We start from the raw sequence: 60,511 nt of genomic DNA on the forward strand, positions 1-60,511 counted from the left end.
TTTCATGTGTACCTGAAAAGAATATGTATTGTTTCAGGATGGAATATTCTGAATACATCTGTTTAAAACATCTGGTCCAATGTGTCATTCAAAGCCATTGTTTCCTTGTTGATTTTCTGTTTAGAAGATCTGTCCATTGCTGTAAGTGGGGTGTTAAAGTCCCGTACAATTACTGTTTATTTTTTATTAGTTCCTTACGTCTATGAACTTTTATGTACTTTGGTGTTTCCAAATTGGGTGCATAAATATTTATAATTGTTATATCTTCTTACTGGATTGTCCCCTTCCTTATTGTATAGTGTCCTTCTTTGTCTCATGGTATAGTTTTTGTTTTATTTATTTGTTTATTTATTTTTATTTTTAAAGTAGGCTCCATGCCCAGTGTGGAGCCCAACCAGGGCTCGAACTCACAACCGTGAGATCAAGACCTGAGCTGATATCAAGAGTTGGACACTTAACTGACTGAGCCACCCAGGCACCCATTTGGTCTTCGTTTTAAAGTCTACTTCGACTAATGTGGATACTCCCGGGAGGTCATTCTCCCCCGGCTCTATCCAGGTGGTGAACAGAAGCATAGGGCTCTGCCCCATGACATACAGTCCCTTTCCACAACGTTGGAGATGAAGCCAGGCCTTGAGTCTGTGCCTGCATATTCCTACAGCTTCTCAGAGTCCTGTGGACAATGACTGAGGAGACAAACCATGCAGGAAACAGCTCTCTAGTCTATCTGGATCTAGGTTGACTGGAAAAAAAAAATCTGCTTTTATCAACTGCTGTACTACTGGATTAAGCTCTTACCTACCTTGTTTTGCAGTGATCACTCAGGATTCCAAATAAATTGATTTGAGGAGAGAAGAGGAGCCTCACATAACATTGGCAGTTGACTCTTATACTTTTGGGTCATTTATTTGGCAGGGAGAGTTGGTAAAATGAATGATAAATGCTGTTTTTATAAGATAAGCCTGGACGTTAGGAAGCTTGGGCACATTTGACCCCTTTTTAAAACTGCCCTTTATAGCAAATTGGGGAAACAAGTTGAATGTTTTATAGGACAGGTGCCCATTGAAATTTGAGGAATCAGGACAGCACTGAATATGGACAAGTCTATTAAAACAGTCTAGGGGCGCCTGGGTGGCGCAGTCCTTAAGCGTCTGCCTTCGGCTCAGGGCGTGATCCCAGCGTTCTGGGATCGAGCCCCACATCAGGCTCCTCTGCTAGGAGCCTGCTTCTTCCTCTCCCACTCCCCCTGCTTGTGTTCCCTCTCTCGCTGGCTGTCTCTCTCTGTCAAATAAATAAATAAAATCTTTAAAACAAACAAACAAACAAAAAACAGTCTGGTCCTGGGGCGCCTGGGTGGCTCAGTCATTAAGCGTCTGCCTTCGGCTCAGGGCGTGATCCTGGAGTCCTGGGATCGAGCCCCACATCAGGCTTCTCTGCTGGGAGCCTGCTTCTTCCTCTCCCACTCCCCCTGCCTGTTCCCTCTCTCGCTGGCTCTCTCTCTCTCTCTCTGTCAAATGAATAAATAAACTTTAAAAATCTTAAAACAAAACAAAACAACAACAACAACAAAACACACACACAAAAAAACCCCAGTCTGGTCCTTTGACCCACAAAGCCCAAAGATTCCAGAATGCCTATCAGCAGAAAATTTGTCTTAAGGAAACTGAGATACTTCTTGGCCTTTTCTACCATTCTCAAGTGTACCGGCTTTTCTAACTACATAACTGAACAGAAGACAGGAGCCCATCAGATCTTAAGTGTGTCTTATTAAAGATCCAGATCTGTTTATAATGTATTTATGAATTATAATAAAGATTACTGTATATTTAAAAAAATAAAGTCTATTTCATCAAAAAAAAAGTATTGCTACTCCAGCTTTCTTTTGACATCCACTTGCATGATAAATGTTTCTCCATCCCCTCCCTTTAAATCTGCAGGGAGCTATAGGCCTAAAATGATCTCTTGTAGGCAGCATATAGATGGATCTTGTTTTTTTGGATTTTTTTTTTTTCTTTTCCATTCTCTCATCCTATGTCTCTTGATTGGAGCATTTAGTCCATTTACATTCAAAGTAATTATTGATAGATACATATTTATTGCCATTTTATTACTTGTTTCGTAGTCGTTTCTAAAGATTTTCTCTAATCCTTCTTGTCTTGTCTCTCTTTCATGGTTTGCTGGTTTTCTTTAGTGATGTATTTGGATTTCTTTCTTTATTCTTTGCATATTTATTCGTGGTTTTTGACCTGTGGTTACCATTAGGTTTGTATATAACCTCTTCTGCATAGAGCAGTCTGTATTAAGTTGATGGTGATTTAAGTTTGAACCCATTTACTCTTCTCCCCATGTTTTAGGTATATGGTGTCATATATTACATCCTTTTATATTGTGAGTTCCCTGACTGATTTTTTTTTTACAGAAATATTCATTTTTACTGCTTTTGTGTTTCATACCTTCATTCCTATCATTTTTGGTCTTTCCTTTCCACTCAAAGAATCCTGTTGATATTTCTTGCAGGGCTGGTTTAATGGTCATGAACTCCTTTAGTTTTTGTTTGTCTGGGAAACCCTTTATCCATCCATCTATTCTGAATGATAGCCTTGCTATTGTATTGTTTTAAGATTTTTCTTACTCAGCACTTGGAATGTATCATGCCACTCCTTTCTGGCTTGGAAAGATTCTGCTGAGAAACCTGCTGATGGTCTTATATGGTTTCCTTTTATGTAACTGTCTTTTGTCTTGCTGCTTTTAAGATTTTTTTATCACTATATTTTGCCATTTTAATTACAATATCTTTTGGCATGGATCTGCTTTTGTTGAGTTTGTTGGGTGTTCTCTGTGCGTCCTGAATCTGGATATCTGTTTCCTTAGCCAGATAAGGGAAAATTTCAGCTATTACTTCCTCAAATAAATTCTCTGCTCCCTTTTCTCTCTTCTTCTTCTGGGACTCCCATAATATGAATGTTTTTACATTTGATGGAATCACTGAGTTCCCTAAGTCTATTCCCATTTTGCATAGTTATTTTTTTCTGTCTTTTGTTCAGCTCGATTACTTTCCATTACTCTGTCTTCTAGGTCATTAATTTGTTCCTCTGCTTCCTCCAGCCTGCTGTTCATTCCCCCCAGTGTGTATCTCGTTTTGTTTATTGACCCCTTTATCTCTACTATGTTATTCCTTATCTTTATGTTAATGGTGTCGCTGATGTCCTGCATTCTTTTCTCAAGTCCAGTGAGCATCTCTATGCTTTAAATTCTCCACCACGCATGTTACTTATATCTGTTTTGCTTAGATCTCCTGCCATGGCTTTGTCTTATTCTTTCATTTGGGACAAATTCCTCTGTCTTCTCATTTTGTCTAAGTCTTTGTGCCTGTTTCTCTGTGTTAGGAAAGTCAGCGATGTCCCCTGTTCTTAAGGGTAATTGCTTTATGAAGAAGAGGTCCTGTAGTGCCCTCCTACGTAATGTCCTCTATTCCCTGGGGCCTGGCACTTCTGGGAGCATCTCCAAAGTGTGCTGTGTGTGCTCTGCTCTAGTGTCCTGGCTGCTTTATCCTTCAGGCCAGTCATTTGCAGAGGCTCTCTTTGCCTGTGGTGGGCCGTATTTGGTCCTTGGCCTGAACGTGCCATGTTTTGCACTAGGTGTGCTTTTGTGAAATGAGACTTGTTACCACCACCAGAACCAAGGCGTTGCAAAACTCCTGGGTTGGGAGACACAGTGGTGGCAGGGGTTTGGGCTGGTCTTCTGAGGAAGGCAGCTCACTGCACTGGGACTGGAAAGGGTGGTTCCATTCCACCAGAGCATGGGGGGAGGGGCGGGGTTTGGTATAAGCAAGTTAAGTAGTGAGTGTTGGCCCTGGGCCCTGTGTTTATAATGAGGGCCAGGGGAGGGAAATGGCTCCTGACAGTTTCTTTGTTCCTGGAGGGGTCTCTCATGAATGCTACCTCTTTGGGGCATGCTCTGAGACAAGCAACTAACCTCCCACTGTGTGCCCCATAAGCTCTTCTGATTGCTGTTTCCATACTGTACGTCTGTGGGCTGTTTGCCCTGCCTTCTCTCCAAAAGCAGCCCCAGTGTCCGCCAACCTCTCTCACAGCCAAGCAGGCTGACCTTTAAAACTCCAGGCTCTAAGCCCCTCTCACTTTCCAAGCCAATTTTCCCATGTGCTCCCCCGTGAGCTAGTCTGTCTCTTGTGCTTCTTTCCCTAAGACCGCAGCTCCCTCCTCACTGCAGCAACCAGGATCCATTTCTTTTCCAAGCTACGTCTCTGTATTTCCTACCTTCTTCTATGCGGCCTATTGTCTACCTTTAGTTGTGGAGTTTGTTCTGACAGTCTTCAGATCAATTCCTGGGGTATTTGGGATGATGTGATAGTGATCTGGTTGTGTTGGTGGGACAAGGTCCTCCTAGGCTCCTCCTGCTCCACCACCATCTTCCCCTCCACTCTGAGTTGTTGATATTTTCGAGTCGCATGAGCTCTTTATATAGTACGTACATTAAACACTTGTTTTTCACATTATATATACTATACCTAGTAAAGACATCTGCCATTTGGCATCTTGCCAAATAGAAATTTAAAATTTTTATGTGAACATTTTGAGTGTTTTATGACTTTTGGTTTTGGCACCTCCTTAGAAAGGCCCTCCCCTTTCTCAGTTTTTTGGTTTTGTCTTTTTAATCCTTCACATTTTTTGAAGAAGTCTTCATGAAAGAAACAATGACTCAAAACTTTAGCCTGGCTTTGGAAGCATTTTGTATCTCTCTAAGATACTTTTGGTTCACTGACATTTTCACAGCAGGAAGTACTTACTAAGTTGGCACACTTGTGGGAATTCTCAGCACTGGCACAGCAGAGGCTGTTTTGCGATTTATCAGAGGAAACTCTTGACCATGTCTGGGGTGCTGCGAGTCCCAAGGAAGCACTCTCTGTTACTTCCAAAATGAGACTTTGACACTGGATTTCTCCAAGTTTCACTATCCAAGAAATAGAAATTTTCATACCACAAAAGCAAAATATAGCCAGAACAACAAACACCATTTAATTTGATAAGATGATGAGGCAACAACAGGGTCCCAAGGTTTCCAATGAACAGTTTCTCCAAATCCACATTTATAAATTCATATATGCCTCTTGGGGAGTTATTTCAGGAACTCCCTATCTGTATTATTGTTACATTTTCTCCAACAGTTACAGGCAGAGAGCTTTGAATTAACATATTTTTTCTTACGTTCACTATAACTGGAAAAGCTTCCTGGACGTAAGATTAGGAGTGCAGATCTTTAGAAAGGAAAGGGTAATTTGACCACCGGGTGATGCACTTTTGCCTGTTATGGCAGGTAGGCATGGCTAATACGGTTTCCAAACAGAACACTATGACAGGGTTCTGATAATGTGCAACTGGGGACCAGACTGCCACATTCTCCCCAAATTCCTGCATTCAATACAGACTCCCCCATTCATTCCTGTTTGGAAAACCACATTTTGCCTCCCGCTTATTAAGGAGAAAACATCAATGTTTGCCTATAAACAGTGATTCAAATCAGACTTCAAACCTGACAAATATAAACATTACAGACTTAGCTGCCGTTTACAGTGTGTATTCTCTTTGGGGGTTAATGAACACCTACCTCCTCATTTCTAGCACCTACTGGAAATAAGAACAGTGAACAGTTAATCCTAGTAACGTAAACAGATCCTGGCTTAGTAAGCCCCTGGAGAGAAGTAGAAATAAAACATTATAGAGTACTATAGGTAATTCTAGGTAAGAGTCTTCCTCCTCGTATGAGTGTATGTGTGGTTTTTCAGAATCTCGGGTTTCTCTTAATCACATATTTAAAAAGGACTAGTCATATATTTTCATTTAAGTGTCTAAGATGCTACTCAGCAAAATGAGAAAGGCAATTTTCCATCTGGTTCTGGGATTTTGGATCCTTTATCTACTCCTTTTCAAGAAGATAATAAAAACAGTTGCTAACTTACGTTAAATGCTTATTATGTGTCAAGCACTGCGTGAATAAGCACAGTGTAGCTTTTAGTCCTCATAGCGCCCCCATGTGATAGATACTTCTTAAGTCACATCCTGTGTGCTTAGTGGAGTAATCCTCTCAGTAAAGAAGTCTATTGACTATGTTAAGGTTATAGAGATTTAATATTAATGTGGAATGGAGTAAGTCCAATAGGCAAGCAGCAACACTTTCGATTTCTCCATTTGTTGCTTCACTATCTCCAGAGACCTAATGATTACCTTAGAGGCAGAATGGTTTGAATGCATAGACATCTATGAATGGACTTTCATTTTCTTCCTTCCTTTGATCTAAGTGAGTGGTTCTGAAACACGTGTATGTAAGAATTGCTGTACAGAGTTGGGTAAAACCATTTTTACTGTATTTTATAGTTTAGGAGCAATTTAAGAGATGTTCAAGGTGATTTTGACTATATATGATTTTTGCCTAATATGTTGGCTTTATGCTGAATCATTTGCAGGGAAATGACAAAGGACCAAGAGATTCAGGCTAGGAGAGAAAAGAAGACTCGAGAGAAGAGAACCAAGAAGACTTCCAGGTAGAGTGAAAGAGTGCCTACCTGGATACTGGACAATCTGAGGTCAAAGGAGGTGGAAAGGAAGCAAGGCCACGAGGAATGAATGCCAGATACTGTGGTGAAAGTGCTTTCTTTATCTGTGTTATCTCAATTATTATAGTTATCCTTTGGATATGGAAACTAAAGTTACGAGTGTTTAAATGACTTGCCTGGTGTCACAAAGATGGCAGATGGTTGAGCGAACATCCAAACCCAGGTCTTTCTCACTCTAAAATTCAAGGTCTTCCTACCATAGGTGGCTTCCTTATGGGTTAGGACTTCCTGAAGTCAGCCAGAAAGAACTCTGAGGAATGGTGATATGTTGGCTTTGGATGACCTAAAGCTTTGGGCAAGTTTCTTATAAGGCCATGTCCTCATGGAGAACAGACAGGCTGAGCTGGTATGGATAGTTTAGGAAACAAGCAGAATTTTACAAAAATAGCTGCATCCTTGCCTATTCATGATTTCTTTCCTTCTGAAAACATGGAAGAGACATCAAGACACTGGGCTTTCATGTACACAAGTGTGTAACACATGGTGGTGTCTTCAGGTGCTCACTTCTCTGGTCCCCTGGGAATATAATTTGAATGTCCCAGTAAAAGACACTGTAAACCCAGATGCCAGACCTTAATTAGGCTGAAAACTGTAATCGCTCTACAAAAAACATGCCCCCAACTTTGAAGACCTGCTAGCAGCTTTAGAAGAAATAGCCATGGGCTACAATGACAACAGTGGAGATGTGTAGCTAACCCTGCCATGCTCGTTGGCAGCAGGAGAAGGCAGAACACTGGAGAAATGTAAGAACCAGTAGGGAAATCAGGGAGTGCCCTAGACACTCATAAAGAAGAAGGGGCTCCATTGGCTTTGAAGGCTCATTAACACTACTAGTCAAGGGTGTAAAGTGAATTTCACTATAATAGACCAAAGGCTGTCCGTGTAGTAAAACTGGACTTTAGAATAAATAAGAACTACTTTATATTCACAACTAACACCACATACTGCTATCATTATACATAGCCAATGGCTTTACTCAAAGAAAATAAATGTGATGTGATATGAAATTTATATAAATATGCAAGATCATTTTCTAGGATCTACCAGTGAATTACCAATAGGAGATGAAGAAAGAGTTTACAGAGGAGGAAAAAGGAATTAATGCATAGAAAAGTCTATAGCCTCATAAAACTAAACACACACACACACACGAGTACCAGTAAAACATGGGCTCTCTCTGTATTATTTCTTATAACTCCATGTGAATCTACAATTATACGAATAAATTTTTCTATTTATAAAAGTCTACAGCCTCAATAGTAATTAAATGAATGCAATCAAAACAAAATTAAGTTCTGCTTATAAAACATGGATGCCAGAGCAAATGAAAAATGTTGGCAGGGGTACCCGGCTGGTTCTTGATCTTGGGGTTGTGAGTTCAAGCCCCATGTTGGGTGTAGAGATTACTTAAAAATAAAACATATTTTTAAAATGTTGCAAAAAAGATGGGAGACATGTTACACTCTTACACCGTTAATAACATTGCAAGTCAGTTCAATCAGTTCTGAAACAATCAGAGTTTTGAATTTTCTACAGTTAGAATTTTATATAGGCCATTGTGCAGTTCTTTTTCCTTGGATTTTTAAATTTTGAAAATCCTGCATGCTTCTTTTATATGGGAAAGTAAGGGAGTAATGAGAACTCTCCATACTTAACACTCATTTTTCTGTAAATTTAAAACTGATCCAAAAAAGTCTATTAATTAAAAAAGAAAGAGGGACGCCTGGGTGGCTCAGTTGGTTGAGCATCTGCCTTCAGGTCAGGTCATGATCCAGGGGTCCTGGGATTGAGTCCTGCATGGGGCTCATTGTTCAGCGGGAGCCTGCTTCTCCCTCTGCCTGCCACTCCCCTGCTGTATTCCCTCTCTCTCTCTCTCTCTCTGACAAATAAATAAATAAAATCTTTAAAAAAATAAAAATAAAAGAGAAAGAAAAAAGGAAGAAGCTGTGAATACACGAAAAGTCATTAAACTGTATGCTTTAAATTGGGGAATTGTATGGTATATTAATTACATCCCAATAAAGCTGCTTTCTTTAAAAAGTAAAAGAACATGAAAGTGTATTTTGTAGTTCCTAAGGCAACCACAAAATAAAATATAAAAAGATATAGTGAGGGGCACCTGGGTGGCTCAGTCGTTAAGCATCTGCCTTCAGCTCGGGGCATGATCCTGGCGTTATGGGATCGAGCCCCACATCAGGCTCCTCCGCTGGGAGTCTGCTTCTTCATCCCCACTCCCCCTGCTTGTGTTCCCTCTCTCTCTGGCTGTCTCTCTCTCTCTGTCAAATAAATAAATAAAATCTTAAAAAAAAAGATATAGTGAAAGTTATAGTAAGTAAATTAAAATGCAATACTAAACAGGTTCAAATAACCCAGAAGAGGAAACAGACAAATGAAAAACAGAGAGAAAAAGCAGAAGACTAATAATAAAATGATAGAGGTAAATCCAAATATATCAATAATTACATTTAGTGTAAATGACCTAAATACAAAATAAAAGAGAGATTATCAGAGTAGTTGAGCAAATTGCTAGCAGCCCTACTGTAAGAGTGGGAATCCCAAGGTTTGGGTTCCTCACTTGTGACATAAACCCATCATAGGTGTAGCATGCATCTGGGTCACCCCATATCATTCCTATGGGACTTGGGGGCAACCGAATGTGTGAACATAAAGTTCATTCTGCCTATGACCCATGAGCCTTGTGTTTTGCCAACATGAATGAAACTTGGCAGGTGGATCTGTTAGCTTCTTAGAGCGGTGGCATTTCAGACCTTCCACGGTTTTTTACTGTGAGGTTTATGGCAGGAATGCAAGGCTGGTTCAATGTTCAGAAATCAATCCATCTAATCAACCATATTAATTGCTTAAGGGAGAAAAACTACACAATAATAGAAATCTACGCAGAAAAAGCACTGGACAAAACAAAACACCCACTCACAATATACACCCTCACCAAACTAGGACTAGAAGAGAACGTCCTCAACCTGAGAAGATGTAGCTACAAAAACCTAGGTTAAATATCAGCTCGGCCTGTGTCCAAGGTAGACCAGAAGTGACCTCACTGAAGAAGGGCAGAATTTGGTGGATGAATTCCCAGCCTCCCAGCCCCTGGCCCCTGGCGGGAGGATTCTGAGATGGTCTGCACACTCTCAGAGTGCCCGGCACCACAGACTCCCCATTGCCCACGGCGGGGACCTGTTCCTTGACCCCCTTGGCCTGCTCACCTCCCTCACTCCGTTCCAGGGATGGCCTCACAGATGATCCTACCCTCACCTGGGGTCCGCTTCAGGGAGGAGCCAATCCCCGCACCCCCTTTCCGCCCTGGGCTCAGTGAAGAGCGAGTCTCCTCCCCACTTGCAGCTCGCTCTGCACGTCCACCTCTCCGTCTCCCTCTCTCCAGCTCCTTTCAGCGCCTCTGGGTCTCGATCTTCCCCGTTAGGAGACTCTGGCTGAGCGAGGGGACCCGCCACGCATGGCGCCGCAGCCCTTGCGGCCAGCTCTGCTCAGGCCGCTCCCGCGGGCCAGGCGCCGGCACCTCCGGGCCGCAGGGGGCGCTGTGGGGCGGGGGCCGGGCCCGAGTCCCAGCGTGCACCGCGCGGGGGCTGGGCCTGCGGGGCCGGGCGGGGCGGGAGGCCGCGCGCCTAGGGAGGTGCTGCGGAGCTACCCTGGCGTTCGGCGTCTCTGGGGCAGGCGCTGGGCCCGGGTCAGGGGCCGGGCGGAAGCGCTGAGGGCCATGGCCGAACCGGCTCTGGTAAGAGGGGCCGTGGAGGATCCGGGCCGTATCGAAATTCGTCCCTGTCGCGGTCTGGAGTGGGGTCCCGAGTCGTGGAGTGAGGCGGCGGGGGACTGTCCGGGACCCAGGACTGAGCTCCGAGCCCCTAGCCGGTGAAGGCGCGGTATAGGTGCTCGAGTTGTTCTGCAGTTGAGCTGGAAGAAAGGGGCCACGTGGAGAAATCCAGGGTCTTACCGGTCGTCCCCTCAAGTCACCCGCTGTTTCCGCCCTGTGTCGGGGCTCTTTGAACGTCGTGGTTTCTCTTGGGCTCTCGTTCTGTGCTCTGCTGGCGAATGTAGCCTCGGCGAACCTCATCTGTATATACGGATGAAAAAAGTTAGGGGAAGGAAGACTGGGCATGAGAGGACCTGGAGACTGGTGCCTCTAGGAAATGAGAGAAAATGTGAAACCAGTTGGGGTTGTTAATGGAAAATGTGAACCCTGGTTTTAGAGTTTAAAAGGCTTATCCTGAGCTTAATCCAGGAAACTGTTAAATTCAATTAAGTATAATCTGCCTACCTATGCAAGTTTTCCTTCTGCCTTTCTGAAATTTCATATCTAATAATCTTACTAATGTAATGCATTTTCTTCCCTTCTTCTCACCCCTTCGCGCAGCAGGAACAGGATAGAGGGAAACTTCTTGGACTGTACTATCTTTGCAACTTCCTATGAATTTGTAATTATTTCAAAATAAAAAGGGTTTTTTTTTTTTTAAAGTCTTGCATAGCAATAGTTGCTGCCAAGTAAAGGATCCCCCTCTAGATGGTACATGTGCTCAAAGGTCTGCTAGTCATTCATTCACTATATGGGCCTCTGTGACCCCTCCATTACATCGTTCATGGCACCATCCAGAGAGGCGGAGACTTCAGTATAGTTTCTTCTTGTCTCTTAAAGACATGGGAATTGAAAGAAAGTAGCTTAAAGGTGAAAATGTGTGTATGTACTGTTTGTGATTCCAGGTAACGATGACATTTGATGATGTGGCCTTATATTTTTCGGAGCAAGAATGGGAGATCCTGGAGAAGTGGCAGAAGGAAATGTATCAGCAAGTGATGAAGACCAATTATGAGACTCTTGATTCCCTGGGTAAGATGGGCTTCAAAGGAATCATTTTTGGGGAACCTGCCTAATACCAATAGGCTCTCTGTTCTGTATTAGCTATTGGCTGGTTGAATATGATTCTGTTCCTGATTTACACTCAGAATATGCCCTTAACTTCCTATTATGACCTTGGAGTATTTAACTTGTCCCTTTTTTTTTTTTTAAATATTTTATTTATTTATTTGACAGAGCGTGCACGCACTCACAAGCAGGCAGAGTAGCAGGCAGAGGGAGGGGGGAAGCAGGCTTCCTGCTGAGCAAGGAGCCCGACTCGGGGCTCGATCCCAGGAGTCTGGGATCATGACCTGAGCCGAAGGCAGTCGCTTAACCCACTGAGCCACCCAGGCGCCCCTAACTTGTCTGTTTTTATCTAACGGCATCTGCATCCCTCAGTCTTATTAATTCTTCAGTCTCTTTCACCCAAACCCTCCCTTGTTTCTCCCACAGTTAGAGTTACTAAATAATCTAATCACCTCTCTCTTTCAAGTATACCCTTTTATTTTTTTGACTGATACTTCAATGCTTTCTTATGTTGTCTAAATAGGATGAATTTTCTATCCTCATAAGAACTGGGAAAATAACTCTCTGATAGAGGGAGAAGGAGCAGTGGGATGGGATGTTTAGGTATCCCTAGAGAAATACTCGGGGCAGATTTGAAGAGAAATTTATGGAGATTATACCTTGCTGTTTATCCAACTTGCTCTGATTCATTCTTGTTTCATTAAAACCATTTCTGCTGTTTTCACTTTAATAGGTGATCTCGGTATAGCCCGTAGCATTCTCTCGCTCCTTTGGGGTTTATAACCTCTTCCATCTGAGATACAAAAGACAAGATAAGTCAATTGTGTGAAATCAGGGGGAAGAGAATTCTAAGCAGAGGAAGGACTAGGGCAGAAGTTCAGGATTGGAATGTATATGCTCAGTATGGGTTGGGGGGGGAGGCTACTGGAGCACATGGTAGAAGGCTAGGAGAAGGGGACAGTAGTATACCAAATGAGGAAGGGGCCTCTAGGATTTTATTCTAGATGAAGGGAAGATAAGATGATGAGAGGATTTACACGGGAGTAATATGTCAAAATTTGTTTTTAACAATTACTTGAGCCGCTATGTGGAGAATGAGTGATTGTGCACAGCAATGAAGGGAGAGACACCAGCCAAGATTCTCAGCAGGGCAGGTGAAGCTTTATGGCAGCTGAACCAGGTAGTTAGTAATGAAGAGAGAAGTAGACGGGCTCTGGATATCTTTTGGAGGTAGCATTCCAGCATTGCTGGTGGATTGGATGTGGAGTCTCAGGGTGAAAGAAGAATCAGTCCTAGATTTTTGGCTCAAGTATATTGAAGACAATGGCTTTATTCACTGACAGGACGAAGCTTGAGGAGAGAGCCTTCAGTTTGAGATGCTTATTAGATGTTTATATGGAAATCTATATAATTGGGTATGTGAGACCAGAATTTCAAGTGAAGATCAGGGCTGGATTCACAAATCTGGTGTTTTAAACCTGAGGGCTAGATGGGATCATCTAGGGAGAACATGTAGATAGGACAGAGCACCAGGACACCTCAACTTTTGGAGTTCAAGCTAAGCAGTTGGAGGCCAGTAAGGTACGAGAAACTAGAGCCATGTGCTGATCCAGTGTTGAGTTTGGAGTTACCACAGCTAGTGTCTGCGGGCTTGGAAAATCCAGTCTGATTTTCCCGCATTTTAAAACCCAAAGGGCATTATTATTATTATTTTTTTTAAAGATTTTATTTATTTATGTGACAGAGAGACAGCCAGCGAGAGAGGGAACACAGCAGGGGGAGTGGGAGAGGAAGAAGCAGGCTCACAGCGGAGGAGCCCGATGTGGGACTCGATCCCGGTACGCCGGGATCACGCCCTGAGCCGAAGGCAGACGCTTAACCGCTGTGCCACCCAGGCGCCCCCAAAGGGCATTATTTACAAGTGGTTTTCTTTTCTTTCTTTTCTTTTCTTTTTTTTTTTTTTTTTAAGATTTTATGTATTTATTTAAGAGAGAGAGAGAGAGCACAAGCAGGGGAGAGGGGCAGAGGGAGAGGGAGAAGCAGACTCCCCACTGAGTGGGGAGCCTGATGTAGGACTTGATCCCAGACCCTGGGATCATGAGCTAAGCTGAAGGCAGATGGTTAACGGACTATGCCACCCAGGCGCCCTACAAATGATTTTCTTTACAGGATGTCCAGATATCAGCCCCAGAGATGAGGACTTAGCACGTCCAGCCTCAGGCCCAGGAATCTACCATTTTTCACAGGCACTTTAGGTACTGCTAATGCTGGTGGTACCCAGTTCACTTTGAGAAACACTGACCTGAGGGCTGAGCAGTAGGTGGCACTACTACACGGTATCCGTTGCATCTGCTAAAATCACTCCATTGCTTTGTAACCACCCTTCTTCCCTTCATGCTTATGTCATTAGACACATTACTCTCTCCCCCTTCATAATCGTTGTCATTGAACAACTTCCTGGTTCCTTCACTGTACCTTAGTAGTTAGTTTCCTTGGATGTGGGGAGTCTAGTCAGAAGTGTTTAGTGGTCAGGATCCCTCCTTAACCCCCTGCGATTTTGCTTTTTATTGTTCTCATAATGGTCATTTGTTAATGCTTTCTGCCCAGACCTGTTGGCCTTTTAAAAATCATCGTCCTTAACTTCTCTCTTTCCTTTAATTTTGTGAAATATTGCAGAGGACATTTAAGCTAAACAGTCTTGGTTAGGCTATATTTTATTGTCATTCATGTAGTTTCAAGGGCTTCAATTTCTTTAACCTAACTTTGATGATGTATCTTCAGGAATCAAAGTTAACTGTGAAAATCACGTTTAGTGAAGTACTCAGGTAAACCCAGACTGAGTCTATGTGAACTCTCTTTGCAGGTGGTGTTTTTTCCAAGCCAGATTTGATCACCTGGATAGAACAAGGGAGAATGCTATTAATCAGAGACCAGGGACCCTTGGAGAAAAACATGACACTTAGCCCTTCTACTGATGAGCAGTGGGACTTGCAGAAAACTGGAAAATTGCTGTATTTTGGTAAGTGTGATGGATTTAGGATCATGACTCATTTCATTTTCCTGAATCTTTCTGGATAGGCAGCTGGACCTGGTGAATAAGAAACATTGTTTTGATGGAGAATGTTAGGGTTTTTTACTCAAAGTGGGAAACAAACATAAGAATGTATTACTTTTTATAAATAGGGAAGTTGTGTATGTTTCATTAAAAAAAATTATGACCCTGGAAAGAAGTACCTGTAAAAGAGCAAGTAAAGGACCCATTTGTCAAGTCCTGAGGAACGACCACCTTCTCCATCACACCATTGTGTCCATTTGAGTATGGAGCAGTGGAAAACTGTCCAATTTGGTATAATGTATTATTGTTTATTATACAGATTTTTAGAACTTGGGTTTTTTCAAGTTCTTTTTGAAAGATTCCTTTTTGAATTCCTTGTATCATAAGAAAAACATTGGAAATATTTTATAACACTTTAAATACTTAAGGGAATATGTCATTTTTTAGACTATGCTAATGTTTTATTAAATGGAGAGCTTCTAAGTCCCTGGAAGTCAAAGGATTCTCCTGAAGAGGAGGGGATTTGAACCAGGGAATGTATGGTTAAGTCCATCAAAAGAATAAAAGAATTCCCAAGGACTTTATTTCATTGCCACCGTCTCTTATTTTATTCATCTAATGAGAATTGAGTCCCTACCATGTTCATAGGACTGTCAAGTTATTACTTAGGCTGGGGGGGGATGGAGAGATTTATATATCTATACGTATATTCTCCTGTGGGAGTTTGTTGTCTGACATGGCAGTTAAGTTAGTCGATTACATTGAACTGTTGTACTAGTCATCTATAAAATGGGACTGTATGCAATTTAATAAAATAGTAAGTGGCAGTGGTGGTAGTGCTATATAGGGATTTAGAGGAGAAAAAGTAGAGTAGAGATAGCAGTTTTTCAGGAGGACTTCTAAGGAATTAGGATTTAAATAGCAAAGAATGGGCAGATTTGGTTAGAGAAGATCAGCAGGGGTCATACATGAGCTGAGACTCAGAGGTGGGAACAAGACCATTGTATTTAGAAAATGTATAGCTAAATGTTATTCTTGGGGATGGCATGGGAGATGGAGAAGGGGAAACATAAATTAATGCCAGATAGCTGAGGCTAGGAATGCCAAGGTAGAAGTTTGACTTCATCCTACAGAAAGGGAGGACCTAGAAAGGTTTCTGAGTACCAAAGAATGAACAACTTTAGTGGCTAACCCTAAAAACTAATGTTCCTTTCGTGCCAAGTGGCACTGACCCAATAATCACAGCTGCTCCTCTGCCTGGAATAAATAGTACATGATAAGAAACAGGATTCAAGGAGACAGGTAAGTATGACCTAGACATCAGCTGTGGAGTGCTAACTTACTAAATGACATCACCCAGTTGGAAACGTAACCTGTGTTGTTATGAAGATGACCATAAAGCGTAATCAGAGTCCTTCTCTGGGGGCAGGCCCGCCCACCCTTCCTGACAGGTGAATTTTCCACCTGTGTTAAGAGACTTAGAAAAGGAGAGCCCCAGGACCCAGTTCGACAGGTGGGAGAATAAGCAGTTCTGAAATACAGAGGCTCCAGTGAGCATCTGGAATTGTTCTCTCCAGTTTTTGTGGGTGAGAATAGATGCTACCTCAGCTTCCTGTTTCCTGTCGTCATGGCTTTTACTTTGGGAACAGCACTGACTATGCTTATATTAATACCTTTCTTATAATGCAGAGTTCCTTAGAAAAGGGAATTATCTCCATAGTGTTCTTTGTGAATTTAGTCAATTGCCATTTGACATTCCTAAGAAAGATACTTTCTATCAGCATTTCTTCCAGAAAGCTTTTTCTGAAATCTGTGGGTAGAAAGGGCAAGAATATGACCGAAGGCCTTCATACTTAAATATGGTGCTATTTATTTCACAGATTTAAGGAAATAGAATAGAATGGTCATATTCTCAGACTAACTTACCTTTATTTTCTTTCAACTTCTGTTTACCCTCTGAGGGTCATCCATAAGTTCACAAGATATATTTACCTGCAATTTTTTCCCCCACACTAAGCCATTTCTTAACACATAATGGAAGGATTTGCATATCGAAGTTAAACTTAAGTATAATTTACCTGTGGCAGGCAGTTGCACAGAGTCATCAAAATCAATGAGATTCCTTTTCCTGTGCAACATGTTAGAGATGTGAAGACAATTCTTGACCCCAGCATAGCACGGACACATTACTGGTAAGGGTGGGTCTTCTTTTTTTCTCTCCAGGTGACCAAGGAACTCTCGGGGCAAAAGAGGAGGAAGGCCATTTAAATGGTCTCCTAAAGCAGGGTTCATGTGCTACCTTACCAGGGGAGGAAAGAAGGATCTTACCAGATCAGAGAGCCACCTTACAGCATCCACATTTCCAGGAAATGGGGATTGTACATAAAGACCTCTACCTCCGAGCATCTAATCAGGATAAGAACAATGCATGGCATAAGCTGATAGGTGCTCCAGGTCACTTGGAAATTCCACCAGGACCAAGATTTTATTCCTGCTTTGTCTGTGGGAAGGTCTTTCAGCTAAAGAGTGACTTGGTAAAGCACAGAAGAAACCACTCTAAGAGCCAGCCCTGCAAATATTCCAAGTACAAAAACAAATCGAGAGGGAACTCTGAACTCAGGTGGAACCGGATGATCCTGTGTAAGAAGCAGCGTTTCCAGTGTGGCAAGTGCGAGAAGAGCTACTATCTCAAATGCAGCCTGCTCACTCACCACCAGGTTGTTCACACGGGGCAGCAGCCCTTTCCGTGCCCCGAATGTGACAAGACCTTCCAGTGTAAGGCCACTTTGAGGAAGCATCTGTGTTTGCATAAAAGGGAGAAGTCATTTTTCTGTGAGCAGTGTGGCAAGGGTTTCATCCAGCAGTGCAAGCTCACTGAGCACCTCAGGGTGCACACGGGGGAGAAGCCTTTCCAATGTCCAGAGTGCAACAGAAGCTTCCGTCTGCAGAGAAGTTTGAAGACCCATCTTTGCCAACACAATGAGAAGAAGCCCTTCTATTGTCCAGAATGTGGCAGAAGCTTCTCCCGGAAGGCTGCCGTGAAGGCCCACCAGAGGATACACAGTGGAGAGAAGCCATTTTCTTGTGACGAATGTGGTAGGAAATTCACACACAAGACGAAACTCACTGAACATATCAGAGTTCATACAGGAGAGAAGCCCTTCCAGTGTCCGGAGTGTAAGAAAAGTTTCCGCCTAAAGAGAAGCCTAAAAGCCCATCTGTTTCAGCACAGTGGGAAGAAGCCCTTCCAGTGTCCGGAGTGTGACAGGAGCTTCTCCTGGAAGAACGCCATGAAGGCCCACCAGCGTTTACACAGTGAGGAGAAGCCATTCTCCTGTGGGGAGTGTGGCAAGAGGTTTACCCGGCCCTCTAAGCTCACTCGCCATAGCCGAGTCCACAGCAGGCAAAAGGAATTCTCCTGTGACGAGTGCAAAAAGACCTTTCCTCGGCAGTCGAGGCTCACGGAGCACCTCAAGGTCCACACCAAAGAAAAGCCATTCTCCTGTTCGGAGTGCAGCCGGAGCTTCAGCCGACACTCGCACCTCACTGAGCACATGAGACTTCACAGTGGGGAGGAGCCTTTCCAGTGTCCTGAGTGTGACAAGAGCTTCTTCTGGAAGGCCTCCATGAAATTCCACCAGCGGATACACCGGGGCGAGAAGCCCTTTGCATGTAGCGAGTGTGGTAAGACCTACACTCAGCAGTCTCAGCTCACTGAACATAAGAGAATCCACAGTGGAGAGAAACCCTTCCAGTGTCCTGAGTGCAATAAAAGTTTCCGTCTCAAAGGAAATCTGAAAAGCCACCTGCTCCAGCACAGTGACAAAAAGCCATTCTCCTGTGTTAAATGTGGCAAAAGTTTCACTCAGCAGTACAGGCTCACTGAACACATCCGAGTCCACAGTGGTGAGAAGCCCTTCCAGTGTCCTGAGTGTGACAAGAGCTACTGCATAAGGGGAAGTCTGAAGGTCCATTTGCATACGCATAGTGGAGAGAAGCCCTTCAGGTGCTCTGAATGTGGCAAGGGGTTCCTCCAGAAGAGAAGTTTGAAAACCCATCTGCACCACCACAGAGGGGAGAGGCCTTTTTCTTGTGATGAGTGTGGAAGGAGCTTTACGTACTTGGGGGCACTGAACACCCACGTTGCGGTACATGCCAGGGAAAAGCCCTTCAGTGTCTAGGTCAAGCCACGCAGAAAGGAAGCAGCAACAGCTCTTGGGTCCGTGGCATAAGCTGGATAAGGAATTCACAAAACACTCGCTTCAGATACACTGGCCAGCTGCAGGCAGGCAAGGCGGGATGGCTCCTCGACAGATTCCAAATAATCCAGACATAAAAAAGGGGCATCTCTCCTCTGGAATCCCCATGGGCAGGGCCTGCCAGTCATGCAAGGAACAGTTTCTGCTTCCTATTACCAGGCCTCCTTATTTAAATTTGTATTGAGATTTTCAATTTTCTCATAGTGAATTTTCATTTTCTTCCACATGGTAAGAGAGCATCTGTGTCTCGGGAGAATTTTTCTCTGTTGCCAAAAATAAATGTCATCTACCATCTCCTTTGTTAATGATGGTGGAGAGAACTGTCATTTCCCTCTGGATTAATTTAAATTACCTAAAAGTCCACCATTGCGGGTAACAAGCAATGACTTGTATCTAACCCCTGTGCATTTCAATAGTGTATGTCAACTCAAGAAACATACTTGCCTTAATATTGGGGTCTCTTAGGTAAATACCAAAGGAAAAAATATTGCCAGTCCAAGACATCACTCCATTTTTTGTTCTGTGGCTTAATCTATCATCATAAGGTGATTTTCCAGCCTGTTCTAGCAAACCTTCATCCATCTCTTAGACTGTCAATCTTTTAACATCATTCCTACAAAAATGTATAGGTTTGCTTCCTTAGGGAATCCTTGGGGCCTGTGTAAATTTTCCATTTTTGTAGTACATGGCGGTCGCGGATTACCTGACTCAGCTGGAAGCAGGGGCACCTGACAAATCAGTGTTTATATAGGAAAGATGCCACCTCTGGTTGGCACATTCCTGTAGGTGCAAGCCTCTCATTGAGTCAGTGGTGCCTTCGTGTAAAGAAAAACACTTTCCCTAACCTGTGCCAGGCTACGTGTGGGCTGGATGTCAACCTTGGCTGGTCTCTTCACCAGCGTACCTCAGGACAACTTCGTGCCTGCCAGGGATACGTGTTGAAAATGTAAGGCCTTGGGGACCCTCCCCAGATGTACTGAGTGACGGTCTTTTCAAGTGAACTTGTTTGAAAAGTTTCAGGACATTTGACCTAGTGAGTGGAGAAACCGGAGGAAGGAAAGCTCTGAAAACATTCTAGTCATCCTGTGACGTTGAGGTTAGGCCTTTTCCTTTAAGCCTTTTCTCTCCTCCAGTTTCTAATAAAGCTTCTTATGATAAAAGTTTCTTACATTATGCATGTATTAGCTGAGGCTGCCATAACAAAACGCTACAGACTGGGGGGCTTAAACCACAGAAAAGTTGTTTTCTTACAGTTCTGAAGGCTAGCATTCCAAGATCAAGGTGCCAGCAGGGTTGGCGTCTGATGACACTCGCTTCCTGGGTCCTCACATGGTTTTTTCTCTGGGTACAGGGTGGGGGTGGGGGATCTCCGGTGTTTCTTCCTTTTATTAAAAGGACACCAATCCTATTGGATTAGGGCCCCAACCCTATGACCTCATTTAGCCTTAACTAATTAATATTGAAGAACCCGGTGATGTGCACTAGACCTGAGTGAAGTGAATGAGGAGGCACAAGAGATTAGGAGTGCTAATGGAATTTTTTCCTAAATTCCTAAATGGAAAAAAATACCAAGAATGGGGAAGAAACACTCCCCTCCAACAACAAAAAAACCTAACAGCTAGCTGTGTGTGTCTGCCCATCTCTCTCTCCTGAGCCACAGCTTGTGTAATAATGTCATGTATTCTCTCTTAGGTGCTGATGACTTTTCAAGTCTACATATCCATAGTTCAACTTCCTCCTGAGTATTTCTGACTTCCACAGGCATCTCAAACACAAAAGGCCCAAAATAAGACTCCTCGTCCAAATCAGCCCTCACTCTGCACCTCTTCCTTACACTGTCTTGTATTTCCCGCCTCTAAAGTTATACTAACCAATCTCCAAAGCTGTAAATCTGAGAATGATCCCAGATTTTCCTACACCCAACCTGTCTCCTAAATTCTTCCCAAATGTCCTTCTTTATCTCTATCATCACCACTAACTTAAGCCAACTTTTAAAAAATGTTAGTGTTTTTATTAACAGTTTTTTTCCTGCAGTGCATTCATCACCCTTCTAACAGATTGGTTTTCCTAAAATGCAACTCTAATGTTATTCTCAAAAAATATTTCTAGATGTTTCTGATTTTATTATAAATGCAAAGTCTAACATGACATTAGGAAAAAACGTCCGAGCTGACCCAGACCTGCCTTTTCAGCTTAAGCTTACCTATTCACCATATGAACTTCACTCTTACCAAATGACTCTTATCTTTCCCAGGTGCATCATATCCTCCTGACTGCTCCCTCCTCTTCCTAACTCCTTGTTCCACCATTCAGTTTCAACACCAGGAACATCTGAGATATGCACACGATGTCAGCGCATCCTCCAAATACCTTTCTCTTATAGCACTCTTCCCATTCAGCTGTAACCTGCCTGCTTCCCTCATAGGCTGAACCCCTGCCATGGCAGGAATTTGATCTTGCTTTTGCATTTTCTCCATCCAGATCAAGCCGTTCTGTGGCTTAGAACATGGATCTGTGATATACCCCCTAACACAGGGCAGGGTGGGGGTGAAGGAGCACTGAACTACACAGGACTTGATTATGGACTTGGGGGTTCTAGGGAATCAGGTAGACACAAGTGCAAAACAGCTAGACAGGAATAGTTGGATGTGCACATGTTCTCACATATACACAGAAACCCTACCCACCCCCTTCAAAATGATCCTATAGACGTAATTCCAAAACCCATAAAGACATCTAAGTTTAAGTGGGCCAACAAAACAAAATCAGAAGAATTCACTCCATATAAATTTAAAATAATAGAGAAGTCTGGAAGATATCTTAAAATCAGTACATTTCATTCACCAAAATATAAATGAATTCTAACATTTAAAAATACTAGGAAATAAATGAAGAAGTGATATACAAATAAGTGGATATGAAAAAGAGCCTTGGAAATGAGAAAGTTACTGACTGAACTAAAATCCTGAATAGAATAAGCTTTAGGAATGAATTAGATAAATATGAATAATAAAAGTATGAAAGCAGTGAAGATACATAGAGAATTGATTGAGAGCTTCCAATATATAACTAACAGTTCCAGAAGGAAAAAAAAATAGTAAGAAAAAAGTGGCTGAGTAGCAATACTTGAAAATGTCTGAGAGGTTTCCAAAATTCTCAATTGAAAAGTGCACTTCCATTACATAGGAGGATGGTAAAAATTAATCGACACCTAGCAATGATGGTGAAACTAGCACTAGCTTCAAGAATAAGGAGAAAAATCGGGGTGCCTGGGTGGCTCAGTCAGTTAAGCATCTGCCTTTGGTTCAGGTCATGATCTCAGGATCCTGGGATTGAGCCCCACGTCAGGCTCCCTGCTCAGCAGGGAGTCTGCTTCTTCCCCCTGCTCATGCTCGCTCTCTCTCAAATAAATAAATAAATCTTTAAAAAGAATACGGAGAAAAACATGAAGGGCTTGGAGAATTTGGGGGGATTACAGTTATGTTTATTATCTTGATTTTGAGGATGGTTTCGTGAACTTATACATAGGTCAAAACTTACCAAATTATAAGTTTTAAATATATAGAGTTTATGGTATGTCAATTGTACCTCAATGAAGCTGTTAAAAATATCAAGATCAATCACTAATATGTTAATATATAGTTTCTAAAACAGCTGAAGAAGAAAGGAATATAGAAAAGTTTCAATCCACCTGAAGGCAGGAAAAGAAGAAAATAATTTCCAGGGTGATGAAAATAATAAAGTAAAATAATGAATTAAGTACAGTCAGAAGACAGATATTTTAAAACTTCATACTTACTATACAACGTTTACAAGAGAGATGACTACAAACAGTAAAGAATAACAAAAAATGATGGAAAAAGATTTACTGAATGAAGGCTAGTGAAACTACATGAGAACAAGTTAGAATTCATGGCAAAATCCATAAAAATCCACTAGGAAGATTTAAGAATCATGAACTTATTAAAAAAGGGAAAAAAAGAATTATTAACTGTAAACACCTAACAATGTAGATTTGTAATATGAAAAACAAACGTTATGGGGCACCTGGGTGGTTTAGTCGGTTAGGTGTCTGCCTCCGGCTCAGGTCATGATCCCAAGGTGCTGGGATCGAGCCCCGCATTGGGCTCTCTGCCCAGAGGTGAGTCAGCTTCTCCCTCTCGCTCTCCCCCTGTGAGCTCTCTCATTTTCACTCACTCTCAAATACATAAAATCTTTAAAACAAAACAAAACAAAAGTTAACAAAACGACCAAAATAAACATACCATAATTTTAGTTGGATAGTTAGCATACCTTTCATAAATGTGTGTATCAAGCAGACAATAAACTGAATAAGCATTAATAATCTGATGTGAATAGCAAAAAATTTACTAGTTTTGCCCAATAGAAAGCCCTGTATAGGAAGTAACATCGGTTTTAAACACATACAGAGGACTTAGAAAAATTAACTATGTAATAGGTTACAATGAAGTCTCAACATATTTTTAAAAGGCCATTTCATGGTGATGAAATTTCTCCTACCATGAAGTGTTAACTGAGGAATAAGAAAGAAAACTTTAAACTAAAAACAAAACTTCCTAGGCTTGGAAACTTTAAAAATACACTCCTGAGGAACTCATAAAGAGAAAATCACAATGCAATTTTAGAACTAAACGCTAGAAGTTATATATTACCATATTCGTGAACTGAAGTTAGAATGACATAAGTCATGTGTATGTGTACACATATATATTGTAAAATTTTGTGAAAAAATTAGTTTCATAGTCAAAAAACTAGGACGAAGGGAGTTTTCAATGAACTCTTCTTCTGGAGATAGCTAGCTAATCCCTCCTCTGATGTTCCCATAGCACTTCATACTTTCCTCTGTTAGTAGTATTATTGAATATTATTTTGACATTGTTTTTTACAAGCCTGTGTCCCTCCCCACGAGATAGCAAAACTCAGTGATGACTTGATTAATTTATTTAAATGTATCTCGCAATGTTAAAGATATTCAGAAGGTGTAAAGAATGTTCACCTGTGAGCCCTTGGCTCAGCTTGAGTAATAAGTCATTAGTTTTGTTTTTTTGTGTTTTGTTTTTTAAAGATTTTATTTATTTATTTGACAGAGAGAGAGACAGCCAGCAAGAGAGGGAACACAAGCAGGGAGAGTGGGAGAGGAAGCAGCAGGCTCGCAGCAGTGCAGGGAGCCCAATGCAGGGCTTGATCCCAGGACTCTGGGATCACGCCGAGCTGAAGGCAGACGCTTAACTACTGAGCCACCCAGGCGCCTGAGTAATAAGTTATTAGTAGTACAGACCTGTGACTTACAGTGGGGTTACCTCCCAGTAAACCCATCATAAGTTGAAAATACCGTTTAAAACACCTAAACCTACTGAGCATCATAGCTTAACCCAGCCTATCTCGAATGTGCTCAAAGCACTTACATTAACCTACAGTTGGGCAAACCACCAAACACAAAGTCTATTTTAGAATAAAGTGTTGACTAACTCATGTAATGTATTGAAAGTGACAGACAATGGCCGTGTGGGTGCCAATGGTTGTAAGCACGTCGGGTTTTGCCCTTTGTGATAGCATGGCTGATTGGGAGCTGCAGCTGCCCAGCATCACGAGAGTGGATCCTCCAGCATTCACCAGCCCAGGAAAAGATCAAAATTCAAAATATAGTTTCTACTGAATGCATATTGCTTTCACGCCATTGTAAAGTCGAGAAATCGTAAGTGCTACCATCACAAATCAGGGACCATCTGTACTGATGGCGCACCTGTGTAACCTTGGTTCTGGTCCTTTCTTCCTTACCACCCCTTCCCCATCCTCGCTCCCAGAGATAACTACTATCCCATTGAGTATTCCTGTACATGTCTGTATGCTTTCCTACATACGTATTACTCCTAAATAATATATAGTGCTATTTTATATGTTCTAAAGTTTCTGTAAGAGGTACCATACTGTATGTAATCTGCAACATGCCTTTTCACTCAACATTATGTTAATGCTATTCCTGTATGCTGTTTTTAGATATAGTTCATTAGTTTTTGCTGCTAGTTTTCAACGTATGGGGAAAAAAAACCCACAAGATACCCATCCTCTGGGTGATAGACATTTAAACTGCTTACCTGTTTTTGCTCTCAAAACAATGCTGCTGTAGAGATTCTTAAATATGGCTCCTATGTAAATGTGCAAAAATAGCACCAAGGTAAGACTTGCTGGGTGATAGGATATACACATCTTCATAAGCAGATACTGCATTTCCCTGACAAACAAGATCAAACATTTTCTTGTGTTTATTGCCTATTCATTTCTCCCCTTTCTGTGAATTCACTATTCATAATTTTGCACATTTTCTTCCTGGATAGTCTTTTGATTTTTAGAAGTTATTTATATTCTCTGGATGCTTTTTGCTTGTTGCAAATATCTTTTCCCAGTCTGACCTAATTTTGGCTGTGCCATCATGTTTTTTGATGTAAAAAAAGTTTTAAATCTTAATCTAATTTAATGTATTGGTCTATCCTTTGCACTTTTTTTTTTAAGATTTTATTTATTTATTCGACAGAGATAGAGACAGCCAGTGAGAGAGGGAACACAAGCAGGGGGGAGAGGAAGAAGCAGGCTCATAGCAGAAGAGCCTGATGTGGGGCTCGATCCCATAACGCCTGGATCACGCCCTGAGCCGAAGGCAGACGCTTAACGGCTGTGCCACCCAGGTGCCCCTGCACTTTGTACTTTCTATATTTTTAGACTATGTATATGAAAATATTCAAGCAGCATTATTTATGGCCACAGTTTTTTTAACTGCCCCTAAATATTTCATACTGCCCTACCTTCTGTGGGCTGAACTGTCTTCTCCCAAAATTCGTATGTTGAAGTTCTAACGCCCAGTACATCAGAACAGAACTGTATTTGGACATAGGGCCTTTTAAAGAGGCAATTAAGGTAAAATGAGGTCGTTATGGGTGGGCCAGTGTGAAGAGATTAGGACACAGAACATCCAGCCAGAGGAACAACCTTGGGAGGACACTGGAAGAGGGGCTCATCTGCAAACCAAGGAGTGCTCAGAGGAAAGCAAGTCTGATCTCAGACTTCTGGCCTCCAGAACTGTAAGAAAGTCAATTTCTTTAAACTACCCCATCTGTGGTACTTTGTTATGCCAACCCTAGCAGATTAATACATTGCCTTGAATTACATCCATTTAAGAGTATAATTATAAGATTATGAGAAACATGAAAAATTTTGATGCGGTAAGTGAAACGAAAAAATGATGTGTCTCAGAACCATATCTCTGTGGACAGAGACTGGAAATTTATATGAAGAAATAGAGCATTTACATGAGAGTACCAGAATTATAAACAATTTTTACTTTTTAAATTTGCTTTATTGTTAAATTTCATATATTTTTTAATTGATTTTTTTTTTTTTTTTAAAGAAAACCTTTAAGGTGGGGATGGCAATTACATATATTTCAGCACTTCAACCACGCTGGGTGGTTAAGAGTGAAAGACGGGGTAAATTTAAGATCCATTTCATATTTAGGTTATAAGACAATTTCTTGATTTTATAAATTGTAAATCTATGTAAGTCATGTTCCTAATTTAAGTCCATGGGGTCAGCGATGCCATGTGTCTGCCTCACTCTCTGAGAATGAATTCCCAGCCTCCCGGTCCCTGGCGGGAGGATTCTGAGACGGTCTGCACTCTCTCAGAGTGCCCGGCACCATAGACTCCCCATTGCCCACGGCGGGGACCTGCTCCTTGACCCCCTTGGCCGGCTCACCTCCCTCGTTCTGTTCCCGGGATGGCCTCAAAGATGAGCCTACCCTCGCCTGGGGTCCCCTTCAGGGAGGAGCCAATCCCCGCACCCCCTTTCCGTCCTGGGCTCAGTGAAGAGCGAGTCTTCTCCCCACTTGCAGCTCGCTCTGCACGTCCACCTCTCCGTCTCCCTGTCTCCAGCTCTTCTCAGCGGCTCTGGGTCTCCATCTTCCGCGTTTGGAGACCCCGGTAGAGCGAGAGAACCCGCCACGCGGGGCGCTGGGGCCGGCGTGGCCAGTCTTAGGCGGCTCCCGCGGGCGGCGCTGGCTCCTCCCGACCGCAGGGAGCGCTGTGAGGCGGGGGAACGGGTTCGAGTCCCAGCGTGCACCGCGCGGGGGCTGGGCCTACTGGGCGGGGCGGGGCGGGAGGCCGCACGCAGTGGGAGGTGCTGCGGGACCGCTGGAGAGCTCTGCGTCTCTGCGGCTGGGGCCGGGCAGGAGCGCGAAGGGCCATGGCCGATCCGGCTCCGGTAAGAAAGGCTCCCCGCGGGGACGCCTGGATTCGGGGCTCGGGGTGGGGCTCCGGCTTGGGGGGTACCCATCCGGGGTCTTCGGGGTCCGGCTGCAGAGGACGGGAGGAGCGGAGCCTGGGGGTCGCTTAAGGCTCCGAGTGTGTCTGGACCTTGGACGGAGCCGGTGACCGCCACTTCTGGGGCTTGTCGGTGGCCGCCCTCGCGAACAAACCGAGCGTGGACCAGGCCGACTCAGCAGCGGGCCCAGCCTGGGAAAGGAGAGAAACGGGTTTGGTGCTAGCGGTGCTTGTTAGAGCTCAGCCAGTTTTACATCACAGTTACAGAACAAGTGTTTTAAAAGACTTAAGATTTTGAGGGTTGAAGCGATTGTCTGGCAGCGGCTTGAATGAGATAACTCAGCTGCTAACGTGTTACAGTTTGTGTTGAGAGGAAGGAAGGAGGTTGGAAGAGATAGAATAGGATATAAAAACCTAAACGGAGTACACATTATTTGATTGTTTAATATTTTATTAATTTAATATTTTATTAATATTAATTAATTAAATTAATTAATTAATTAAATATTTTATTAATAATGTTATCGAGGTTTAGAGGGAATGGCCATTATGTTTTTGAAAATATCTTATAGGGGCGCCTGGGTGGCTCAGTCGTTGAGCGTCTGCCTTCGGCTCAGGGCGTGATCCCGGTGTTCTGGGATCGAGCCTGCTTCTTCCTCTCCCACTCCCCCTGCTTGTGTTCCCTCTCTCTCTCTGGCCATCTCTACCTCTGTCAAATGAATAAATAAAATCTTTAAAAAAAAAAAAATATCTTACAAACTTTAATTTTGACCATTTTTCCTGATTACTAAACGAATTCATGAGGTTATTAATTTCCAAATAGCATTAACAGCCTCCGCTAAGAAAATGTACTTTCTAGGGTTAAATATTCAAAAGATATGCAACACCTTTATGGGGGAAATTATAAATAAATGGGAGATAACCAGGCCTATAGATGAAAGACTAAATACAGTAAAAATGATACTTTTCTTCCAACTTAATATATACATTTACTGCAGTTTTATTAAAATGGCAAATTTTTGTGAATTTAGACATTCTAAATTTCATTTGGAAAATAAAGATCATAAATATGATTCTGAAAAAAGAACAACGAAAGGGGAATTGCCCTAGTGGATAATAAAACTTATAAGCCCATAGAATTACTACCCTGCTATTTCATGCAGGAATAGATACACAGAGGGGCTCCTGTGTGGCTCAGTCGTTAAGCGTCTGCCTTCGGCTCAGGGCGTGATCCCGGATCGAGCCCCACATCAGGCTCCTCTGCTGGGAGCCTGCTTCTTCCTCTCTCACTCCCCCTGCTTGTGTTCCCTCTCTTTATGGCTGTCTCTCTGTCAAATAAATAAATAAAATCTTTAAAAAAAAAAAAAAAAGGAGGGGCGCCTGGGTGGCACAGCGGTTAAGCGTCTGCCTTCGGCTCAGGGCGTGATCCCGGCATTATGGGATCGAGCCCCACATCAGGCTCTTCTGCTGGGAGCCTGCCTTCTTCCTCTCCCACTCCCCCTGCTTGTGTTCCCTCTCTCGCTGTCTCTATCTCTGTCAAATAAATAAATAAAATCTTTAAAAAAAAAAAAAAAAGGAATAGACACACAGAGCAGTGGAAATGGAAAAAGAAGCCAGATGCAGACTGTACTGTGTTGTATAGTGTCTACCCAAAATTCATGTCCTTCCTGGAACTTCATTGTGACCTTATTTAGAAGTAAGGTTGTTACAGATTTAATTGGTTAAGATGAGATCATACCAGAGTAGGGTGGGTTCTTAATCCAACATGACTGATGTCTTTATAAGAAGAGACACAGAGACCCAGACACAAAAAGTGAGAACACCTTGTTACAGTGGAGACAGAGATTGGAGTTACGCAGCTTAAAGTCAAGAAATGCCAGCGATCACCAGCCACTGTGGAAGCTAAGGGAAAGGCATGGAATGGATTCTCCCCTAGAAGCTTCAGAGATAGCATGACCCTGCTGACACCTGGTATCAAGACTTCTAGCCACTAGAACTATAAGAAAATAAATTTTTATTGTTTTAGACCACCCAGTTGGGGTACTTTGTTACAGCAGCTTTAGGAAAGTAATACAGAGACCTTCAAAAGTAGCATTGGAACAATTGCCTTTTCCAGTTGGAAAATCACATAATGGTAGATCACCACTGTATACCATAAAAAAAATTATGTTCCAGATAAATTTAAAATCTAAACATGAGGGGAGCCTGGGTGGCACAGCGGTTAAGCGTCTGCCTTCGGCTCAGGGCGTGATCCCGGCGTTATGGGATCGAGCCCCATATCAGGCTCCTCTGCTATGAGCCTGCTTCTTCCTCTCCCACTCCCCCTGCTTGTGTTCCCTCTCTCGCTGGCTGTCTCTCTCTCTGTCAAATAAATAAAATCTTAAAAAAAAAAAAATTGTGACATGTTCAGACAATGGAACATGACACAAAATTCAGTCAGTTCTGTATATATCAACATGGACAGATCTCAAAATGTTGAATGAAAAATACAAGCTGCAGTACAGTATAATAAAGGATTTGTCCATAAAAGACAAAGCAATAACTATAGTTACTTATGTGTATGTAAGAATTAAAAACTGGAAAGTTACTGCATGGATCATGTTTGCTTCTTGGAAGAAACAGTAGGACTGAGTGTAAGAACAGTATTGAAGAGGGACTAGAAGGCTTGAGTTTCATCTGTCATATTCCATTTCATTAAAAGGAAATCTGAAGAAAGATGTTAAATTTGTTAAATCAGTCGTAAATACTAGGGTACTTGTTACAATGTTCTGTAATTCTCTGAGTCTTAAACTTCTGAAAATTAATAACGAATGAAGGCTTTTTGAGCATTTCTTGAAAACATTTTAAAAGTAAGGACTTTAATCAGGAAAATGAGTATATTCTAAGCAAAAACATGCATTCATTTCTGCTATAATACATCACATGCATTTCTAAAAATCACAGTGCAATGCAAAATCATGCAATAAAACCCACAGCTTATGGGAGAAAGGGTGTTAGTGCGTAACACTTTAAAAGTTTGTCACTGACATGTTTTTGTGTTCGTTTTAATTCACTTAAGCTAACATATACTGTATTAGTTTCAGGGGTAGAACTTAGTGATTCATCACTTATGTATAATACCCAGTGCTGATTATTACATCAAGTGCCCTCCTTAATGCCCATCAGCCCGTTACCCCATCCCCTCACTGGCCTACCCTCCAGCAACCCTCAGCTTGTGTCCTATAGTTTTTTGGTTTTTTTAAAAAAATATTTTATGTATTTACTTGTCAGGGAGAGAGCTAACAAGCAGGGGGAGTGTCGGGCAGAGGGAGAAGCAGGCTCCCTGTTCTCACCCTTGCCACTACTGACATTCTGTACTGGATAATTTTGTGTTGTGAGGGGCTATCTTGTCCATTGTAGGATGTTAATCCTTGGCCTCTACCCACTAGATACAAGTAGCAGTCCCCACCCAGTCATGCCAAAAATGTCTCTAGACATTGCCAAATGTCCTCTGGGGGGTAGAATTGACCTAGAGTTTCTCACAGACAAAATTGCGTATGAGCAAGTGTAAAATTTTGTGACAAATATTCCCTACATTATCAATCACGTTAGAACAAACGTAGCAAAAACATAGCAGAAATGACTATTTCATTAAACTTAAAATAATGAATTTCTGATTTAAATGTAAAGGAACTATTTAAAAACATAAATCTAGGGGCGCCTAGGTGGCTCAGTTGGTGAAGGATCTGCCTTCTGCTCAGGTTATGATCTCAGAGTCCTGGGATGGAGCCCCACATTGGGATCCCTGCTCAGCGGGGAGCCTGCTTCTCCCTCTCCCTCTGCCACTCCCCCTGCTTGTGCTCTCTCTCTCAAATACATAAAATTTAAAAAAAAAGAAAGAAATGATAGGCCTAAATCATTAAAAGAAATGTTAATTTGCAGATCTCATTCTCTATGTAGACACTCCAAGGCAATCAACTGAAAGTGTTAGCCAACAAGGGAATTCGTTTCCAAAATAAACATAAAAATTAGCTTCCCAAGCTTTCATAATTAGAAAATTTAGTGGGACGAACCCCTCAAACGTAGCAAATGGACTTTACAGTCCTTAGGAATGAATCTATCAAGAATTATATAAGGTCTATATGAAGAACACTAAATTTTACTAAAGCACATAAAGATGTCTAGATAAATGAGAGATGTTTCTGGATGGAAAGATCCCGTGTTTTAGAGATCCAGTTCTCTCAAAATTAATACGTTAAGCACATTCCTATCAAAATCCAAATAGGATTTGTATAAATTTGACAAAGTTTCTTTCCTATGTATGTAGAAGAGAAAACAGGAAAAGTCAAGACAATTTCCTGTGGAAAATGATGGAGGTGGTGGTGGATGACCATGTCCTCCTAAATAGCAAAATATCTGATAAAACTATGAGAATTAAGCAGTGCAGTATTGTAGCAAAAATGGACAACATTCACCAGTGGAATAAAAATATACCCAAGTATAAATGGAAACCAAGTTAATGAAAAACAATCCCAAATCAATGATAAAAGAATAGACTTCAATAAATTTTGTGACAAGTGAATATCCACTTACAAAAAGAATTATATTCCTTCTGGTTATGATATGCAGAAATAAGTTCCAGATGAAAAAAGGTCTAATTCTTTTTTTTTTTTTAAGATTTTATTTTATTCATTTGACAGAGAATGAGCACAAGCAGGGGGAGCGGCAGAGAGAGAGGGAGAAGCAGGCTTCCCGCTGAGCAGGGAGCCCAATGCAGGGCTCAATCCCAGGACCCTGGGATCATGACCTGAGCTGAAAGCAGAGGCTTTCTTTTCTTTTCTTTTTTTTTTTTTTTTTCAAAGATTTTATTTATTTATTTGACAGAGAGACAGCCAGCAAAGAGAGGGAACACGAGCAGGGGGAGTGGGAGAGGAAGAAGCAGGCTTCCAGCGGAGGAGCCCGATGTGGGGCTCGATCCCAGAACGCCAGGATCATGCCCTGAGCCAAAGGTAGACGCTTAACAACTGAGCCACCCAGGCGCCCCTGAAAGCAGATCTGCTTAACCGACTGAGCCACCCAGGTGCCGCAAAAAAGGTCTAATTCTAATAAAAGTTATAACAATGTTATGAAGAATTTAGGAAAATATTTTATAATGTTAGGAAGTCTTCCAAATCAAGATACTAAACCCCAAAGCCACAAAAGACGTTCTTCTGAAAAGTATAACAATATAAGCAAAAAGCAATGTGAGGGGCGCCTGGGGTGGCTCAGTTGGTTAAGTGTCTGCCTTCAGCTCAGGTCATCATCCTAAGTCCTGGGATCCAACTGGATCCTCTGCTTACCCCTCTCCCTCTGCCTGCCTCTCCCCCACTCATTCTCTCTCAAATGAATAAATAAAATCTTAAAAAAAAATCGTGGAAGATGGAGTAATTATCTTTATTTGAAAATTTAATTGTATCCCACCAAAAACTTAATAAGATTGATAGACAGATATGGTACATTAACTGGACACAAAATAAGTTTACAAAAATCAGTGGCTTTTTTTTTTTTTTTAACTAGTAGTAATTTGAAATGGCAGGGGTGATCCCATTTACAATTGTCGGAAAAACCACAGAATACCAAAAAAAAAAATAAAGTTAATAAAAAAGACTCAGAACATTTAAGAAGAAAATAAGTTTATTTAGGGTAGCAAGCAAAACCAAATAAATGGAGTGATAAAATGTGTTCCTAAATGAGATCAAAATCTTTCCCAAATATATGTATACGTTCAATGCAATTCAGACTGAATTCCAATGCACTTTTTTTGTTGTTGGACAAAACAATTTTGGAGTTTATAAGAAAGAATAAATATCCAGGAATTCACAGGAGTAACTTGGAAAAGAGTGGGAGGAGGGGATAAGACTTGTCCTCCCAATATTATAATATTGCATAGGTACTGTAATCAGATCCATAGGGAAATTATAACAGATTAACAGACTCACATATTTATGAAAATCTAATATATGCAAAGGTTGGCATTTCAATCTAAGGAGAAAGAATGGTATATTTAATAGTGTGTGATTGGCTCTCCATATGTATATAATAGATGCCAATCTCATCAATAGAATTAAATGCAAATCTAAATGCAAAAAAATAGTAGAATATTTGTACAACTTGTTGATATAGGGACCACTTAGAAAGCTGGAAACTATGGAAGAGACTTACAGATTAAAACTAAATAAAAGGATATTTGGCAGATGATAAAGTCAAAATACAAATTACTGGGAGAAAACGTTTTCTGGGGTGCCTGGGTGGCTCAGTCAGTTAAGCATCTGCCTTCGGCTCAGGCCATGATCCCTGAGTCCTGGAATCGAGCCCAACATCCCACATCCCACATCGGGCTCTGCTCAGTGGGAAGCCTGCTTCCCCCTCTGCCCCTCCCCCTGCTCATACTTCACGCTCTCTCCTGAAATAAATATTTTTTTAAAAAAAGCTTTAGCTAGTCAATCAAAGGATTATTAACCCTAATATAAGGAAGTCCATTCAAATTATAGGAGCCCACTAGAATGTTGAAATTAATGCAAATTAAAACAATGAAATATAATTTTTTACCCATTATGTTGGCAAAAAAAAAAAGTTTAAGAAGAACCTTTGGTGGCAAAGGTGTACAGAAATAAGTCTCATCTTACTAGCAAGGGCGAAAATGCTGAGTTCTTTTTGGAAGGCAATCGAATGATATTTATTAAACCAAACATGTTTCTGCCTTTTGATTTAGTAGTTTTCCTTTTTAGGCTTTATCTTACAGAGGTAAAAGCACAATATATCAGGAAGCATATTAGAGCATTGTTTGTAATTTATAAAGGAAATGGAAACAATGTATGTCCCATCAGTGGGGAATATGTACCCATGGCATGAAATATACTGCAATTTACAAAAACCTGGTTTTGACTCTACACATTGACCTGGAAAGATATCTGTAATACATTAAAGTGAATGAAGTTACCCAGCGATTTATTCCCACTGTTGTTTTAAAAGAAAAAAAAAATCTTTACTATCCATATGCATATATAGTTTGAACAAGCACAAAGAACTGTGGTCAGTGTAGTGGGTAACAGCAGAACCACATGACTGGAGTAGGGGAAGGAGCAGTTCCCAAGGAGGAAGCTGCCAAATAGACAAAAACAGTGTCCACTACAAATTTTTTTTAAATGGATGACAGGGAAGGGCACCTGGCTGGCCCAATGGGTAGAACATGTGACTCTGGATCTCAGGGTTTTAAGTTTGAGCCCCGCCTTGGGGATCGAGTTCACTTTAAAAAAAAAAGAAAAAGAAAAATTCATGAGAAGGAGCTAAAGTCCTTCTGAAGCACTAATGCCTGTGTATGTATTATGTCTGTAATTTCAGTTACCTCTGACTTTTGAGGATGTGGCCATTTATTTCTCTGAGCAAGAATGGCAGAATCTAGAGGCATGGCAGAAGGAGCTTTACAAGCATGTGATGAGAACCAATTACGAGATTCTTGTTTCTCTAGGTAAGAAGTGCTCGATTTTGTGGGTAAGTCATGGAACTGGGTCTGGAAGAGGTCTCAGTCACTTGATGCTTCTGTTAGGTCAGATTTCTCAGAAATTAACTCAGAAAGGTATTTTTTACCCCAGTGTCCTACTTGTTAATACTTCTGTAAGCATTGCTAATCCTTACTCAAGGGTAGACACTGTTACGTGAGAATGTTTAAGACTTTGATGTATGGTGGTCAGAGGTGACTAAGTCAGGGCTTTTAGTCACTACACACTCACGGATTGCCACGATTTCCATATGGGAGCACTCCTAGCTTGTGTCCATAACGTCTATATCTTTACCCTAGGATGTCCCTACCTGTCAGTTTTTACCGTGGGGTCTGTATAACTCAGAAAAGCTAAAATATTTCCCTGCAGGGAGATTTTGTCAGTCTATACCAAGATAGTTAACAGTAGCAGTCTCTTCATGGTTATGGTAATGGGTGTTCTTTTTAGTCTTTTTGCTTACTTGGTCTTTATACATACATATTTTGTATTTATCAAATGAACGATAAAGTCTTTGCTTCATCCTCACTTCTGCACTCAGATAATTCCCCAAGGTAACCACTGTTAACCTTTTCTGTTTTAGTTCTTACTGTACTTTCCTCCAATCTAACTATCATGCTTCCATCTCTATTACTTGATTTATCAAGTTGAGGCAGCATTAAGTCATTACTATGAAAAATTAGGCATTAACTCACTTAAATTATCTTTTATCTCCTTTTTTCCATTTTCCCCAAATTTGGGGGGGGGTTTATGCCTCTATTGGCTACCTATATAATTTAAATTTCTAGATCAAGTTTCATCAGCTTTATATGTCTTGATTCCTTCAGTGTATGAAGATAAGGCAATTAGTTCTGTACTTCCTGCCACCTCTCTGGCTAGCTCCCGACAACCATACCCCTTCCTTTATATTGCAAGGTTTCTAATACTTTATGTTCTTTTCCATTACCAAATATAAGTTTTCTAGGCTTTATGTATACGGTGTTGTTTCTAAAACACATAATCCAAGATGTTACATATTATTATTGTTACTGAAGGACCAATTAAAGTAATTGAATTAAAGTAATTGAATCTGTAGAGAAATAAATACTGAATCGTTAATCCTGTTCCACCCAAAAAGAATGTTCCAAACGTCAAGATCAAATGGATGCGAAATGGTCTATCATTGTAGTTTTGATTTTAATTTCCTTAACAGCTAATTATGGTGAGCATCTTTTCATTTGTATATCTTTGTAGAAGAAATGTCTATTCAAATGCTTTTCCCATTTTTAAATTGACATATTTGTCTTTTTGTTGTTGAGTTTTAAGCGTTCTCCAATTTTAGTATATGTGCTGCCGAAGCGAGCACGAGTTTTAGGCGTTCTCTATTTGTTCTGGATACTGGACCCTTATCAGATACATGACTCAGATATTTTCTCCCATTCTGTGGGTTGTTTATTCACTTTGTTGATGGCATCCTTGAGGCACAAAAGTTTTTAATTTTTATGAAGTCCAATTTTTTTTGTGTTGCTTGAGCTTTTGGTGTCATGTATAAGAAACCATTGCCTAATCCAAAGTCACAGAGATTCACTCCTGTGTTTTCTTCTAAGAGGTTTATAGTTTCAGAGCTTACATTTAGGTCTTTGATCCATTTTGAGTTAATTTTTTTATATAGTGTGGGGTACGGATCCAGCTTCTTTTGCATATGGATATCCAGTTGTCCCAACACCATTTGTTGAAAAAGATATTCTTTCCCCAATTGAATTCTCTTGGCACCCTTTTGGAAAATCAATTGACCGTAAATGTAGAAGTTTATTTCTGGATTCTCCATTGTTTCATTGATCTATGTGTTTATCTTCATGCCAATACCACACTGTTTTGATTACCATTACTTTTAGGATCAGTTTGTCAATTTCTGCCAAAAAAATAAAAAACCATAGTGGATTTGGCGACTATTGTTGTCTTTTTAAAAAAAATTATTTTACTTTTGTTTTTTACATTCACATTGTTTAATTATAGCTATATACTCTTTAATTTTTTTTTCAAATTGTAGTTGACACACAATATTACATTAGCTTCAGGTGTACATCATAGTGATTCACCATCCCTATATGCTATGCTATGCTCACAAGTGTAGCTACCATCTGTCACCACAGAACACTATTACGGTATCATTGACTATATTCCCTGTGCTGTGCATTTCATTGCTGTGACTCATTCACGCCATAATTGAGGCCTGTATCTCCCACTCCCTGTCACTCATTTTGCCTGTCCCCTTATCCCTTCACTCTTGCAACCATCAGTTTGTTTTATTTATACATCTGATTTTGCTTTGTGTTTGTTTACTCATTTGTTTTCAAACAAGGTAATTCTAAGTAGATTATAAACCAAAGAAGAAATTACAAGAGAAATTAGAAAATATTTAAAGTTGGATGATAATGAAAATATAAAGCAGCAAAATTTGTGAGGTGCACCAAAGCAGCACTTAGAGGGAAGTGTATAGGTTTAAATGCTTGTATCAGAAAAGCAGCAAGGAACCGGGGATGTACTGTATGGTGACTAACATAATATAATAAAAAATCATTAAAAAAAAAAAAAGAAAGAAAAGCAGCAAGGATTTCTTCTTCTTTTTTTAAATCTTTTTACTCATTTTTTAAAATTTAAATTCAATTAATTAACATATAATATGTTATTGGTTTCAGAGGTAGGGGTCAGTGATTTATTAGTCTTACATAATACCCACTGCTCATTACATCATGTGCCCTCCTTAATGTCCATCAGCCAGTTACCCCATCCCCCCACTCTTCTCCCCTCGGGAATATGTCATCTTAACAATATTAAGACTTCCTGTTCATGAACATGAGATATCTCTCCATTTATGACTTTAATCTCTTTCAACAATATTTTGTAGTTTTTATTGTGTAAGTCTTGCATTTCTTTTATTAAATTTATTCCTAAGTGTGTTATTCTTTTTGGTGTTATTGTAAATTGAATTGTTTTCTTGGTTTTATTTTTGGAAAAATACTTTTATTTTAAAAGATGCTGGGATTTCAACAGGTGAAGATTGAGAATAGGTGTATGAATTTATTTTTTTATTTTTATTTATTTTTTTAAAGATTTTATTTATTTATTTGACAGAGAGAGAGACAGCCAGTGAGAGAGGGAACACAAGCAGGGAGAGTGGGAGAGAAAGAAGCAGACTCCTAGCAGAGGAGCCTGATGTGGGGCTCAATCCCAGAACGCTGGGATCACGCCCTGAGCCAAAGGCAGAAGCTTAACGACTGCGCCACCCAGGCGCCCCAGGTGTATGAATTTAAATAAAAGATAGTGATTCCTTTTCTAATGAGAGCAGCCATAGAATTCTTTTGGGATTGAAGTCAGATTTCAGAGGGCAAGGAGGGATCTAAAACAGAGTGACCAGTCTCCACACATACTACACCACTCCGACATTTTATCCCTGAGGCATTTCCTGGCTTACCCTATTCCTCTGATCTGAACCTTACACTGATCTCCCTTTAGCAATCTATGAAGCATACTTTAGGTTCTGTAAAAGAGATATTATTGAAAGAAAGTTTTACTTGAAAATACATAAACATTTCTTATAGGGGGTTGGGGTCATATATTAGAGAATCTTGTAACTGTTTTCATTTGCTTATTTCATTGCTTGCAACCTTTTTTATTCAAGCAGAACTCCACCGTGTTTCGGGCTGTGATTAGCACCATCACCAGTGGACTTCTGAGAGTATTTTACCTGGAGCTACCAACTTTGAAATTTCCTTGGACAGGCATTCCAGTTCTTATTTCTGCATATGCCCCTCTTCCCGTGGTATCTCCAGTTGTCTGCAGGGCTGTTCCACCATTCTCAAAGCATGGTACTAGTGAGCTTTGTGAAACCCACAAAATACATACTGCTAGATATATGGGGACCAAGACAGGATTTAAACAGTAAACTGATTTAACAGGTCCAGATAGATTAGGAAGTACTGTTAAGATGTGTGGGTAGTTTTGCTCCTCCTTTTGTAAACCTATAATCTATTTTTTGACATCTTATACATTTTCCCAGGAGTACATTTTGAAAACTTTAAAGCAACTCAGTGTGCTTTAAATTTAGTGCTCAAAGAAACCAAACTACCCTGTCTGACTTCTTTGCACAGATGATGGACTTCCCAAGCCAGAACTAATATCCTGGATTGAACAGGGGAGAGAGTTCTTCAAGAACTGGGGAGAATCACAGAAGTCAGGAAACATTATTTGCTCTTCTGCTGATTTGCAATTTGGTCCAGTTATCGAGGGACATCAGTTTTGGGGTGAGTATTAAGAAATTAGGGCCCTGTCCTAATTAGGGGCCTGACATCACACTCAGTTTGACTCTGATCTCGTCTTCCTGTTTGGCTGGGCTGAGGCTGGACATCTGATATATTCTAGAGAAACACAGTGCCGTAGAATGGTTAGGAGTGTTTTAAGATCTGTTAGTGACAGTGTCTTCATCACTTGTTGATTCCAGGAATTTCTGCACATCAGAATGGCAAAGTGTGATGATCCTATAGTCATGATGGTGGTGAACACTTACAGGTGCATGCAGTATGCCAGGCAGGTGCTCAGCACCCTACATGCAGGAACTCACCCAAAGATCATGACAGTCATATATCCTGTTGCTTCCCTGTATCTACAGACGGAGGAACTGAAGCCAAGAGAGATTAGCTTGACAAAGGCTACACAGTGGAGAGATGGGTTTGAACCCAGACAGTCTGATTCCAAAGCTTAGGCCCTATGTTTGAGACCTATATTTTCCTCTTTTTTTTTTTAAGTTTAATTTATTTAAGTAATTCCTATACCCAACGTGGGGGTTGAACTCAGGACCCTGAGATCAAGAGTCACATGCTCTTTCACTCTTTCGACTGAGCCAGCCAGGCGCCCCTCTATTTTCCTTTTTTTTTTTTTTTAAAGATTTTATTTATTTATTTAACAGAGATAGAGACAGCCAGCGAGAGAGGGAACACAAGCAGGGGGAGTGGGAGAGGAAGAAGCAGGCTCATAGCAGAGGAGCCTGATGTGGGGCTCGAACCTAGAACGCTGGGATCAGGCCCTGAGCCGAAGGCAGACGCTTAACCGCTGTGCCACCCAGGCGCCCCTATTTTCCTCTTTTAAGATATGTTTTTTCAGTGTAGTTTCAGCAGACTCTCATCAAACTCTCTGCCATGAAATAGAACCACAGTGAAATGTCCCTGCTTGTGGAGCTCCGTGGGAGCTGAGTTCCCAGGCCACCACAGGTCACCGTGACCGCTCCCTCTCCTGGTGACATAGACCTTTCACAGACAGGAATACGGACTGAATTTTTGTTTTCCATTTCAGGAAGCCAGCAAGCTGTGAAATCAGGAGACGCTGAATGCCATTTCCAGGTAGGTCCCCGAGAGGGCCAGTGCTCCTCTGAGCCCTCGCGAGAAGGGGAAGATGGTTCCTTCGGGCCTGACCGAAGCATCGCCTTGATGAGCCCACACAGACGTGACGCACAAGCTCCACTTGCAGGAGTGCACAGCTCCAGGGAGCCGCCCCAGAGAGAAGGAATCCCGAGTCCCGGAACGCTGGGTCTCCCAGGCTCGCAGGAGGCCTCCTCCTGGCAGGGCACCCCGCACCCCTGCGCTGTCTGCGGGGAAAGCTTTTGGAAGAAGGATCACTTAGAGAAGCACCAGAGGAGCCACTTGAAGGACCAGCCATGGCGGTCCTGGGAGAAATTCAGCAAACAGGCTGAGGCACAGCAACAGCGGAGCATCCCTCAGGGTGCGAGGCGCTTCGGCTGCCATGACTGTGGGAGGAGCTTCCACCTGAAGCGGTATTTGCTGCGACATGTGGCTGCCCACGCGGGGAAGAGCCCGCCGCAGTGCCCTGAATGTAAGACGTGCTCCCCGCACAGGCAGACCCTTCTCGGCCACCGGCTCCGGCACAAGGGGGAGAGGCCTCCCTGCTGCCCCCAGTGTGACAGGAGCTTTCCGTCAAAGAGCAACACGCAGGCTCCCCAGGACCAGCCGGGCGGGGAGCGGCTGGCCTCCCGGAGAGAAGGCGATGGGGCCTGCGCGGGGAGGGCTGAGGCGGCCGCTGCGCCCTCGGCGGGGACGCCGAGCCCCCGGCCGGCCCGCGAGGAGCACCGCCCCCGGAGGGGGACCGGGGAGGCCGTCCCGCGCTACCCCCGCGGGGAGAGCCCGTTCTCTTGCGCCGAGTGTGGGAAGCGCTTCAGCGCAGGCTCCGAGCTCGCCGGCCACAGCACGGCCGACGCGGGGGAGAAGCCCTTCCGGTGCCCGCAGTGCGACGACAGCTTCCGCCTGAGCGGCCGGCGGAAGGTGCACCAGCGTCCGCACCGCGCCGAGCGCCCGTTCTGCTGCCGGAAATGCGGCAAGGCCTTCGCCAAGCAGTGTAAACTCACCGAGCACAGCCGAGTGCACAGCGGCGAGAAGCCCTTCTGGTGCCCCGAGTGCGGCAGGAGCTTCCGCCAGAGGGGCCAGCTGCTGCGGCACCAGCGTCTGCACACCGACGAGAAGCCCTTCCAGTGCCCCGAGTGCGCGCTGAGCTTCCGCCTGAAGAGCATGCTGCGGGCCCATCGACTCCGCCACAGCGGCGAGAGGCCCTTCTCCTGCAGCGAGTGTGGCCGAGGCTTCACCCACCAGTGCAAGCTCCGGGAGCACCTGCGAGTGCACAGCGGGGAGAGGCCCTTCCGGTGCCCCGAGTGTGACAAGAGCTTCCGCCTGAAGGGCATCCTGAAGGCGCACCAGCGCACGCACAGCAAGGAGCGGCCCTTCTCGTGTGGGGAGTGTGGCAAGGGCTTCACCAGGCAGTCCAAGCTCACCGAGCACTTCCGCGTGCACAGCGGGGAGCGGCCCTTCCAGTGCCCCACCTGCGACCGGAGTTTCCGCCTGAAGGGCCAGCTGCTGAGTCACCAGCGCCTGCACACGGGGGAGAGGCCCTTCCAGTGCCCCGAGTGCGGCAAGAGCTACCGCGTGAAGGCCGACATGAAGGCGCACCTGCTGCTGCACGGCGGGGAGATGCCCTTCTCCTGCGAGTGCGGCAAGGGCTTTGCCAAGCAGTCCAAGCTCGTCGAACACGTCAGGACCCACACAGGGGAGAAGCCTTTCCAGTGTCCCAAGTGTGACAAGAGTTTCCGCCTGAAGGCGCAGCTGCTCAGCCACCAGGGCCTGCACACCGGGGAGAGACCTTTCCGCTGTCCCGAGTGTGGTAAGAACTTCCGGGAAAAGGGACACATGCTTCGGCACCAGCGCATCCACAGGCCCGAGAGGCCCTTTGCCTGTGGCGACTGCGGTAAGGGCTTCATTTATAAGTCTAAACTGGCCGAGCACCTCAGGGTGCACGCGAAATCCTGCCGTGCTCCCAGCGAGCCCGACGTTAAGAAGAGGCTCGGCCAGCTGTTCGCGATGATCGAGGCTGACTGGAGTTGAGGCCGCGGAGGGCATCCAGAGCGTTCCGCAGAGTTGATGTTGCCTGGGAGTCCACAGCAGCTGTAGCCAAACCCACCGGGAGACCGATTTTAGGAGCGGGGCCCTTTTTTGATCAAGAACGAAAGGTGAGTTAGGAATTTGGGAAACCACACGGGATTTTCTCGTTTAACGCACCACCTGTGATATTTACTATCTGTTGATGAAAGATATCTGTTCTTCTCACCATCTTACGTGGTAGTTTCCCCGCAAATGCTAAGGTAGCTCTGAAATCCCAGCTTGAACTAAGCCAGCCCCTCCAGTACTGTTCTTAAAGCTGAGGAGATGGGGTGGCTCTTAAACGTCCACTTGACTCTTTTTTCACAGTATGATCCTAAACCGAAGGTTTAAATCCGTTGAATTTTGTTGCAGGCCTGATGGGATGTTGGATTTGGTTTTGATTCTTTTATTTTTGAAACTGATAGCAATAAAACGAGTTCTCTGAATCCCGGTCTGTCTATGTGAATGCTGGGGTCTCATGGCTGCCTCCACGGTGGTTGTGCATAGTTCCCCCTAAGGAAAAGCTGATAATTTAGCAAAGTTTGGCTCATCTGAGCTGAAGAAGCATAAAAGCAGGGGTGCTAAGATGTATGGGGCTAGACTATAGATACGAGGTGGACTGAGACAGGAGGTATGGGTTTGGGAGCTGCAAAACAGAGGTGCTGTTCAAAGTCAAGACAGTGAATGAGATTCCCAGGAGTCACTGTCTAAGCGGTGCCTAAATCTGAGTAAAGACAAAATAACAAAGCCAAGGGGCGCCTGGCCGGCTCGGTTGGTGGAGTGTGTGACTCTTGATCTCGTGGATTGTGAGTTCGAGCCCCACGTTGGGTGTAGAAATTACTTAAGAATAAAGTCTTGGGAAAAAAAGGAACAAAACCAAACAGCTCTGTCATGCAGCACTACTGGCAACAGCAGTTTAGCATAGAGAATTTTCAAGCAGATGTTAAAAGTAAACATAATACAAGTAGAAGTCCAGGAAACTGCCCCGTTTGTTACGTAAGGTGAAGGTTGTATGAGCACAGAATGTACTTCAGGGAAACAATTGCACCCCATTCAAAGAAATCCTGACTTTCAGAGGGTTCATGTTTCATGTAAAAGACCTGAAATTCTGGGGTGTCTGGGTGGCTCAGTCGGTTAAGCGTCTGTCTTTTGCTTGGCTCATGATCTTGGGGTCCTGGGATCGGGCTCCCTGCTCAGCAGGGAGTCTGCTTCTTCTCTCCCTCCCTGTCTCTCAAATAAATAAATAAATAAATAAACTAAAAAAAAAAAAAAAAAAGCCCTGAAATTCCGAGGGATGACAGAAAATGAGATTGTCACTAAACTATAACATGTTATTACAAAAGAGTGTTTCACACATGATGTTCTCTGGAACACTAGCTCCAAAGATTCTTTTTCTAAAAAAAAAAAAAGGAAAGAGGGGCACCTGCGTGGCTCAGTCAGTTAAGCATCTGACTTGATTTTGGCTCAGGTCATGAGCTCAGGGTGGTGAGATCAAGTCCGGTGTCAAGCTCCACGCTGGGTGTGGAGACTGCTTAAGATTCTTCCTTTCCTTCTGCCCCCCCCCCCCAACTTGCACTCTCCCTCTCTAAAAAAATTTTTTTTTATTTAAAAAGGAAAGAACGACATTGCCAATTAAAGTAAAACAGTTCTCCCCCATCACCCCCTACACACACAGAGAGTCTATGGCTCTCCCAGAGGAAGGTGATATTGTGAATATATTTGACCTTGGGATTCTTTCTTTTTCACATTTACTATGATCTTGTGGACATAGAGTTCTGCAGGATTCATTTTGAAAAAAATTAGTGAAGAGCAAGTATGCTTGGCTCCAGCAAACCAGCTCTTTGTCCATTAATAGGAATGAGAATCCAAGGAAATGAGGTCTTCAGTTTTAGGGGACAAAGAAAACAGACCTGTAGGTCACAATAAATCCTTACTTGGTTGTAGAGCACCCTCTTTCCTCAAGTGGGGGGACACTAACAAAGGCAACTGATAACCTTAAGAGATGATATCATTTAGGCAGGTTTACAATCACTCAGAGCCCGGCAACGTCTGTTGTGTTCACGAGACAGCCACCTTCACAAAGCACGGAGTTAAGACTCAGCATAAGCAAAGAAAGGACAGAGGCCGTGCTGCAGGTGAGTGCTTGTGGTGGGGACCTGGAGAGCAGGATGTGATCATGAACCCAGCAGGGGTTTTGAGGGAGACTGAAGGCTGGAGCCTCAACTGCACGATCTCAGAGATGGTAAAAGATCCAGAGTGTTTAGAGTGTTGCTAAAAGCTGAAGTTGTTTTGGAAGATGTCGAGAAAAAGGGTAAGATCCAACCAAACCCAAGTACCCTAGGCTGCTCACACTCAACATGAAAAACAGGTCCCAGAGTGGTACTTAAGAGAGAGATTCTGGAAAAGAAGTTGTCATAAGCACAGGTTCACAAACCCTTTTCTATCCTGCCCAAAATAACTAAAAAGAAAAATCCATGCTGAGATACCCTATAGAAATCCTTGAATTTCAAGAATAAGGAAAGATGTCTAAAAGTATCCAAAAAAATAATCCTATCACCTCCAAAAGAATAATAAATCTGACTGACCCAACAGTGAAGATCATATTCAAAGGGACAGATTTTTTTTTTTTTAAGATTTTATTTATTTATTCGACAGAGATAGAGACAGCCAGCGAGAGAGGGAACACAAGCAGGAGGAGTGGGAGAGGAAGAAGCAGGCTCATAGCAGAGGAGCCTGATGTGGGGCTCGATCCCATAACGCCAGGATCACGCCCTGAGCCGAAGGCAGACGCTTAACCGCTGTGCCACCCAGGCGCCCCCAGAATTTTTTTTTTTTTTAATTCCCATTAAGGTCAAGAAGGCAATGATCTCTGCTGAGCCATTACTTAACATTATGGAATGTGTTCTATCACTGTATACCTGGGTCATCCAAGAGAACCACCTAAAGAACTATTACAAGTAAGAAAAAGATCCTATTCACAAAAGCCCAGTATCTTGACTCAAGATGGGAACTTAGCACACTCGTATTTGTCTTCTGACTCTGGATATCCCAGGAATATTATAGTAAAGGAATTTTTTATATAAATCCACAACCATGAAAAGAACTCAGAGGAAACCATCAGCGGACGAGAAAGTTCAACAGATGCCAGAAAGTTATTGGCAGAATGGTATCTAATGAAGGAAAGTGGAGTCATCACAAGCAGGAAGAGGCAGAAAGGGGACTGAGTCTCAGAGGAGTGTGATTGGTTGAGCAGGTGCTCAGCCAGGGAGTCAGGCAGGATGGAGGCCCAAGACCAGGGCAATTAACTGAAAGTCTGTCAGTGACTAGTCAGGCCCTCTGTCCACTACCACCAGCAGCAGCACCAGGAAGGCAAAGGGAAAGATGGAAGGGGAGTTGCTTAACAGATTTGGGAGTCTGGAGCTCAGAGCAGATGTCCGGACTAGAGAGAGAAACTTGGTCATCAGCATTAAATATCTAAATTCTCTGGCACTGAGATCACCTAGAGCTCAGGGGTAGACAAAGGAGAACAGAGGACCAAGTCCTCAATAACCCTAATAATTTGAGGGTCAACAGATTTGGAGAAGTAGGGAAAGAAAACAAAAAGTAGGGAACTGTGAGATGGGAGGGATTCTAGGAGGGAGTGGTGCCTCAGAAGCCAAGCAAGGAGAATATTCCAAGAAGCAGAACAACAGAGATGAGTGCTGCTGAGAAGTTCAGTGCAATGAGAACAAAGAAATGGCCAGAAGATTTGGCAACATCGAGGTAGATATTGACCTAGACAAGAACACTTCCCTTTGTGTTGGAGCAGAAAGGCAGACCTTGGTTGACTGGTGCACAGTGTGAATAAGGAATTGGAGACAGGCTGTATAGAGAACTCCTTCCAGAGGTTTAAAGTGGAGCAGAGAAATTGATAGTAGCCAGAGAAGTTACTATTATTGATACTGGAGCAGATTTGCCTGCTAACCGGGAAGGATTCTGGAAAAGGAAGAGAGTGAAGATGTAGCAGAAGACAGACAGCCAAACAGGCGGAGGAATTGGCCTTCGGTGGAGAAGGGACACTTTTCCCAAGTAACTGGAGGAGAGGGGGAGAGGCTGCTACTACAAACACAATTTGGTTATAGAATTGGGGGTTCACATCTGATGGCTTTTTCATTAGCTAAGAAAGAATAGGGGACATTAGAGGAGAAACATGAAAATATGAGTCACCTGAATCCTTGCAAAATTGATCTGTTGGGAGTAAATCATCACCAGTAGCATCTGGTAGGATGTCTTACATAGCACAAACTCAGTAGGCTGTGCTGCTTGTCTCAAGGGAATCTGGAAATTTCTGACTGGTGTGGAAATTTGAACAAATTTGCATAGCAAATCCCCAGAATTTACAAGAGAAGGGGAATAGTTTGAAACGTTAGTGAGAATTTTAGGGACAAGAGGAAGTACTTTTTACAGAAGTCTTTATCTTAGAGGCATAAGCAAAAAATAGAGATGGGAATTTATTTGGCTGAATTGAATGTCACAGATGCTTTTTTTTGTTTTTGTTTTTTAAAGATTTTAGTTAGTTAGTTAGTTAGTTAGTTAGTTATTTAATAGAGAGAGACAGCCAGCAAGAGAGGGAACACAAGCAGGGGGAGTGGGAGAGGAAGAAGCAGGCTCCTAGCGGAGAAGCCTGATGTGGGGCTCGGTCCCAGATCGCTGGGATCACGCCCTGAGCCGAAGGCGGACGCCTAATGACTCCGCCACCCAGGCGCCCTAGATGTCACAGATGCTTAACCGATTGAGCCATCCAGGCGTCCCCAGTAGAAGGCTTCTAAGAGAAACACTAGAATATGCCTAACTTCCAAAGTCAGTGACAAGTTCTGTACGGTATTACTTAAATGAGCCCTTTCTCTTGCTTCCCGTTGCCCTAGCATTTCTCAGAAAATTCTTTTGGGCCTGTTTTCTGTAAGCTGAATAGTATATGGTTTAAGTCTCTCTTGCTCTTGCCCCACTTACACCTGTATCACAAGATTTCTTTAGTGTAACTAATAAAGGCTCTGGGGAGGCGTGTTAAGAGCACAGAGAGCTAGGGTATTTCAATATTCTTTTGAAGTAATAGTTTCCAGGTCCGCCTGGGTGGCTCAGTCAGGTAGGCCTCTGCCTTCGTCTCAGGTCATGATCCCAGGGTTCTGGGATCGAGCCCCACACCTTTGACCATCGTTAGTGCACCTTCCCCAGTTTGCCTCCCTTATCACCCCCTTCCCGCCCCTTCCGGTTCCTCACAGAAGCTGGAGGAGTTGCTCTGAGCCCAAGGGAGCCCAAAACTTTCCCGAAACAACGAAACGGTGAAAAACACCATGGTGGACAGGTGAGCGGCGGAGAGGTGGATGGAGTAGTGAATGGCTACGCAGTGATGCACAATTTCATTTTGAAGAGTGGCGATCTGGGGCAGCAACAATTGAAGCAGTAAAAGGAACGTTATACAGGATCCAATTCCCTGACTTATATGCTGATCAGTGTTAGATCTAACCTTGTGTAGCCCTCAAAGGAGGGAGGGTCAGAGCTGTGGAGACTCTGATGCAATTCCGGTTCTTCCAGTCCAGAGAGCAGGGGACAGCCGGATGCTGTTAGAGGATGCACAGAGCGGCTGAACGCCGCCGGAGCAATCTGCTCCTCCTGCCAGCAGGCGGCGCTGTGGGAGCCGAGTTCACGCGTAGGAAAGGCAACGTTCCCAGGATGCCCTGCGTATTTCCAGGGCGACGGCCGCCGCGGGGCGGAGCTGACGGGCGCAGGCCCCGCCCCCGGAGCGGCTGCTCTGCCTCCTCGACCTCCGCGGTCTCGCGACTCCAGGCGTGGGCGGCAGCGGGGCCTTGGCCCGGCGTCTCGGAGCTGTCGGGTGTGAGCGGTGACATATCTGCCGGGCAGAGGGGGAGGCCGCGGTCGCAGAACAGCCGGCCGGTGTGGTCCGGGCCAGTAGGAGGCGAGGCTGGACGGTGGCATGTGCAGCCCTCTGATCCAGCAGTCCAGCCTGAGGTCGCGCCCCGGGGTCCGGAGAGGGCCGTGCAGGCAAATCCGTGCGCTCAGCCCAGGACTAAGTTCCATGAAGCAGAGACTGATTTTTCCTTCTTACCCATCGAGTGTAGGGCCTCAGTGGGCGCTCGCCGAACGCTTGATGAGTCGATCAATGAATTAATGAATGAAAGAGTCCTGCACACAGCCACTGATTCTAGTCAGGCCCGGGCTTTCTGAGTGTTGCAGTTTCTCGGAAGCTCAGCTTGCATGTTGGTGAGCTGCAGAATGGGAGAAAGAGGAGCAGAGGAGATAGATTTTGGCTGGGAAAAGGAAAGACGTCCCATAGGGGGACATATGATAGTACGATTCTAAATTGCCATTTTAGGCCCTGTCACTTTAACAGCTCTTTAGAAAATGCTAATGATGGTCGCAACTCTTTAGTTTTAAGTTTTTCAAAGAACCTTCCCCCTCCAGGGGTGATAGTAATTCAGTTTCCTGATATTTAGCCTAATTTGAAACAACGTTTCCAAAAGCATGAGAATTAATTTCTTACTGCTTTTTTCACTAATGCAAAAAAAAAAAAAGTATTAAAAATAGAATCCTTAGTGACCATAATCTAGCATCCTCATCTTATGTGTGAGGAAAGTGACTTGCTCCAGGTGACTGATAATACAACTTCCGTTCCCTGAGTTCCAGTTCTGTGCTTTCCTTCCTCTCCTTCAACTAATATCTGTCGAGGACACCTGGGTGACTCAGTCGGTTAAGCATCTTCCTTCAGCTTGGGTCATGATCCCAGGGTCCTGGGATCAGGTACTAGGATCGGGTCCTGTATCGGGCTCCCTGCTCAGTGGAGAGCCCTTCTCCGTCCGCCTGCTTGTGCTGTCTCTCTTTGACGAATAAATAAATAAAATCTTTAAAAAAATCTGTCGGGACTTCTTTCCTTTAAGAAATATTAATATTCGCAATATTGCTTCTCTTGGGTGGTGGCTGCCTAATCAATCTCCTGTTCCACATTTTTCAAGTTATTAGGAAGCTATAGGACATTTTCCTTATTCCTCTTTGTCACCTTCTAGGGAAAGTGCTATTTTGATGTTCTGATGCTAAAGATCATTGATGTTCTGTTATTTCTTTCTGACATTTGTAATGTGTTCTTGGGGCAAATAATCAGTTTTCAGTTTAAATTGCGTTTTTAGTGGACTGAAACAATACCAGATGTAGAAATCTCTGCAGATGTGACTTTCTGTATTTCTTTCTCATAAACACAGGTGTTTTAAAGAGATCTCCCAGAAAGTGTTGAAGACAGTTCTATGCTTACTTTATCATGCAGTACTATACCTTGTTGACATGACTACATCCTCAAGTATGTTACTGTGTCCTATGGTATGTACTCAAATGTTCATTTAATTGAATCAAACTATCCACTTCAGGTTGTGTTTCTGCAGTTAGAAATGAGTGTCTGTGGCCGTTCCACTGACTGACTCCCTTAGGAATCCCCCCATGACACACACGTTCTTCTTATGAAACAAGAACCTATGTATTAAATATTCCACCTCTGCCAGAGTGTACATCCGTTTTGTGTGACGTGTATGTTAACTTGTAGAAGGAGGACCAACAGCATCATCACAAGCTCTTTCTGGAATTATGTCACCAAAGCCTTGCCTGTCTTACATATTGAAAAGTCTGGCTTCTCAGGATCCATGTCAGAACCCCTTATCCGATATGAACGAAGGTAGAAGGTTTCTAAACATTTCTGATGAGGACAGGTATGAAGCTGTCCTGAGTCTAAAGCAGGTGTGTTTGTGGGACCAGGTGGCAGTGTCCTTTGATGATGTAGCCATCTGTTTCTAAGCACAGGAGAAGGAGAATCTGGATGAGCGTAAGAAGGAACTTTTCACGGGGCACCAGGGTAACTCAGCTGTTTAAGCGGCCGACTCTTGATTTTGGCTTGGGTTATGATCTCACGGTTGTGAGATTGAGCCCTGCATTGGGATCCATGTTCGACGTGGAGCCTGCTTGGGGTTCTCTCTCTCTCTCTCTCCGCCCCTCCCCTCTCCCCATCCCCCCACATGTGCTCTGTCTCTCTCTCAAGAAAAAAAAGAAGGGACTTTTCACACATGTAATCTATGAGATTGATCTTTCTAGGCCTGATGTGTTTTTGTTGAAAATTTAAGAGTAATTCATGAAATCAAAGACCAAGCAAGTCTCAGCAATTCATCCATCCTTTCCGTTTGCTGCTTGGCCAGACTCGATTGTGACATCACGCTTCTTAATCAGTAGGATTCCCTGACCCACCCCTCCAATGACTTTTAAGGTCACATATATTTATTTTTGAGTCACGTGCTGTTGAAGATTCAGCAGTGATTCAGTAAGGGATCCACATAAGAATGAAAGAACGTAACTGTATGGGAAACTATCCCCTTTCTCCAGCCCATTAGAGTTTTCATGCAGGAAGAAAAGAGAAAATGCCTGCAATTTTGCTATTTGAAAATCATGTCATAACTTTTTTATTCAATGAGAATAACTTACGTGGGGAAAAACACCCTCTTGCCTGCTGGGTAGGAATGAGGAAGGATGTGACCCCAAGAACTGCTCAACCAACATTTGGAAGCAGAACTGAGAGACCGGGAAACCTCTTCCTGTTCACCTTATTTGAGCCCTGGATTAAACTATGCCTGAACTTATGCCACCCCTGGCTCTTCAGTTATGCGAACCAGAAACATCTTCCTCTTGTTTAAAATGCCTGGAGTTGAGTTTCCTCTTACAAAATAGAGTCCCAAGAGACACGGGAATTGCTGACAGAAGGGGGTTTGCAAGTAATAGAGACTAAAATGTGGAATTGGCTGCAGAGAGAAAGTAGAATGGAAGGCAGTAATGAGTGTCCTGGTCTGAGACACTGACAGTCTTCACCAGGTAGTAACCGTCACCTGTTGAATCTTGGGGCTCAGACCATGTACCTACTCGTGTGTAGTTGGGGACTTGGGAGGTAGAAAGAATATTCAGGTGCTACAGCTTGCTTGTTTCAGCCTCCAGTAAGTTTCTGGAAAAATAAAGAGAGAGAGACAGCTTTAGGCTGTCAGGACCCTTATACTTTTCAAGAATACAGGACAGTTGTTTTGTAGAATGTTTTGTAGAATGGGGGTGTGCCTGGCGTGTCTTCAGGGGTAGGGTCAGGTTATTTGCCTGTGGAGGGATAGCCAGGCAGTGATGCTGTGTTCTCACTGCATCTTGTTGGGCAGCACGTGATTTCAATTCATTCCGTTACCGATGATGCTCACCTTGGTCAGTTATTTAAGGTAGTACCTGCCAGACTTCTTCATGGTGAAGTTGCTTTTTTCTTCTTTGTAATTATTAAATATGTGGTGCTTTTGTGGGGACGTACTTCGAAACCATGTAAATATCCCATTCCTCATCAGATTTTTCATTTATTTAGCTATATATATATATATTTTTTTTTTTTTTTAATTTTATTTATTTACTTGAGAGAGAGCGCTAGCACAAAGGGAGAGTGAGAGGGAGAAGCGGACTCCCTGTGGAGCGGAGAGCCCAATGCGGGGCTCCATCCCAGGACCCTGAGGTCAGGACCAGAGCTGAAGGCAGACGCTAAACCAACGGAGCCACACAGGCGTCCCAGTTTAGCTATATTTTATATCTGTATGGACTCACAGTTTCCTATTTTATTCTTATTTTATCCAGTGGTTTATAATCCTTTCCTGCCAGTATTTTTTTTTTAAGATTTTATTTATTTATTTATTTATTTATTTGACAGAGAGAGACAGCCAGCGAGAGAGGGAACACAAGCAGGGGGAGTGGGAGAGGAAGAAGCAGGCTCCCGGCGGAGGAGCCTGATGTGGGGCTCGATCCCAGAACGCTGGGATCACGCCCTGAGCCGAAGGCAGACGCTTAACGACTGTGCCACCCAGGCGCCCCTTTTCCTACCGGTATTTATTGTGATGCTCTATCCCAAGTTTGGCCTGTGGGGGCCCCTTACACAGGCTTCTGTGTCCTTTTGACCTGTTCCCATCACTCTTGAGCAACTTCCTTTGTTCTCTGGCACAAGTTGTTCCGGGCACATCTTCTGTTTTCCCCGTTGGAGCTCTGGAGCTGGACATTTCCACGAGGAGCCCTGGTTCCTTGTAGCAGACAGTGGAATAGAAGCCAAGATCTGGTGTTATGTGTGCTCATTGCTACTTGAGTGTTGCTACTTCCAGGCCGTCTCAGTGGCTTGAGAGAGGACATGCCTACGTATAACACACACATGTTTACATGTGCACTTATTTCTCTTTCCCTTTTTAAAAATGACTGCCCGGCAATACTGCCAATTTCATTCTGACACCACAGTGTCCTTTCAAGTTTTGTCGCTTCTCATATTTGTAACTCTATCTGAGACAGTAAGAAGCTTTGAGCCCATTATTCTTCATATATTTATTTATCTGACCAGTCCCCCTGTATGTAACCCATCTCACATGGCCACTGCCACTCCCTGCCCTGAGCAGATGCCCTCCTTGCCCTCCCCCTGCAGCTCTGATGCTCTGCTCCAGGCACCCCACTCCCCTCCCATTCCCCCGCTGGTGTGGATGCTTACCTTACTGGGCTCCATTTAATCATTTTGGAACGGAATGGTTCGGGAAAGGAAGGGAAGAGAAGGAGGAAGGCAAGGAGAAGGCGGTGACACAGTTCATGGAAATGGTTTAGCTGACAAAACGAATCAATGTGGAAGTGGAAAAAATATACAGGAGATAATGTAATATGCAAGTGGATATATGACTGAAATTAATCCCCGAAAGTGAGTCTAGAGTTATAGATTTGGGAGTCATTTCAGTAAGGGTGACTCTAATTCTATTAAATGAGAAGTGGGTGGCTCAGTCAGTTGAGCGTCTCTCTCTTGATTTCGGCTCAGATCATGATCTCAGGGTGGTGAGATTGAGCCCCGCATCATCGGGCTCCATGCTCAGCAGGGAGTCTGCTTGAGATTCGATCTCTCTCCCTCTGCCCCTACCCCTGCTCGCACGTGCTCTCTCTCTGTCTCAAATAAATAAATAGATCTTTAAAAAACATTTGGAGTAGTTCACTGGGATCATAAACATCAACAGCAAAGCATGACAGCCACGAGCTGATGTTTGGAAAGCACCAGGAGAAAGGACAGCAGCAGGAAGGAAAGCAGCCCTATGCATGCGACAGGCACTGACATGGCCGGTCTCGTGGGCAGAAGGAGGAATTCATGGGCAGTAAAGTGGAATGAGCGCCAGCCCAGAGGGAAAGCGCCAGTGGGAGGGCAGCACACGGGAAGGACACTTGACTGGAACTGGAGGGGCCCGGAAAGCTGTCGCAGAGAAACTGACACCTCAGCTGAGTCTCTACCCCATGACAAGGGGACGGCTGCTGCCCAAGCAGACTAGAAGTTGATAAAGTGCAGGCTGGGTAGGCTAACAGAGCCAAGGAGGAAAGGCATGTTCCTTTTCCACCAAGGGGTCCGTGTGTGGGCTATGAAAGAAGGCAGGTTTCGGAAGGAGACAGTTGAGACTCACATCAGGGGCGCCTGGCTGGCTCAGTCGGTAGAGCATGCAACGCTTGATCTTGGGGTCCTGAGTTCGAGCCCCACGTTGGGTGTAGAGTTTACTTAAATAAAAAGTTTAAAAAAAAATCCACACATGAGACAGCTGTGCCCCTCCCTCAGTCTCTCCCAGACCACGCGCCAGATTCCTCACGGTCTCCTGGCATCTGCTTCTGAAACTACACTCGGCCATTTCCTCCACTCCTTTCCGGGACCGTGCTGTCCAGCCTCTTAGAGAACAGCTGGAACTGCCCTTTGGTTTTGAGCAGAATAGTCCTGTCACTTGGGTTAGATGCTGCCGAGTATGCCTGACAGCGTCTCTCCTGGGGCGGTATTTCTACTACAACCCTGAATACCGTATCGCATACACCACACTGGGCTGCTTGGTCGCGTGGGAAGTGTGCCACCTTCCAAGTGAAGGTTACATCCCTGGAGTGCCCATGGTTTTAGTTTCCCTTCCTGGCACCACTGGGTCCTCAGGCTGTTGTTAGGTTTTCGTTTTGATTGTCTCTCTCCCAGTATCTTGTGCAGTTGGTAAAATATGGGAATTCCAGTACCCCGGAAGGTGCTTTTGGACCTAAAGTTGGAGGAAACGAATCCACCTCCTGGTGGCCTCTCTGTGCAGACTCTGATAGTCCCAAACCGGACTCCATATCCCAGACTGAAGTGGGGTGAGAGCCACCTGCCGTTTGGGGATGGAGAGGAAAGGAGAGAGAAAAGGCGGTAAACTCCCACACTGGTGAGCAGGTGGGTTTGAAGAGCGTGAGAGCATGGCTGGTTTGGGGGTAAGAGCTCCAACATCTGAGACACTGCAGAGAGATTATACAAGTCCCTTTTCTTAGTCTCCTTGTCATGGTGGCAGCTTTGGGGTTCACGAAAGTGACTGAACTAGAGGAGAGAGCACATTGCTCTTCTAGACAGGAATAAGAGATGCTGGTTTGTTCACAGATTGATTTATAAAGCTGATATCAAAAATAGGACAAAAACCCTAAGATGTGACCAGGACTTTATCTCTAGAGATAAGCTGAAGGTAGAGTTCCCTTTCAAAGGGAATTGATGCTTTTTCACACATACGATATATCATCATATCATATATGTGCCATGGTCAAAATTATAATTTACATTTAGAACCATGGACATACACTGTAGTTTTTGTTTTGTTTTTGTTTTTTAATGTTTGGGGTATCTGCAACTGATCTCTGAGAAGTTTAAACGTTCAGTAGACTGTTGAAGTTACATAGGCCACATCACAAAAGAAGATTCTGCAAAACATTTTATTTTGGTTTCACTTCTGGCTTTATTTCAGAGAAGCAAATAAACCACGATCTTCAAAAAGATCACTAGGTTTCTTTGGGAAAGAATAACCTGTTAGCATACACAGTTATCTCCCCTAGTCTGAGAGTGAAAGACATCGGGTTATTCACCAATTTAATGAGAGTTCTAAACTGTCAAATAGCTTTTTTTAAAGATTTTATTTATTTTGGGGGGCAGGGGCATGGGTTAGCCCCGTAATGGGTATTAAGGAGGGCACGTATCGCGTGGAGCACTGGGTGTTATAAGCAAACAATGAATCATGGAACACTGCATCAAAAACTAATGAAGTACTGTATGGTGACTAAGATAACATAATATAAACAAACAAACAACAGGCCAAAAAAAAGATTTTGTTTGTTTGTTTGTTTTGGAGTAGGGCGGTGGGGGAGGAGCAGAGAGAGGACAAGCAGACTCCAAGCTGAGTGCGGAGCCCAATGCAGGACTCGATTTCACAATCCTGATGTCACCACCCTGAGATCATGGCCTAAGCTGAAATCAAGAGCTGGATGCTCGACTGACTGAGCCACCCACGTGTCCCTGTCAAATAGATTTTTTAAACTAATACATAAGATGGGAATTTTGCATATTGTATCTTAGGTGATGTTGGTCTGAGTCATGGAGATGGTTCTATAGGTATCAAAATAAAGCTGTAAGCCCCAAAGGTGGGACTTGAAGTGCCCTGTTAGATTACCTAATCAGATACTGGACAAGTTTGGAACCTGAGGTGACCCCTTTCTCACTGCCCAGTGTTGTTCTCTCCTGAACTTAGCAGTATAGAGAATTCTCTGATTTCAGCCTTCAAGACCTTTCTGTAATAAAAACTAAATCTGCTCCATGATAATAGCACAGACTACTTCCTGCCTTAACACCTAACTCGGTTTGATCCCTTGACATCTGTTCGTTTGAGAACACCACTGGCCATATCCAGGTATCATGTGCCTCAGCCGATACAGGGTTCCTTGGAAAACAGAGCTGTTTCTCAGAGAACTCTCTTCATTCAAGAAGCTCTTTTATCCTTTTCCTAGACTCCTCTCTCAATTATGTCCTCTTTGTAAAAAATGTTTTTGCCTTTAGTTATGAAAGTAGAATGAGCCTTGCCCCAAAGTTTCCCTTTGGCACCAGTAACACACTGAAGATGTGACAGTAACACAGTTGAGAGGACCTGACGTGTCTGGTTCTGTTTTCTCTCTGCCTTTATAGGGTATCTGCCAAGTCGTGGGCTGTTTAATGATCCTGGACTTCCTGGTGTCCTTCTTATGACAGGCTTAAACCTTGGTATATCAAGTATGTTTTCAGGATCAATGCCAATAATAATCTGGGGACAAAGTTAACAACCTCCCTGAGGTTCGGGGAGCTGAATCCTTGTTGCTAGAACTTACTTAGGTCCTAGAATGGAGAAGTCACCTTCTCCTCCACAGGTGCTTTGGAGAAGATCAGGTAGCCGTAGTACAGAATACACAGATTTTCAAAGGCAAGGGAAGAGTTCTGTGCAAAGACTGACTGAACAACTACTCATGTTACTTACATATATGAGGATATGCACAGATCCATCTCCAGAATTACACACGCAAGGATTCTACCCAGAGACCTGGCGAACAAAACCGACAGCTCTCCAGGGATGCCTGGGTGGCTCAGTTGGTTAAGCTTCTGCCTTCGGATCAAGTCCCACATCAGGCACCTTGCTCTGCAGGGCGCCTGCTTCTCCCTCCGCCTGCTGCTCCCCCTGCTTGTGCGTGTGTGCTCTCTCTCTGACAAATAAATAAAATAAAAATATTTAAAACCTATAGCTCCCCAGATCAAAATGTACCAGCCTAAGATACTCCCTTTGTCTTGCTGGAATTTCAGTATGGTTGGCAAAAAATCATTAAAAAATACAACACTGTACAAAAAAAACCCTTTTCTTTCTTTCAAGTTATACAAAGCTTTCTGAAGCATGTATGTTGTCCAATTGTGCTGTGCTTCGTAAAACATAATTAATAACAGATGTTTGATAACCTTAACCTGTCCATGTTTCAGCTTTAACATGGTTGATAATAATTTCCTTACATACAAGGTACAAGTGTCGAACTTAAAATTTAAATCTCATTTTGTTTACAAACAAAGTTACTTTCATGGATATATCCAAGTGCTGTGAAAATGAAAGAGAGCTTATTGTTTTATGATCCCCATATAGTTATACAGCAGAAATAAGATGGCTTATCCAAAAGTCTCCAAGGAACTTCAGAATATTTTGATTGACCAACTGGAGAAACTGTAGCTCATTCGAGAACTAAACACCTACAGAATATGTTTCTCTTTAAAGCTTTTCATACAATGACAATGAAATCAGCTTTTATAACAATTTAATGTAATTCACCTAAATGCTTCTACAGTTTTTTTAGAAGATCAAAACATGATGCTGATTTTTAAAAATTACCAGCTATTGCGTGCTGCTTAAAACCACGTAAGTGAAATATCTATAGGACTTAAATCACCATCATTATTATTTTTATTATTATTATTATTTTTTGGTGGGCAGCAAAGCAAGGTTTATTGAGCGATAGTAAAGTGATAGTATAAAGCTCCTGAAGAGGGAGGGGACCCGAGAGGTTGCCCTGAATCACCATAATATTTTTTTGTGTGTGAGAAGTTTTTTTTTTTTTAATATTAAAGTACAGCTGACGCACTATGTTACATTTGTTTCAGGTGTACAAGCTTCTGCAGTTTTATTTTTTTTAAAGATTTATTTTATTTTATTTTATTTTATTTTATTTGAGAGAGAGAGAGAAGGGGGAGGAGCAGAGAGAGAATCTCAAGCAGACTCCGAGCTGAGCACAGAGCCAGACACAGGGTTCAATCCCATGACCCTGAGATCATGACCTGAGCTAAAGTCAAGAGTCAACTGCTTAACCGATTGAGCCACCCAGGTGCCCCTACTTTTGTGGTTTAAAAAAAGCCACAATAAATCATTCCATATTAAAATATCAAGGAACATCAAGCTTGTGAAATTAACTTTCTCATTTACCAGTGGCGAAAGACTTCCCTCACTGGAAATGACCATAAACTCAGATGGGTTTCTTTACTGGCTATCAGTAGCTAATTAGCTCAAGTGGACATCTCACCAGAATAGTGAGAATAACGTGATGGACCAAATCCCTGAGTGGGGTGACTTAGTGCGTCAAGCCTATGGCTATAGATTTATTTTTTCAACAGAATTCTTTAGAGATTATGTAAAAATACCACCTACAGAGTGTGTATTAGGTTTGAGCACTAGATGGCAAGACTGCAAAATCCCTTCCTTTCACAGGGAATCTTGCTTTTCTCCCTTGCTTCAGAAAAGACAGAGCCAGGGGCGCCTGGGTGGCACAGTCGTTAAGCGTCTGCCTTCGGCTCAGGGCGTGATCCCAGCATTCTGGGATCGAGTCCCACATCAGGCTCCTCCGCTAGGAGCCTGCTTCTTCCTCTCCTACTCCCCTGCTGTGTTCCCTCTCTCGCTGGCTGTCTCTATCTCTGTCAAATAAATAAATAAAATCTTAAAAAAAAAAAAAAAAGAAAACACAGAGCCAGGGATTGCCCTACTCAAAGGAGTATGTTATTGACTGAATGTCTATGCCTCTCCCCCCATTTCATATGTTAAATCCTAATGCCCACGGTGATGGTTTTAGGAAGCCCACCTTTGGGAGGTGATTAGGTCATGAGGGGGGAGACCTCAGGAAGAGACTAGTGTCCTTATAAAAGAGACCCCAGAGAGCGCCCTGGCCCATTCCGATACCACACACTCCAGGACACAGTGAGAGGATGGCGTCTACGACCCCGGAAGCCTTCCTCCCCAGACGTGGAATCTGCCAGAGCCTTGGTCTCAGACTTGCATCCTCTGCACTGTAAGAAATAAGCTTCTGTCGTTCCTCAGCCAGCCAGTCTGTGGAATCCTGTGATGGCAGCCCAGATGGACCACGACAGGGGCACCATTCACATCATCTCTCTGTGGTGTGATCCCGCGTTTGCATTCCCTTAGATCCAACAGGAACAGCGCTTCCTCAGCTGAGGGCAGCAGGGGCCCTGAGGTTTCTCCACGACGTCTTTACAAATGTTCAAGAAGAGTAGATGATAAGACCTACTCATTTATGAAATAGCAGGGGGCACCTGGGTGGCGTACTCGGTTAAGCCACAGACTCCTGGTTTCAGCTGGGGTTGTGATCTCGGGGTGGTGAGATCAAGCCCCATGTCAGGCTTGAGCTCAGCACGGAGTCTGCTTATCCCTCTTCCTCCCCCCTCCCCCTCCATGCTCTCTCTCTCAAATAAACAAATAAAATCTTAAATAAATAAGTAAAATAAAAAATAAAATGTCAGAGATCACAGAGAGGCAGTTAAAACCAGGGATGCTGGAGTCAGAAGCTTCATATCCTGTATTACTTGTCATATGTTCTGACAGTTAATAGCAGTGTGACCTGGGAGGTCAATAAACAGGCTCTTCAAGTCTCAGTTTGATCTCTGTAAGATGAGGAGAAAGACAATGCTCAGGCCATAGGGTTATTGTGGGATTTAAGTGGGGGTGGGGGGAAGCATGCAGAAATGCTCAGCAGAGTGCCTGTCATGTAGTGCTCAAAGATCACTAATTTCCCAAGTTCATAAATTTCATAAGGGAGGTGACCGTAATTATGGTCACCACGCTATCCCTGGGCCTCACTAGACGTCTGCCCCACAGTTAGCATTCCGCAAGCACTTGTCTTAGTGTGCTTCTCCCCATACTCTAAGTCAGGAAATTACGTGGCCCTGATACTACAGTAAATAGTAAGCCACCTAATTTACTGCACCCATCCACGTAAGGGGTTCAAATGGTTCAACTCTAGCTTTGCCAATGCCCAAAGTCTTCCCCTCATTAAAAATTATCATATCCTCATATAGGTTTTTTTTTTCCCTCTTAGCGACTAGTTAGCTCAGCTGGATATTCACCGGAGTGATGTGGATAAGGTAATGCATCTCATCTCTGAGTAGCTTTACCTTTAGAAGGAAGATTTTTTATTTTATTTTATTTTGTTTTAAAGATTTTATTTATTTATTTATTTGACAGAGAGAGACAGCCAGCGAGAGAGGGAACACCAGCAGGAGGAGTGGGAGAGGGAGAAGCAGGCTTCCCGCTGAGCAGGGAGCCCAACGCGGGGCTCGATTCCAGGACCCTGGGATCATGACCTGAGCCGAAGGCAGACGCTTAACAACTGAGCCACCCAGGCATCCCAGAAGGAAGATTTTTAAAAATTTTTCTTTAAAATGGTTTTTCTTATGGATCTACTACATTTTGAAAAATACAGCTTTGCCTACTGACAGTTTGAAAGTTCAGCCTGATATTATTCATTCAAGATAGTGTTTGTATCAGGGCGCCTGGGTGGATCAGTCGTTAAGCGTCTGCCTTCGGCTCAGGTCACAATCCCAGTGTCCTGGGATCAAGGCCAACATCGGGCTCCCTGCTCCGCTGGGAGCCTGCTTCTTCCTCTCCCACTCCCCCTGCTTGTTCCCTCTCTTGCTGGCTGTCTCTCTCTGTCAA

The 60,511-nt window shown here is 43.3% G+C and overlaps 2 protein-coding genes and 1 non-coding gene across 4 annotated transcripts; all 3 read left to right on the top strand.

The window, feature by feature from the left end:
• The first annotated feature begins 511 nt into the window (after positions 1-511).
• On the top strand, positions 512-716 carry LOC121105938. Its single transcript, XR_005838677.1, has one exon. It is a non-coding gene; the product is annotated as a small nucleolar RNA SNORA73 family (small nucleolar RNA).
• Positions 717-10,252: 9,536 nt separating this feature from the next.
• ZNF425 (zinc finger protein 425) lies at positions 10,253-19,996 on the top strand. 2 transcript variants are annotated; one of them, XM_008697266.2, is made up of 4 exons: positions 10,253-10,379; positions 11,360-11,486; positions 14,386-14,541; positions 16,801-19,162. In XM_008697266.2, exons 1-4 carry the CDS (start codon positions 10,362-10,364, stop codon positions 18,756-18,758), a joined length of 2,259 nt encoding a protein of 752 aa, XP_008695488.1. In that variant the 5' UTR covers positions 10,253-10,361; the 3' UTR covers positions 18,759-19,162. The 2 variants fall into 2 exon arrangements, with proteins under 2 accessions (XP_008695488.1, XP_008695490.1); XM_008697268.2 differs by lacking the exons at positions 10,253-10,379; positions 11,360-11,486 and adding an exon at positions 13,591-13,777 and having other exon boundaries at positions 16,801-19,996.
• Positions 19,997-27,043: 7,047 nt separating this feature from the next.
• On the top strand, positions 27,044-43,369 carry ZNF786 (zinc finger protein 786). Its single transcript, XM_040643821.1, has 4 exons — positions 27,044-27,110; positions 34,529-34,655; positions 38,814-38,966; positions 40,012-43,369. Exons 1-4 carry the CDS (start codon positions 27,093-27,095, stop codon positions 42,102-42,104), a joined length of 2,391 nt encoding a protein of 796 aa, XP_040499755.1. The 5' UTR covers positions 27,044-27,092; the 3' UTR covers positions 42,105-43,369.
• The last annotated feature ends 17,142 nt before the right edge of the window (positions 43,370-60,511 follow it).

Source organism: Ursus maritimus, unplaced genomic scaffold (genome assembly GCF_017311325.1).
Source record: "Ursus maritimus isolate PB19 unplaced genomic scaffold, ASM1731132v1 scaffold_3, whole genome shotgun sequence".
In the NCBI taxonomy this organism is placed as follows: Eukaryota; Metazoa; Chordata; class Mammalia; order Carnivora; family Ursidae; genus Ursus; species Ursus maritimus.

Coding starts and splice junctions, on each gene's coding strand:
- ZNF425 (XM_008697266.2), top strand. Junction 11,487..14,385: donor TGAGACTCTTGATTCCCTGG/GTAAGATGGGCT, acceptor CTCTCTTTGCAG/GTGGTGTTTTTTCCAAGCCA. Junction 14,542..16,800: donor TGGAAAATTGCTGTATTTTG/GTAAGTGTGATG, acceptor TTTTCTCTCCAG/GTGACCAAGGAACTCTCGGG.
- ZNF786 (XM_040643821.1), top strand. Junction 34,656..38,813: donor CGAGATTCTTGTTTCTCTAG/GTAAGAAGTGCT, acceptor TTCTTTGCACAG/ATGATGGACTTCCCAAGCCA. Junction 38,967..40,011: donor CGAGGGACATCAGTTTTGGG/GTGAGTATTAAG, acceptor TTTCCATTTCAG/GAAGCCAGCAAGCTGTGAAA.